The 72,089-nt window shown below is 37.2% G+C and overlaps 1 long non-coding RNA gene across 1 annotated transcript; it reads right to left on the reverse strand.

The window, feature by feature from the left end:
- Positions 1–11,603: 11,603 nt before the first annotated feature.
- On the reverse strand, positions 11,604–58,871 carry LOC150053062 (uncharacterized). Its single transcript, XR_016538149.1, has 5 exons — positions 58,800–58,871; positions 45,976–46,228; positions 43,556–43,685; positions 26,197–26,316; positions 11,604–12,247 (listed from the first exon to the last, which is right to left on the reverse strand). It is a non-coding gene; the product is annotated as an uncharacterized LOC150053062 (long non-coding RNA).
- Positions 58,872–72,089: the final 13,218 nt, after the last annotated feature.

A 72,089-nucleotide genomic window follows, 5' to 3' on the forward strand; every position in this document is an offset into this window, starting at 1 on the left:
GATTGTCAGGTGTGTGCATATGTAAATAATGTAGTATGTGTGTTGCAGTTTGCCAAATTTGAGTGTGCAGAAATAATTTTATTTTCTACTTGTGTCAATTTCTTTTCTCAAATCTTTTTTTCCTGTGTTTAACTGCTGACATCTATTTCTTTGTTTCTGTGTGTGAAAAACATGTATATAGGTAGGACAGAGGGATTTGAGGAGGATCCCTTCATGTCTCAATATATTTCCTTGTTAATCCTGAGGTCAAATTTAAGTTAAAAATAGGTCACATTCAAAAATGAGCAGTGTGGTAATATGGAAGGTGATAGACTCGTGTTTCTCCATGAGATCTGTTGTGGCTGGAGAGATCTGGATTGCCAGCTGACATAGTTGGCCATATTCCCAAATTTGAGAGCATAGGGGAGATGTCCATCCTGTTTTCTCCAGGTCAGAATTAAGTATGGTGTAATACTTGTTGCAGAGAAGGAGTCCGAGTGGAACATAAAGGAGGGAAAGGATTTGCCAATAGATGTTATGACAGCATCCTTATTGTGTTGGTGTTGTATGGTTAACACAGAAATGTAAAGATTCTTCTTGGGAACCTTCTTCCAGGTATTTTGGGACAATAAGTATGTCCCATTCTTCAAAGAAATGACATGTTTACTCTAGGATAATTCAGCATCATGCCATTTGGTTTTTGTGTGGAGATTTTCTACATTCACAAGTGAAGACAGTTACCACAGAGAATTTGTACCTGGTAAATTTTGAGTATGATGGAGCTGATTCCCATTGAAAACCATTTTTATAGCCAGGTGTAGTGTAATATTACATTGAGCCCAGTGAACATTATCCTATCATTTTCTAATGGTGAATTAATATCTTTTGATGAGATAAACAAGTAGATTAGACTTGAAACACTTATTCAATAGGGATTATTTGAGTTTACATTCTTTTCACTGTTCATGTAATTTTTATCTATTTTCTTATTTTTATTCATTTCTGCATATCTCTTGCTTTCATTTACATTTAGGAGAGGATAACTGATCTGAAAATTGTTCTATTCATTTACCTAAATGAGATACATACTCATCTGTTTTATTGCAGAAATATAATCAAAAATAGAAATCTTCATTTGGATATGCTAGAGCTTTCTTATGAACTATTGCCTCAGACTCAAGAAGCTTGAGCATCATTCATAGTATTCTAAAGATTGACTTGTCACCATTAGATATTTGTAGTATCTCACTATTCAATCAAGTTTGGGATCTACCTGTTTCAGCCTATTCTGTCCTGGCTTATAGGCATCGTCACAATGCCCCATATAGAAAAAAAAATGCCTGCCCTGATTACTTCCTGAGCATATCACTGCTTAATATTTCACCTTACTTGGTACACTATAGAACAGCAAAGTTCTGCCATACACATATTCTTAAGTACATTACATACACAATGTAATGGGATAAGGAATAGCACTTATGGGTTGAGTCTAGAAAGTTGTCATTTTGAATGTAGTCTGTAAACACGTGGTTACAGTTTATATCAATAGAAAGCTTTTGTGTTCCACCCTGAATGCTGTTAGGGCAAGGATGCATTTAATAGACATTCAACCATTGTACCTATGAAAACATGGGAGTGCAAAATAGAAAAATGAGGGGAACTGTTATTTTTCCAGTTTGGAATGGTTTATAATAATTATCCTGAAATTAATGTAATGAGCTTTTTGAAAGTGGTAGGTTACTAGATTAGTGGGAATGCATCATGAGTGTGTCAACATGCTACCCAGTGTGTTATTTGTTTGTGGATTTCAGAATAAGACTTTTGATTGTGGAGACATCTACCTTCAGTTAGGTAATTTCCTACACTATGATTGTTGATTGAAATGATGTTACTATTCTCATGTTCTTGGCGAGTCCATAGATTCTAAACACCAGCAGGTCAAATGGTTTTGCTTTACTGCCATCCAGATTCTTTATAATGATTATCTTTAGCTTTCTCAGCCATCCTGGAGTTGTTGCCGGTGATATGAAAAGGAGCACAGATCAGTATTTTGAAAGATAGTGGTGGTGACGTCACTTCTTCATATTAGTCTCTGGTTTGTCTATGTATTTACCTTAAAACTTCCCGATCCACCACCTTTTATTGCCTCCTGGTGGTGGGAAGAATTGGCCAGTTCTGCAGTGTGTAGTACTTTCTACCAGAATTGGGTAGTTTAAGAGCACCAGCTAGTGTTTCTCTCCTTACAGATCATTTCAGTTTCATGTTAAATTCATCTTGCAGAAGAAAGTTTTTGGAATAAAACATGTACAGAAAAATTCTGCTTTGGATCTCAAATCTAGGCAGTAGTGTCTTAACGTTAGGTTGTGTGGATTCCTTTGGACATACGTGAGCCAGTCTCTGTCTATGAGAGGCTGGCTGCATTGCCATTATCTATAAAATGTTTTCCTCCTCTCCTCCACCTCTTTGCCTTCTACTTGGTGAAACTTCTATAAGTTGGTTGAGTATATTGTTGGGTTGTTTGTTTTATTACAAAAAATAGGTCATTCTTTAGCTGGACTTTCCAAGTGTTTGTACTTCATTTTTTTTCTATTTGTTATCCTTCATAATTTTGTATTTTGCTGCCCCAATGTAGCATCATGCAAGATCTCTTAAACATTTTGTCTGTCTTTTCTCTCAAAACCATTTGGAAGTCTCTTCTGCTAATATTCATGTTTCCTTCAGGTTCCATGTGGACAGATGAACTTGCCACCTACCACTGTTGGTACTGTTGGCCTTGCAGACCCTAGTCATACATTCCCATCTCCTTTTCAAGGTGCATGTTTTACTTCATTTTTGTTCGTATCTTGTCATATTTTTATCCCCAAATGAACTTGGTTTTAAAATATAATGCGTTTCTTTTTGAAATCTCATTTTAAGCAAAAATTTAGGTGTAAATGTGATCTTCTTCCCCCTGATCCCCCTCTTCTCCCACCCTTTAACTGTCTTTAAATGTCTCATGTTTAGTCTGGGCTGGCATAGTCAATACCTTTCCTATTTCAAATTTTATATAAAATGGAGTGATGAGTATATCCTACCCTGTGCCCACCTTTCTAGTGTGTTGAGTTCTGAACTTTTCTCCAGGTTGACTTTCCTCCTTAATCCATTTTAAGATCAGTTTCCCATTCTCAGATAGTATTGCAGATGTGTTAGCTTCTGGGTATATTAACTTATTTTTTAAAATTTTCAATCAACAAATAGTGTTTTTAATTGCTGCTATTGTTTTTTGACACTTGACTAGGTTCCAGATGACCAGATGAGCAGAACTTCCAAAAGCCACAAATGGATCATCTGCTAGGATGCAGCACAGAAGAACTTTGGGCCCATATTCTGTCCCTCCATCTAGTAACATGTTCCTTTTCCCTCATTCCCATATGTACTTATCCAATGTATGTAACCCCGTATCACTGATTATTTAGGATCTTTTTTAATTTTTTGTTATATTTGAATTAAAAGTTTAATATTATTTTTATGTGTATTCTTACGTTTTTCCTGAGATATTGAGAATCACAATATTGGTAGTTTGCTGTTTTAAATTATGGTTTATATTCAGCAGTCACTTTGAGATGTTGATAAAAAGTTAGATTCAGGTTTAGAGTCAGAGAATACTGGCTCATGACTATAACAGTAGCTACTCCAGAGATTGAGATCTGCGAATTATGGGGTGAATAGTTTAAAGCAAGCCTGGAAAGAAGAAAAGTCCTTCAGCTTTTCCTCACCAATTTAATATCAGAAAGTCAAAACTGGACCTCTGAGCAAAGTTGTACAACACTAGCCTTGAGCACAAAGGCTAAGGTCTTGTAAACATACAAATGTTAGGTTTATGATGATTCTGAGTATGGTTGTAACTGCAACAGAATATTTGAGTAACAAGAACCTCATTTGTGTACATGTATTTATATCACTAAGAATCAGGGTTTATATCAGGTATGATTTGAATCTAAAACATCCTCTGCCTAGTTATATAATAAATTTGTTGTCTTTCGTTCTGACCTTGCTGTGTCTACGAGCTGTTGTAGCCAGTTATTTAATCTGAGGAAATCATGCAAACCCTTTTATAGAATTCGTGCCACTGGCTTGGGGACCTCCAATTCCTAGGTGGTAGCTATGTTGACACAAATTCTTGTGACTAACCTTTGCTATATATCTCAGAGTTCTGACTGAGTTGTCTTTAGTATATGGCAGGTAAGGACTCAAATGCCAAGCTAGATTCCCAATCCGCTGATATTTTAAATTATTTTCTATTCTAATGAAATAAACTCATCAATTACAAATAATTAAAGTAAATTACAAGTAAATAAAGCATCTACCTCTTCTCTGGATTGAATCTAACATGTCTTATGGATGGTTTCAGCTTATGCCAACTTTCAAGAGCCTTGGGTTGTCAACCTGTGATCACTCATTTATTTCTTATTGGTACAAGTAATTGTTATTCATATTTTTTATTCATCTTTGTTTTAATCTGTACCATTTAGCACTACAATTTATATTTCTGAGAAGATTCTACTACTAAATTCTAACTCATTCCATTTTCCTACTCATTGGCAGGCATACTACTTTATAATTTCTCTTATGGAAATTCTCTCAAAATTGGGATATAATAGAAACACCTGAAAATAATTTATCAGTGAATTTTCCTTCACTTTTTAAAAAATTAATTGTGGGCTTGGAGTTTGGTCTAGTGGTAGACTGTTTGACTTGCATGCACGAAGACCTTCATTCGATTCCTTAGTACCACATATAGAGAAAAAGCCAGAAGTGGTGTTGTGGCTCAAGTGGTAGAGCTCTAGCCTTGAGAAAGCCCAATGATATTGCTCAGGTCCTGAGTTCAAGCCAAGACTGGCAAAAAAGTATTTGTTATTCTTATTCTCTCTGTCTCTCGCTTGCTCGCTTGCTCTCTGTTTTCAATATCTGTGTCTGCCAGTGTGAGGGAAAACCTTTTTGTGTTTTGTGTGTGTTGTATATAAACATTACAATGCAAGAAAGTAGATTTCTAGCATTGGTAATCACATAATTTACAGATACTTTCTTTTTTTGTGGCAATGTGAATTGCCCTTCGTCTAATTTCAATCTCCTAGCCCCTTTTCCTTTAGTTTGCAGGTAGAACTTTTCAGTTTCAGTCAAGGATAGCCTCAGCCTATAATCTTCCCATCCCTCATATTCTGCTGTCAATATTTGCTCCTATGTTTTTTTGTTTTTTGTTTTTTATATATTTTTTATTGTAATTAATAGAAGGGTTACAGGATATTTGCCAGATAAATGGTGCATTAATTCCCTTACATTGATACCCTTTCACCTGTCTTGGTCCCCATTTCCCTTCCCACCTCCCCCACCCCTCATCTTGTTTTCCCCTGTTCCCTATCCAATTTCAGATAACCAAATACAAATACATCTGATGTATCAGGTAACAAAGTGAGATAGTGTAACAATATGAGATAACCAAGGGACAGTAGAAGTGATGAGAGATAACATAGTACCTTAAGAACAACAATCATTAATTATATGGCTTAAGTTTACATCATATTTTAAATGACAAGTTTAACAATTGTTCAAGGAGGGAATCTCTAATTACATCCTCTGGGACTTAGTATTTAGAATTTAATCAAAATTAGGCTAATGGTTTGTATTTGCTCCTATGTTTTTTAATCTTCCTTCTCGATGCTCATTTTTTTATTCTATGTCTTGTTTTGTTTCTTCCATGGTCTACCTTGGCTGTTTAATTTGGTTTTAAATGCTCTCTTTGGCTTACTAGCTACCCTTTACTCTTAGTGTTTCATTATCCTCATGTAAAAACTTATTTATGGCTTTCATCTTTTTATTTATATGTTTTCCAGTAGCATCTGTAAGGCATCTTGAGGGCTCTCCTCTAGATTTCTCTTTGTTTGCTCTGCTGATTGTTTAGTATGAGTAGGAAATGTGATTCTTTGACTTGCTATTTTTCTTGAGCCTGTATGGCTTTATCTGCCCATTTAGGAGGGAAAGTAAGGCTAATACTATGCAAAATAATAATTTTAAGCTAGGAGTTAACCCAGAAGTGTATAGTCACCAAAACTTCATAGGGTCTCAATTTTAGGTATTTTCACTAGCCCCCTCCTTTTGTAGATTTAGAAAAAGAACAAATACCACCATTGTAAACAGTTTTAAGGCAAAAACCAACCTGATTCCTATGTGATTAAATCCATCAAGATAGAAGGGATACCTCCACAAGTACAGGTAAAGTCTGGGTCAACAGCAAAAAATTGTAGATCAACTAACTAAAGAATTCCTGTAAGGGGAAACAGACTAGAAATATATGTGTATAACAAAGGGTAAAGGGAGAAACTAAGGAAAGAGAGATGTATGGAGGAAAAATGAGCTGAGTAAAGCTGAAGCCTGAAATTCAATAAAAGAAAAAAATGGGTAATAAAACAACAACAAGGTATATAAAGCAAAAGTGTATATATATATATATATATAGAGAGAGAGAGAGAGAGAGAGAGAGAGAGAGAGAAATCAATCAAAAATGCCTTTAGAAAGGTATGCCGATAAGAAGTAATATTAAAATTAAGAGGTGTTGAGATTGAGATATATGGGCCCAGGGAATGAAAAGAATAGTTAGACATGCACACAATAAGAAAGGATATGTTTGTAAGAGATGAAGAGAGCCATAATGAAGTAGCAAAGGCAAGAAGAGAGGAAGTAGAAAGTGATTTAAAAAAAAGGATAAAGCCAGGAAAAACAAGAACAAAAAAATAAAGAGCAGAAAAAATCTAGAACAGGAAGATCAAAAATGTTTAAAAAATTATTTAACAATTGAATTCTTCAGTTTATTTGGGAGGCTTGTGTCTCCTTTCCTTGTGAGGATAGCATGGCTTCCTGATGCAAGTGGATATCTCCCTGGCCTGGGGGCAGGTCAGCAGGCAGGGTATGCAGCCCTGTGCTAAACTGAGTTCTGATCTCAGTCCTGATGGCTGGACAATCTAAGGGGCTGGGACTTGTAGTTTACTCACCCAGGAGTGTAGCTATGAACTTTGATTTTCCAGTATGGGGAGAATCTGAAACTCTGCTTCCTTCCATCGATGGTCCCTCCACTTTTGTGTGTACTCTGGTCCTGTGAATCTGGTCCTAGAAATCTGGCTACCCTCTAATGGGTTACTCACGAAGTTGGAGTTGGTATTCTCTGGCTTCCTGATACCTCGCCGTATGCATGGGCATCTAGTTGGCTGGTGTGCACCACCAGCAAGTGTAGAGCTCTCAATGGGTGGTCTGTCTGCTTGGCTGGGCCTGCTGCACAATGGTGACTTTGGCTCACCTGAGTCAGGAAACTCTCTGGGTCCTTGAGGTGGCAAAGATGGAGTTCACACAGCAGAAAAAGTAATGGGAGAAAAAGTAAGAACTGGGTATGCTAGTTTAGTATTTTGGACTTTGCTGTGATATTTTGAAGATGGTCATTCAGGAACAAATGTCATCCCCCTCAGTTCTTTGGAAACCATCAGATTGTTTCTGTAGATAGTATATTAAGGAGAACAAGATTTAAAGACAGAATATATCACCTTAGTAATTCTGATGAAACCATGGCAATTGTTCTGGGGTCATGGCAATGAGTGTGGAGATAAATCTATAGATGGATCTTTAGATACAGTGAAAAAATAAGCCAAATCAGACTTAATAATCGATGGGAGTGAGAAAAAAACATTTGTAACTTCTGACTTAAACACCTGAATAAATAACTCATAATACTAAGGTAGGGAAAGACAAAATAGGAACACGCAAAATTTCTTCACATGTAGTTTGCTACTTATTAAAAACATTCAAGTATGTAGTATTCTTTATGTACCTGACACACTGGGTCCCAGACTGGAGTGGAGAAATGATAAGACATCAATATATTATGAATACTTTGGTAGGGTGGTTTTGAGATGACCTGGGTTTATCGTGCAGAACCTTTAAAGGAGAAAGTCCCAGATGGGTGTGACGAGTTCCAACATTTATAGATTTTTGTAGAGAAAGAAACAAGGAGACTGAGAAGAGATTGCTTGAAAGGGGGTGGTATGATGTAATATACTTGACAAATTACTTCATAACAGCATAGTCATGGAGGGCAATTATGGCTTTCTTGCTAAATGGGAATGTTGCTAAAGGGAAGTTGGCACATCATGAGCAGATCAGTGGGTTGCAGAGTGAGTGAGGAATATGAAAATGGAGTCAGCAAATATGGGTAACAGTCTTTATACATAAACTTACCCTATTTATAAGTAACTAATTGTAACATAATTGAATTTAAGCTTAATATACTAGAGTAAATGGAAAATTTACCAATTAATAATTACATTACCTATCTCTAGATGGAAATAAATTAGCAGGAGATGATAGTGAATATGAAATCTAGAAACAGAAGGCCAAAGTGTAAGAATGCAATGTGGTTGTTCCAGCAGCGGAAAGGTCTATTTTTATGGCTATAGAGCCATGCTGATGGGTGAGTTGAGAATTATTCAGATCACAATCATTATAACAAAAACATCAGGACTACGTATTTCACTTCTATTTCTTGCCTGTGTGATAACCTTAATCGCAAGCCACTGGCTTACAAGCTAAGGAAAATGTATACTGGGCAACAGAAAAACAGAAAGGACTTTTAATGACAAGTACTGGAATGAAGGCTGTAGGCAGAATGATTCCTTTGGAGACACGTAGACTATCTTCATACTGTGGAACTTCTCTCGCATGGGGTGTTGGCAAGTACCTGCTGCCATGGTGGAACAATTTATTCCAGATGATTCGAACACAGAGTGATTTCCCTTTGCAGTCTTGTAGGCTCCAGACATTCAACGTTACAGTGTTACCATGCTCCGTTTGTAGGTAAGTTCCTTCTTTGGGTTTGTAGACAATTGCTGAATGTATTCAAATTTTAATTTTATTTTTGTATTATAAAGTTTTGAACTGAGTGCCTAGCGCTTGGTAGACAAGTACTTTACTTTTGGGGCCAATCCTTACACTAATGATTGACTAATGAGATTTCAAACCCACCCCGATTCCCCCCTGTTTACAAACGGAAATTAAAAAATTGATTGGTTACTTCCTTTGCTGTGTACAGACACCTCGACTGGGCAGTTGCTGGTGGCTAGACAACCAGGAGCAGAATCTTTGGACTAAGTAGCATACTTCATCACAGCAGGAACCGTGAGGCAAAAAGCTCTGGGATCAATTAAAATGCCAGGCTTCTCCAGGCTGGTTTCCAGCGCATCTGTGCATGATTCCACATAAATTTAGGGAATTAGGGATCAGACAAAGGTAAACATTTCTGTGCTTTGCTTAGCATTGATTTAGAATGAGAGGATGAAATATACCACAGCCACTATGCCTGGAGGGAGTTTACACCTCCATCAGATTTTTTTCTCCCCTTCTCATTGCTTTATTATTTTAGGTATGTTGTAATCTCAGCCTGCTTAAATCATCTATGTGGTTCCTTGAGGGAGGAAAAGAGAAAAAGAAACAAAGGAAAAGCCAGTTTCTTGTTTCATAGACTAAACAGTAGAATTGGACTCATTTAAAAAAATTTATAGTCACACCTTCGAAAGAAGAAAATTTTACTGTTCTTCATTTTTCAGCTATAGGGCCTTCTGTGCATGGTTTAGCTATTAAAAAATAAATAAATAAAAGCTTACTCATGTCTCCAGGCACAGGAAAATCATTTTCTCTCACAGAATGTGCAGAAGGCTGACCTTTTGTGGAACCTACTCCTCCTTTGTTTTCTAATTTTATATATCTCTTGGCTGTCATTTTGCCTATTTTCTTGGTACAGAAGGTCTTGGACTGCCCCTGAGTTGGACAGGAGTTGAACTTTTCAGAGTCCTTTGCTCCTGGGTTGAGGGACAGGGTTGCTTGCAAGTGGCATAGCTTCAAGCACTTCACAGAATTTAGGAAAAGTTTAGACAGTGCCTGGAAGACAGCAACAGGGCCAAAGATAAATCTTTTTATATCCAACAGAAGCAGATTTACAAACAGATTTTCCTTTTGGTTTCATAACAGAAAAAGCCATAGAGCACAAATGTTGATTCTGTTAGTATGAAATCAAGAGTAGGGTTTTGAGCCATCTTCTGAGAAAACTTAACCAAACTCTATCTCCTAGCATATATCTACACCAGGACCAAGTGTCAGAAGACCCTAAATTCTTGTCAGCTTTATAGTTTTGCAGTTTAACATTTGTTGAGCTCCTAGGGTTGAGTTTTGTATTAAACATCACTTTTATTTTTGAGACACATAACAAATGAGATTGTCTCTCCTTTATCCAGATGAAAAGTCTCATGATCTGGGGTATGTAAAAGCAACATGGTGTGCGGGGATAAAGCTGTTTTTCTATCACAATGACATCATTTCTTTGGTGAACTATTGTCCTGGAGTAGTTGCACAAAGGGGCTTCAATGTTATGTGTTATTTTGTGAAGACAAGGAGTCGATATCAGTGTCACCTTTTTTCACCGTCCTCCCTCGTCTTTTCTAATCCCCCCCAACCCTCAATTTACCTAGCTCAATTTTCATCTTTGTACGTTGAATATTATGACTGCATTTTCCACCCTTCCTTCTCTCTTCTGTTCATCTGCTTTACCCCCTCAACCTTACCTTGGATGCTCTTCATATTGTTGAACTGTAAGTTAGTTGTTTAAAGAACATCCATCATTGAAATTCTCCCCTGAATTTTCCCAACTTTTCCTCACATGTTTGTGTTTGTGTGCATATGACACTCTATATTAACATGTCAATTTATGACATGTTATATATAACTTCTGGGTCAGAGAGAAATCATGTATTCGGTGTCCCTCAGAGCCTGATGTATTACACTTAACATAATTTTCCAGGTATATCCATTCCCCTGACAAAATGGGGCCATTATTTCTGTCCCACTACGATGAAAGCCTCTCAAGAAGTTGAATGCCTAGGCTGCATTTTCCACTTAAAGTTCGACCTTGCTCAAATGTAGTAAATAATTAATTCAACAGAGTGAATAGATCTAAGCACAATATAATACAAATCTATGATTGCTATTTACAGTACATTATAAAAATGTACGACAATCTCAGTTTAATTATTTCCACAAAATAGCATGTGAAATTGAAATCTGCAAGCAGAAATCAATAAGTGGGAAAGTTGTGCTGTTTCAAGACTAAAAGCTTTCAGAATAAGGCATTGAAGTTCTATCTTGCCAAATTACGTAGAGAAATATTTTAATAAGAGAGTGAATGGAGGTATAAAACTCGAGTTGTAGACAGGTATTTTAAATTTCTGTCATCCACAAGAGTCTGCAATTAATGCTACTTCTAAGCAGTTGGCATATTTATGACTTGAGCTTTCTTCTAATATCTATTTTTTCAACTTCTTTCCTGTCTTTTAGCCCTGCTCAGGGACTTTGTAAGATCTGAGTGCAATTCAGTGGATTCAGAAAAATAGTCTGAAAACACATCAATGAAAGACTGCTCTCTAAAAAGTCATAATTTGTTTTATTGTTTTTGAACTGATAATAGTATAATGTAGGAAATTAATTTTCATTTTTTGTGATAATCCTAGAAATTGAGCTCAGAGTTTAATGCACTATCTTTTAATGTTTTGCTCAGAGTCACCACTCTATTACTTGAGCCATACCTTCACTTCCAGGTTTTTGCTAGTTGTTTAGAGATAAGAGATTCACAGACTTTCTTGCACAGACTGGATTCAAATTTTGATCTTTAGATTATAACCTGTTGAGTAACATGAATTACAGCCATGAGCTCTTAGGAAATGATTTAAGACAATTCTACTTCTTTCCAAGTTTGGTTTCATTGTTTTCTGTAACAGAGAATTTCCTCAACAATGCAATGCATGTATAAATGGTAAATAATTTCTGGTAAGACAGAATAAAAATACATTTCCTTTGTTTTTTTTTCTCTTTCCGTCTTCTTAGAAGTGTTCATTTGAATCTATATTTCAAAACTCATCCATTTCCATTTCTTTGGCTCAGTAGTTAGTTAATACGATCCATTGAAGATGGCCCATTACTTGTCTTTTCCACAATTTTCACGTTTCTATGGTGACATATGTAAGTCTTGCAAATTTGTGCTATTTATTTTGTAATGCGAAAACTTTTCGCAACTTAGGTTGCTGATTTGGTGTGGGCTTCAGATGTGTAGATCTTCATCAGCTGAAATCCAAGGCTGTGTGTGCTTTTAGGAGCAAAAGTAGGCAGGTCGTAGCTGGTAAAGTTGAAGTGAGGATCAGGGCATCTGAGAAGAAAGGCAAGTCTGTGTCAGTCTCCAGAGATGGGGCAGGAGTCCAATGGGGGTTTGAAAATGTACAAGACAGTATGTTACTGGCAGAAGGATGGAATTGAGTTCATTGAAACAAAATGGGGAGGTTAAAAACTAACCCTTATATTTACAACCTGTTGATGTTTAACAGAAAAGGCAAAACTCTTTGATGAGTAAATTGTACTGGAAGAAATGTCATATGAGGTCAATATATGAATGAACTTATTATTTTAATTCACCCCTTACGCACAATATAAATGGAACCTGGCTCAGTGAGTCCTCACAATTCCCACAGTATCCTGTTAGGTGGGACCCAGCTTACTACTTTGTGGATTTCAGTTATTTTTCTGCAAGTTTCAATCCTTGTTATATATAAGTTGCATGTTGCAAACTGTGTTATTTTATGATTTATATTCTTCAGACCTTTCCCACTAATGGAGAGGAAATAAAGAATGGCATGTTTTTTTTAATCTTTGACATTCCAATTTCAATTAGATCTTTTTCAAGCAACCACAGAAGTGTTAATACTACCAAAACACTTTGTCAAACTTCAGTCTTCACAGTACCCTTTGACCTGACCCTATCACACAAGCCAAAAGTCATTCCCATCTTCGTATGAATGAATTCATTATTTTTTTTGGGGGGGGGTTCTTGTGCCACTACAATTTTCATGTCATTTATGTACAATTTTGCATATAATGTCCGTTCATAGTTTTGATCAAACTCAAATGCAAAGACATTATTATAGAACCTGTCACCCTATTACTGTATCAAGATTCAACACCAGTACCTACTTGATACAAACAAATAAGGCAGGTAATGGAAATGGCTTTTTGTTTCAACTAATGAGGCATTATTTTCTAGTCAGAACTTTCTAGCAGACAGAACTTTTAGTCAATTTATTTCTATATTCCAGGTTTGAAAGTTGAAATTATAATTGCCACAGGACAAATGGAAGTGGCAGGTCTTTTTTTCCTTATGATTGTTCTTTGAATTTTAAGTAAGAAAACAATTAGATTCCAAGTGCTAAAGTTTAAGGAACTAGGCAACTAAGAACTGCATTTGAAATATGACAAATCTGAATGTAGCTGCAAAATTGCTTTTGATGATCTACATAAACTTAAACAAACTATCTTGTATCTCACATCTCATTTGATTATTAGTAATAGACTTTACTAATATTTGTATCTAGTGAATTCTGAGAAAGGACTAAAATTATTATAGAGTTTTTAAGCTGAGACAATGCAATTTCATGCAAAGTAATTGTTCAGTTCTTGAAGTACAAAAGAACTTTCTTATGACAGCATTCATAAATTTCCTTGGTTCTCAGAGGAGTCTGTGCTGAAGAATCTCTATGATGGGATATGACTGTTTGGTAAATATCTTATAACCTTTGAGAATTTGACTACAATGTCAGTTTCTTTATTCTACTTTCTGGAATAGAAGATTGGCTTTAAATTGCAAGCAAAAAAATGAATACATACGAAATGTTTGTTTATTCCTCGTGTGTAGATATATTCAACAGACCTTGAGAGGCATTGTAATTTAGTGTTCAAGGGCATACTCTTTATACCCTACTGTGGCTCTTTGTTATGCACCTGTTTCTTTGATTTTATAATAGGAACAGCAACAATATCTATTTCACATCTTCATTCTGAGTAAAAATACAATGTGTCTATCTCATGGAAAGCACTGGCATCAAGTAACTTCTATCTCATGGAAAGCACTGGCATCAAGTAACTGAATGAGATCCGCCTTCAGGGATTCATTCTAATGAAACTTTTTCTCTTCTGTTATCTATCTTTTATCTACCTATACTCTGTCTACTTTTATTTCCTGTCTTCTATTCACAGTACCCTTAATAATAGTTACCCACATTCATTGAATGATTACTTTGTGTCATGAAGTTTGCTAAAATGGGCTTATTTAATCCTTACAAAATTACTTAAAGAAAAATAGGTTTAGCCCCATTTTGCCTATACTAAGTTTATTTATTTTCTCAAAGAAGAGCAAATATTTACTGGAGTAAATTGAGATTTACTGTATGCAAATTGATTAATTATACAAATTGTTAATTTTAACTTCTTAATTAACCCCATTTATTTCACAAAATGTTGCCTTTGAAAAATCCCAGTAGTATATTTCAAAGTTACATTGTTTTGATAAAGATGAGGACCAGAGGGCCCGGGAGTTTGGCCTAGCGGTTAAAGTGCTTGACTAGCATGCACAAAGACCCGGGTTCGATTCCTCGGTATCCCACATACACAACCAAGCCGGAAGTGGCAGAGACGAGACACAACCAAACCGGAAAAGTGGCAGAGACAAGACTGCGACGGCGACAGAGAGCAAAAGAAGCGAGCTGAGCTGAAGTGAACAGAGCCCAACCGAGTGGTGGCCGGAGCGAGCGGGGCAGGAGCGAGCAGGACCGGAGCGAGCGGGGCCGGAGCGAGCGGGGCCTGAGCTAGAAAGAGGGCCTAGCTGGGCCAGAGCGAGCAGGGCTGGAGCAAGCGGGGCCAGAAAGAGAAAGGGGCCAAAAAAAAAAAAAAAAAGAAAGAAAGAAAGGGAGCCTAGCCGGGCCGGAGCGAGCGGGGCCGGAGCGAGCGGGGCCAGAAAGAGAAAGGGGCCAAAAAAAAAAAAAAAGATGAGGACCAGATTATGTAGAAAAAGTGAATAAGATTATATATAGTATGATGTATATATATATGTATTTGCTCAATTATGAAATTGGCTCATGAGAGTATGAAAACTGAGATGTCCTTCAAACTACCTCCTGTAAAATGTAGTCTAAGAGATGTGGTTGAGTATTTCTAGGATATGTTTGAAGAAACAGGCGACATAATGGAATAAGTTCCAAACTAAATGCAGGCACAAACAATATCCTGACAAGAAGAGAGATCAAGTTATTTAAGTATCTTTTATTTTTGTTATATTTAATCTTCACTGTATCAAATGAGCCCAACATGTATTAGGATGCCAATCTTCACTTAGTCTACTGTTATAAATGTTAATCTTATCACTCATGAGAAACAATCAGAGTACCATTTAACTAAATACATGGGCACATCACAGCCCAAGGAAGTTGACACATAAAATTAGCCACCACATAAGATATTACAAAATAGCTATCACCAAAAGTAAAATTCATCCTTAAAATAACAGCATATATGAACGAATATTTTCTGTGTTTGTTCTTAAAAGCAATCAATTAAAATAACCATCCTCTATGACTAATAGTCACAACGTGGTTGGGTGTTGTTACAGTTTCATAAGTCAGGTACAATGCCGCCCCCTCCAAAATTTTCTCCCAGTTTTCCCCTTCCCAGGATCTGTGCTCCCTCCCCAAGCTGTTCATTTCCTACATAGTATGTAGCGAGTAACATTTCTTAATAATTTCCCCCTTTTTCCCATCATTTCTGTGCTTCTCCTTCACAAATCACATAATTTTTTTCTTTTTTATTGTAATTAGTAAAAGGGTTACATGATATTTGCCAGATAGAAGGTGCGTTAATTCACATACATTGATACCCTTTCACATGTCTTGGTACCCGTTTCCCTCCCCCCCTACACCCCCTACCCGTCTTGGTTTTCCCCCTTTCCCTATCAAATTTCAAATATCCAAATACAAATAAATTCAATATATCAGATAACAAAGTGAGATACTATACCAATATGAGATAACAAGGGACAGCAAAGGAGATGAGAGACAACATAGTACATTAAGGACAACAATCATTCATTATATGGCTTTTGTTTCACTATCCTGGAGGTCCTTTTAATTAGCTTCACATTATATGTCTTATGTATCAAGATTTTGCTCTATTGCAAATCTCTGCTAGTAGAGCCCAAGGTTTCTACTGATTATGACAAATGAGGGAAACCATTGAGCCTAAGTTCCTTTGAGTCTGGCTTACTTCACTTAATATGATTTTTTCTAAGTCTTTCCATTTCCTAACAAATGGGGCGATGTCATTCTTTCTGAGAGCAGCATAGAATTCCATTGTGTACAAATACCACAACTTGTTGATCCACTCATCAACTGAGGGACATCTAGGTTGGTTCCATATCTTTGCTATGGTGAATAGTGCTGCAATGAACATTGTTGTGCTAGTGGGTTTAGTATGTCCTTGTTTCTGGATGGTTGGGTAAATGCCAAGTAGTGGAATTGCTGGGTCATAGGGGAGTTCTATGGTTAGCCTTTTGAGGCACTGCCACACTGCTTTCCATAGTGGTTGGACGAGTTTGCACTCCCACCAACAGTGTAGTAGTGATCCCTCCTGGCCACATCCCCTCCAGCATCTGTTGTCATTCGTTTTCCTGATCCTGGCCATCCTAGCTGGAGTGAGGTGGAATCTTAGAGTTGTTTTGGAAATCACATAATTTTATAGAGAAGTCAAAGGGTACAAAAATCAAAATCGGTGATGATAGGGAATGAAATAAAGAGGGAAAATAAATATATTTCTGCAAACAATTCAATAAAAAAATCTCTTGTTTCCATTTCCTGGAGTTCATTTCGATAAGCATCATTTTATATAGTAAAAATGCATATATCTATTGAGCCCATGTGATCCTCTCTTAAGAACATTCTCCTTTGTTCTCACTATGTGAATGTTTAGACTGTTGTTTAATTAATGATGTCCACACATAATTATTGGGGTCTGGCTTTCACTTAATATAAGATTTTTTCCATATCTTTCCATTTCCTTACAAATGAGTCAATGTTCTTTTTCATGGAATCATAGAATTTCCTTCTGTATACATACTGCATTTTCTTGACCATTCATTCACTGAGGGACATCTGGGTTGATGCTGTGTCTTTGCTATGGGAAATAATGCTGCAGTGAGTGTGGTTGTGGTGATGGCTACTAGAATAGCAGGAGCAACATCACAAAAATGGCAATACTACCCAAAGCTATCTACAAAATCAATGCAATACCCTCGCAACCCCAGCAATACTCTTCAATATTATAAAGATGAAATTCAAAAATTCATCTGGAATAATAGAAGACCCCTAATAGCAAAAGCTACACTTAGCAGGAAGAAAAATGCTGGAGTAATATCAATACAAAACTTCAAACACTATTACAAAACCATAGTAAGTAAAAATTGGCATTGGGCACAAGAATAGGCACGAGGACCAATGGAATAGAAGATTCATAAGTGAACCTACAGACCGATAGCCACCTTATATTTGATAAGGGATTCCAAAACACAGGATGGATATAAAACACTCTCTTCAAATGGTGCTGGCAGAATTAGCTAACTTCATAAAACTGAAGTTAGATCCTTACATATCACCCTTCATCAGAATTAATTCCAAATAGATGAAAGACCTCAATGTAAGACTAGATATCCTAAAAGTATTACAGGAAAAAATAGAAGAAGGCATCTTGGCACCGGTTGATACTTCTTAAGTGAAGATTCACAAACAACAAATCCAGGAATTACGGAATCAATAGGATTGCATCAAACTAAAGAGCTTCTTCATGGCAAAGAACATATTGAGCAAGATAAATAGAAATCCCACAGAATGGGAGATCTTTACTAGCCATGCATCGAAGACCTCATAACTAAAATATACCTAGAGCTCAAATAATTAAACACCGCACCCCAGAACAGATGCTTAAAGAAACAAAAACCCCACTGGTAAGTGGGTTAAAGACTTAGAGTGCCTTTACTGAAGAAGAAATACAAATGGCTACTAGACACATGAAGAAATGTTCAATATTCCCGACCATAAAAAGAACTGCAAATCAAAGTAACTTTGAGATTCCACCTCACTGCAGTTAGAACGATCATTATCAAGTACCCTAATAATAATGATGTGGCCAAAAGGGAATGATACTACATTGTTGGTGGGAATACAATCTTGTTCAACCACTCTGGAAAGCAGAATGAAAGTTCCTCAAAAAGACTTACCGTAGAGCTCTCCTATGACCCAGCAATCCCACTTCTCGACATTTACCCAAAAGACCACAAACCAGTCCCACTAAGCCATGCCAATCTTTAGTTTTCAGTTTTCTTATTTGTAAAGCTTTCTTTTATTGCAAAGTGTCATTTCATCTTTCTTTATAACATGTGTTGGCATTTTTTGCTCAAGTTCCCTTTGAGTTCTTGCAAATCATTTAGCAGTTTTCTTTAAACTTTTAAACGTTTGAACAAAAAGAAAACAGTACCCACTACATGTATCTTCTGCATCATATCAAGCTCAAAACTAGTAACACTGAGGATTTTAAAACTTTTCAAAAATAAAGTTAAACAAATAAGCATTCAATAATACAGGATTTCTATAGCAACACTTATAAATTAAGCAATGTGAAATTTTCAACATTTGACCTGTTTTGTGTGCAAATGAGTAGTTTTCCTTGGTTCAAAACAATAGATACATGGCTTATTTTTCAGTATGCTTTCTCTAATCCCTTTGAATGAAATTTTCTTGTCAGGCACTTTTCACAAACATTGATTTTATCTTTGTGTTCCTCCCTGAATCCTTTGCTAAAATTTCACTTTTGAGTAAGACGTATTTTTGTCTGCAATATAAAAGTATGAAACCTCATCCCAAATCAAATTCCTATTTGTATAGAGTTTCACTGTCTAGCCCAAGCTGGCCTCATTCTCCTCATCCCCTGCCTCAGCCTCCTGAGTGCAGACATTACAGGCAGGCATCCTTACACCGGGAATTCATATTCATATTTTATACTGTTTATTTTACACTTACGAGCTCTTACATGGCTAATTTGTTTACTTATTAAAATATACCCTGTCTAAAATGAAAGCACTTAGCTACGTCTTTGTACAATAAGCATTGAATGAGCAAATAAATATCTACTTGGGCTTCTGCTTTCTGGAGATCTTATGTAAAACACTTTGGGATACATTCCAAATACTTTGTTGCTTAAAATGAGGATTTAAAACTTCTGTTTGGTGAGAAGAGGGTGTGAAACTGAAAAGTTTTGGGCTTCTAAACTGGTGCTTAGGTGGGATGCAGGTTAGGTGGTGGGAATTCAAAAAGTCAGTAGATCATAAAGCTAGGTGTTTCTCTCTCTCTCTCTCTCTCTCTCTCTCTCTCTCTCTCTCTCTTTCTTTCTCTCTCTTTCTCTCCCTCCCTCCCCCCTCCTGTGTATTGTTTTCAGCAGAAAGCACAGACTTCCCTCCTTCTCTATTGTCTTCTGAAGTCTCCCTCTGAAGCAAGGATCCCTGAAAAATCTGTATGCTGGGAATCAGAAGTGTGTATGCATAAAGTCTACACATTTTGAGTTTCAGATTTTTGACTTTTATTAAAATATAGCTAAGAACTGGGCACTGTGGCTTACACCAGTAATCCTAGCTACACAGGATGCTGAGATCTGAGGATCTCAGTTCAATGCCAGCCTGGGTACTAAAGTCCATGAGAACCTTATCTCCAATTAACGACTGGAAAACCAGAAGTGGTGCTGTGGCTCCAGGAGTTGGACAGTAGCCTTGAGCTGAGGAGCTCAGGGACAATGCCCATGCTCAGAGGTTGGGTGGTAACTTTGAGCTAAAGAGCTCAGGAAGAGCACCCAGGCCCAGAGTTCAAACCCCACAACTGAACCAGATATATATATATATATATATATATATATATATATATATATAGAGAGAGAGAGAGAGAGAGAGAGAGAGAGAGAGAGAGAGACAGAGACAGAGACAGAGACAGAGACAGAGACAGAGACAGAGAGAGACAGAGACAGAGAGAGACAGAGAGAGAGGCAGAGAGAGAGAAATGTTCAGAGGCTTTAGCCTTGAGAAAGTCTAAGGACAGTGCTCAGAACCTGAGCTCAAGCCCAGGACTGACAAAAAAAATTTTGACAAGATGGGCCAGTAGGTTGGCCTAGTGGTAGGGTGCCTTCTATCATACATGAAGACTTGAGTTCAATTTCTTAGTACCACATACATAGAAAATGCTGGAAATGGTGTCATGGCCCAAGTGATATAGTGCTAGCCTGAGCCAAGTGCTCAGGCCCTGAGTTCAAGCCCCGGGCCTGGCAAAAAATAGGCAGAAATTGACTTTATCCAAACGCAAGTTTTATGAAATTATCTGTTGGTTGGATACCTACTGTGAGTGTCTATTGAGAAAGAAAAGGTGATTAGGTTAGAAAATGGGTTGAACTCAATATATAAAACAATAAACAATGGCCTGGGCTAGAAAAAAGATTATTTGTCTAAGGCAAAAAGAAAAAAAAATACGTTCATAGCCCAGCACACATGGCTCACATGTATAATCTTAGCTACTCAAGAGTCTAAGATCTAAGGATTGTGATTCAAAGCTATTCTGGACAAGAAGTTTGTAAGACTCTTAGCTCTAATTAATCAGACATAAAAACAAACAAACAGAAGCTGAACTGTGGCTCTATTGATAGAGCACAATCCTGAAGTGAAAAAGCTAGAGATCCTACTCAGCCCACAAATTACGGAAACACCACAAAGAAATAAAAAAAAATACTCAATGATAGTTTATGTGTAATGATTTTTCCAAACCCTTCTTATCTTAGCATGTGGATATTAATCTCACCGCTTCTCAGGAACATAAATGGAACTATTTCCATTTAAATTTCATTTCCAGATTACCAAGGGCTGCCACCATAGTTTCCGAAGCTTTTTCTCCTTCAGTAGGGGATGAGAATATATTTACTATATTAGGAAGCAAGGATAAGATACCAAGTTCTTTACTGTCTACTGTCTTCTTGTCCTTCCACATAATACATTCACTAGATCTTTTGTTTGAAACATCACTATGCTTCTTATACTGAAATTCAACAGAATATTCAGCTTGAGTGACAGCCTTTGTTTTGCCAAGAGAAGGTCAAGACCAAGCTATCCCATTCAAGAACAGTACTTTCAATAGAAAGAAAGACATGTACCAAAGGCCCCTTGGCACAAGCACGACCGTGGGCCCCCAATCCAAGACCACGTGAAAAAAAATGAGACTAAAAAAGCCAAGTGAGAGCATTTTCTTGGCCTCCGAATTATGCAATTGTTTAAATATTCAAAAACAAAGATTATTTTAAAACCTACTTTTACCTATTCAGAGTTTTTTTTTCTGAAAACAAGAATTGTCCGCCAAAGCAATCCAGGGTATCAGCTTCCCGACAAATGAAGAATCTACATTTTCCCATCATTTTGTGTCACCATCTGTAATTCATACCTTTTGCCTGTTTAGTTATAAGATGGGTCGCCAATCCTCTTGTCCACCAGTTAGGGGGATTAGGAAAGAGAAACCTTCCTAGAAATCAAATCCAACTTTCAAATAAATATTTTGTCCATAATTGCACTACATTGCAAGTTGCAATATCCTATCCTGAGGAATAAGGTATTTTATTTGCAATACCAGAGTTCTGCCAGTATAAAGGGATGGTACTACTAGAAAACTATAAGCATCATTTGAGTTACAACCTGGGTCAAGGAGATTACAATAATGTTGATAAACTACACTGTCTCAATTTATTAGCTACTTTTGCATTTTGAATTCATGTTTTCCTGAAACCAATGTATGGGGTTATGTTTCTTCCAAGTTTGAAGGTTGAATCAAAAATCCTAAATTTTCTTGCCTTATAACTGATTATTTTCCCCAAATCCCCCATTATCTACTACCAAGTCATATGATACTGTGTCCAAAATCTTTAGGCACAGTGCCCTGAAATCTGTAGCAGTTAAATGGTTAAAATGGGAGTTTCTAGAAAATGCACCTGTAGGTGATTAGCTATAGCAACCTGACAAAGTAAGGCATTTCACTGCCGCCCCATAATGTTTCCCTAGCTCCAGCTCTAGTCCCTGTAAAAACAAAATATCTTCAGTGGAAGCCAACTCATTACCCCATAAAATTACTACAACACATGTGCTTAAAAATGGAGGCAGATATTCTTAACTTGGCAAACCATCACAAACCACAGGAATCTCTTCCAAGAAATGATTTCACTTTGTTGGTTTTATATTTAAAGTCACATTTTTGGCAGGCAATCCTAAAGACCAAAATTTGAGAGCAAACTTAGCTGCAAATAGAATTCAGACTTTTAGTGAATTGCCTTCATTTATTTGAATAACTTACCAGTTCTTGTGTAGCTAGTACCATGTAACCAAATAACTACCCTTACCATCTCTACAGATCATTCACACTCAAAACAGACAATACGTTAGCATAAAATCCTCCATACTCAGCACTTTAGCATATACATGTATGGCTATGAAACAGTCTAGACTTCAAATGGTATTTTGACACTTAATAGAACCTCATAACATTCTTTTACCTCAGTTTACTCATCTATCAAATAAACATTACTAACCCCTCTAACTTATAGAACTGTTATGGGAGTTGAATGAGTTAATAATATATTGAAATTCTTAGACTAGTTCCTGGCATGAAATAGTAGCCATTATTATTATTATTACTATTATTATTATTACTATTATCCAGTTAAAAAGCATGACATGACCTAAATTAATCAGCAAAATGACTCCCCAAAGAAAACCTTCCAGAACACTCATGAAAGTATTCTGAGTGGAAAGGGAAAGATAGCCCTAATATTTTATCAATATATAGGACTTGGGAAGCTGAGTGATCATGAAACATAACCCGGAATTCAGATTCATTATTTCCTCTGAATGCTTAGAAATTATAAAATTTTTAGGAAACAGGACTCTCGGGGTTTTTCTTGCAAGGCACCATCACATTATGAAGGAAATGTATACAATGATACAAAAGTTATGTAGCTAACTTGTGAGAAACTGATTGTACAATCGAGCTTCTGGAGTAGTGCAGTAATCTTTTTTTTCACCATGAAGACAAGATTTTATTTATTCTCTCTCTGAACAAAGAGAAAGGGAAAAGAAGAGGAAGAGGCAAGAAGGAATCTTAAATTAACTAAGAATCCCAGAGATAACTGCTTTCAAAGAGATTCACTGCAATTTGAGAATACTTATTTAATAGGTTGATATTTTACAACCCTTTGGGCTTGGACCTCTACAGTGGTTTATGCAGCTGACTTTTTACCTTTATTTCGTACAGTGAAATATGAAGCTATTTTTTATAGTGTAAGTGCAATTTGAAATCTTCCATATTGGCCCCAAATGATGGCATTAAGTTTTACCATTTACGTGTCAAGCTAACAGTTTTATCTTATCTCTGTCCATATCTCTGCTCCTAGAGTTGCAGCTACTAATTTCAGGATAAGGTCTAGCACCATAATATAAAACATTTAGGTAATATTTTCATTATCCAGAGAGCTTCCCATACTTTCCCAGACACGCTTTATCATCAGCCTTATTATCCTCATTCAAATTATTGAGGAAATCAAATTTTAGAAAGGATTCAGTAACTCCACTGTAAGATCACACAGTGAACAAAACAAAGCAAAATGCATGCATACACACAGTATTCATGAGTGTTTTTTTTCATTTATTCAATATTAATCTTCAAACACTGAGAGAGTGTTGAACTCCTGTAATTCATGCTTGACTATTAGACAATTTTCTTCACACTCGTGTCAGTTAAGGTCCAGTGTAATATTCATTGTTGTCAATGAGTTCGTGTGGTCTGAGACTAGCCCCAGGAGAAAACAGGAGATTCTACTTAAACATTACAGGTAGGGGCGGGGAGTTTGGCTTAGTGGTAAAGTGCTTGCCTCGTATGCACAATGACTACGGTTTGATTTCTTGGTACCGCATATACAGAAAATCTAGAACTGGTGCTGTGGATCAAGTGGTAGAGAACTAACCTTGAGGAAAGCCTAAGGGCAATGCTCAGGCCATGAGTTCAGTCCACAGGACTGGAAAAAAAAACAACTACAGATAGAAAAAGAAAGCAAATGTGGTTGGGGGGGCATGACATGACACAAATGATAAAGCATTTGCCTGGTAAGTATAAGACCCCATGTTCAAACCCACATAAGGTCTTCCAAAAGAAAAAAAAATGTGTCTGTTCCTGTCCTGTGGCTTGAACTCAGGGCCTGGGCACAGCACCCTGGAGATGTTGTGCTCAAGGCTAGCACTATACCACTTGAGCCACGGCTCCATTTCTGACTTTTTGGTGATTAATTGGAGATAACAGTCTCGTGGTTATTCCTGCCTGCACACTGGCTTCAGATCTTAATCCTCAGATCTCAGCCTCTAAATAGCTAGGATTACAGCCATGAGCCATCAGCCCTTAGTAAGAAAATATTTTTTAAATATGTCACTGAACTAAACACACATGGTTTTTTTCTTACATGTTTCCTTATGGAATGCAGTATAATATCTATTTACATAGTATTTACCTTGCAATAATGTTCTGCTAGATGCTTTGGTTCCAGCTATTAAAGAATAAAAGAACATGTTAATGTGAGGTCACCTGTGGCCGACACCTAGAATCCTAGCTATTGAGGAAGCTGAGATTTGAGAATCAAGGTCCAAATCTGGGTCCAGCAGGAAAGTCCCACTGTGATTCTTATCTCCAATTAGCCACTCAAAGACTAGAAGTGCCCCTGTGGCTCAAGTGGTAGAATACTAGGCCTTGAGCACAAAATGACTCAGAGAGAGTGCCCAGGCCCTGATTTGAAGCCCCTGGACTGACAAAAAATAGCCACTATGATTAAAGAGGTAGATACATAAGCACCTGCTTACCAATCACAAGATCTTTAGTTCAAGCCAAAGTACCACCAAATAATAATAGCAATTAACAATAATACAGCTAGGTTAAAACAGACAGTGAAATCAAAATTGTATCAACATACTGTAGAAACATGGGCTTTTAGGGGTTTCGGGTGCAATTCTGCTTAGTTTTTCGTTTCTCAAATGAAAAACTCTAAGGATTAGGTTGATTCAAAACTTTCCAGAATGACAGAATCAACTAGCCATATATCTGCTGGCTGCCAGATGGCTCCTAAATCAGTTTACTTTCAGATCTTCGTGTGTGTGTGTGTGTGTGTGTGTGTGTGTGTGTGTGTGTGTGTGTGTGTGCCATTCCTGAGCTTTCCTACAGTGGGCTGACATCTTCCAGACTCCACTCTTAGCTGACTTCTCTTTTAGGCTAGTAGGAAATTCTGTCAGAAGAGTATATGGAAGAAAGAAGCCATTAGTGTCTTAACCATATTCATGAATCACGATGCCTAATCCTGAACTTTTCTATCCATGAGTTTGGTGATGAAGATCAACATGTAATGTCCATATCATGGATAGAAGAACAAAGCCATTTAGGTCATGTAAATTACTTAAATGGGACTAGCTGGTACTATGAAGAACATCTGAAGAGAACAGGCTACCAGGTGTCTCCATGCAACTTTCCACACAAATGAGTGGAAAAGCTGGAGTATGATGCAGACATTTGATATTTCCATTGGAGTAAGATATTCACAGCTGTTTGTGGAAAAAACTTATTGCTATGTGATTACATATCAATTTTTCCTAAATATGCTGTTTCACCTATAGTTGTATATTCTACACTCATATACTCACCAGTAGATCACACTGCCTTTATAAGTTTGTTTTTATTTAAAAATGCCTTTACAAAACAAAATGCTTTTCTGCTGTTGATTGGTGATAATTGATAGCTCTAGTTACATTACTTGACCAATCTAGAGTTTTACATCTTTATAGTACATATATGTATGTACTCATGTCTCCATGTGTAGTTATATTATAAATTATTTATTCAAATACCATTAGATGTGACACTGAATTCTATGCAACACTATCATGTACCACTTCAAGTATTCATACTACAAAAGTAACAATAACATTACAAAGGATGTCCTGAGAAATACCCACCCATATTCTTTAACTAGAAACATAGAGTTCCCTAAAGCCCTGTACAACAAACTTGATCATGCATATCAGACACCAGAATTTTTTATTACCACATCTCCTCTTCTGTGGAATAAGTGAGAACTTTCGGTATGAGCAAATTAACAATTTAAAGAATAATAAACATCACCTACTGTGAGAAGATCTTGCCAATGTTGATATTCTGGATTTGGCACAGCTTCCAAAGGCTAAATTTTCCCAGTTAGTGGAGGATCAAGGTAATAATCTGAGTGGTTGCTCTCCAGAACTGCCTTCTGCAATTAATGCATTGTTATTTTAAAACACAAACTAAAGGAAAGTACTTTATCTTGCTATCTCATCACAGTATTCCACGCTTACCTGATACAGCACAATCCACACAGAGCATTAGAGTGCTGAAAGTGTGGGAGTCAAAAGGGCAGCATTTGATAAGGAGATTGAAACTGAGTTGCTACAAAAAGCAAACAAACCTAGCTGTCAGTACATGGCATACCTTCAGTTATTATCCACAAATAAACCTCAGTAATGAGGTTTAGGGATCCTCTTGGTTGCATGTTGATGATAAATTCTCTGTGGAACTGACTCAAACCCATTAAAGCAAGGTTGCTCCTGCCACCGTGGTTGTTAATTTGACAAGACACTGTCACATTAAATAGAACAAACATGTTTTCGCCCAGTCAGCCATCCAGAACCGATATGGCTGTTACTCTAACAACTGGATATTGATTGGAATCACTCACCCTTTCTGACCCTTCCACTGGGAGGTGGAAACCAAGCTTGGGCTGGCTGAGGATTCTCTTTTTTGGCACACATGGGTAACATATTAAGGAGAGCCACAAATTTACAACTATTTAGCTCCTTGTCATGCTTATTTAGGTATTGCCTACTTCTCACTTTCATCTGTGGGATACAAGTCTCTGAATAAATTATTATTCATTAATTTTATGTAGCTACAATCTGGAGAGGCTGTAGATTTTTTGACAATTCTTTTTTTCATATACTTTTATTGTAATTAATACAAGGGTTACGTTATATTCGCCAGATAGAAGGTGCATTAATTCAAATACATTGATACCTTTTCTCATGTCTTGGTCCCCATTTCCCTTCGCCCCACACCCACCCCTCATCTTGTTTTCCCCCCTTCCCTATCCAATTTCAAATAACCAAATACAAATATATCCAATATATCAGATAACAAAGTAAGATACTGTCATAATATAAGATAACCAAGGGACAGCAAAAGAGATGAGAGATAACATAGTACATTAAGGACAACAATCACTCATTATATGACTTTTGTTTCTATATTCTAGACGTCCCTTCATTTAGCATCATACTGTATGGCCTTATGTATCCTGGTTTTTGCTCTATTGCAAATATCTGCTATGAGAGCCCAAGGTTTCTACTGATTATGACAAATGAGGGAAACCATTGAGCCTGTTTCTTTTGAGTCTGGCTTACTTCACTTAATATGCTTTTTTCTAAGTCTTTCCATTTCCTAACAAATGGGGGGATGTCATTCTTTCTGGCAGCAGGATAGAATTCCATTGTGTACAAATACCACACCTTGTTGATCCACTCATCAAATGAGGGAAATCGGGGTGGTTCCATATCTTTGCTATGGTAAATAGTGCTGCAATGAACATCATTGTGCTAGTGGATTTAGTATGTCCTTGTTTCTGGACAATTGGGTAAATGCCAAGTAGTGGAATTGCTGGGATATAGGGGAGCTCTATGTTTAGTCTTTTGAGGCACTGCCATACTGCTTTCCATAGTGGTTGAACGAGTTTGCACTCCCACCAACAGTGTAGTAATGATCCCTCCTGGCCACATCCCCTCCAGCATCTGTTTTTATTAGTTTTCTTGATCCTGGACATTTTAAATGGAGTGAGGTGGAATCATAGAGTTGCTTTGATTTGTGTTTTTTTAAGACCAGCGATGTTGAGCATTTCTTCATGTGTCTATAGGCCATTTTTGTTTCTTCTTAAGAGAAGACTCTCTTTAAGTCTTTGGCCAATCTTTTAATGGGATGGTTGTTACTTTGGAGATTAGTTTTGGAGTGATTCAATTTTTTGAGTTGTTGATATATTTTAAATATGACGCCTTTGTCTGTTGTATGGTTAGTGAAGATCTTCTCCCACTCTGTGGGCTTCCTAATTAATTTACTAGCTATGTCCTTTGCCATACAAAAGCTCTGCAGTTTAATGCAGTCCCACTTATCCAGCCTTTCTCTTATTTGCTGTGATTCTTGGTCCTTATTAAGAAAGTTTTGACCTGTTCCAAGGAGGCCTACTGTATCTCCTATTCCTTTTTGTAAAGTTTTCAGTGTGTTGGCTTTTACTTTGGGGTCTTTGATCCATTTGGAGTTAATTCTACTACAGGGTGAAAAAGAGGGATCCAATTTTAGTTTTCTGCAGATGCTTAACCAGTTCTGCCAACACAACTTGTTGAAGAGGCTGTCTTTCTTCCATTCTATTTTTTTGGGTCCCTTGTTGAAGATTAGGTGGCCATAAGTCTGTGGTTTAATATCTGGGTCTTCAGTTCTATTTCATTGGTCTTCAGGCCTGTTCTTGTGTCAGTACCAAGCTCTTTTGATAATTATAGCTCTGTAATACAGTCTAAAGTTTGATATTGAAATTCCTCCTGTGCTATTCTTTCTGCTAAGAAGTATTTTTGCTATATGGGATCTTTTATTATTCGATATCAAATTTTGAATTGCCTCTTCTATTTCTTTAAAGAATGACATTGGGATATTGATGGGTATTGCATTGAATTTGTAGATATCCCTTGGCAATATTGCCATTTTCACGATGTTGATTCTTCCAATCCAGGAGCATGGCAGCTTTTTCCATTTCCTCAGTTCTGCTTTAATTTCCTTTTCCAGGGTTTTAAAGCTTTCGTCAAAAAGGTCCTTTACATTCTTAGTTGAGCTAATTCCTAGGTACTTTATTTTCTTTGAGGCTATTTCAAAAGGAATTCCTTTCCTGATTATTGCCTCATTGCTCTCACTGTTGGAGTAGAGGAAGGCAGTTGATTTTTGAGGATTAATTTTATACCCTGCTACCCTTCCAAAGTTTTGAATCAGCTCAAGGAGCTTTGGAGTGGAGTCTATAAGATTCTTTAAATATGGAATCATGTCATCTGCAAAGAGGGAAACTTTCATTTCCTCTTTTCCTATTTGGATCCCCTTTATGCTTGGCTAGGAATTCTAATATTATGTTAAAGAGGAGTGAAGAGGGCATCCTTGTCTCGTTCCTGATTTTAGAGGGAATGGCTTTAGCCTTCACCATTAATTATAATACTAGCTGTGGGTTTGTCATACACAGCCTTTATTATACTGAGGAATGTTCCATGGATTCCTAGTTTCTCCAGAGCTTTTAACATAAAGGGGTGTTGGATCTTGTCAAATGCCTTTTCTGCATCTATTGAGACAATCATGTGATTTTTGTCCTTGCTCCTGTTGATGTGTTGAATTATGTTAATTGATTTGCGTATGTTGAACCAGCTTTGCCTCCCTGTGATGAATCCTGTTTGATCAAAGTGCATAATTTTTTTGATGAGTTGTTGTAGACATAAACTCCTTGATTTCCATTTGAGTGGTTAGCTCAGTAGCTTTATTCTCTTTGGACATTTGCTGGAGTTTGGTCCCTTTTATGTTTGTGGAGTCTATGAATTCATCCATTTTTCTTTGAGAAACTTTTATTATGGCCTCCTTTATGGCTTCTGCTTTTTCACATATCACCTTGTTTATGGTTTCCTCTTGTTTAGCTATGGCTTCCTCCCTTATCTCTTTCTTTATATTTTCACACTTTTCATTAATGATGTTTATCAATTGCATTTTTATAGCACTTGGAAGACGCTCCTCTAGGTTTGCTAGTGACTGTTCCATTGTCTGTTTATATTGGGTGGGGGATGTTATTCCTTGATTTGACATTTTTCTTAAGTTTCTTGTTCTGTCCATTTGAAAATGGGAGCAAGATTAATACTAAACAAGATTATAATTTTTCATATATAACCAACCTAGGCCTCTCTAGCTGTCTGACACTAGATATTCACAATTTTTGATTGGTATTATCACTCTCTCTTTCTTTTTGTGCACTTACAGACCCGTCTAATACAACCACTGATAACTGATTTATGACCAAAACACTAAGCCTCTCAATCCAATCTCTATTGTATTTAAGTCCCTCTGGACCTAGAGTATAATTGAACACCTAGATATACAGTAGTGCTCAACAACCATCAAATGTTGATCCATGCATTATAAGAGTTGAAGGATGAACAGAGGAGTAGAGATAGAAAAATAGTATGAGAGACAACAGGGGAGATATGAAAAGAATAACGTAAGAGTGTAAGATTTTTATAGTAATGAAGGAAAGGTATAGTGTAAGAATAACTGACCTAAGTTGATAAGCAGGTAGCATATTTGAGTACAAAGTTTGGAAAGGATTAGATAAAACTTATGAAAGTAAGAAGGGTAATAAGAAGTATATATCGAGAAAAGAGGGAGATAGATATAGGAGATTTCAATGATGAAAAATTTTAAAAAGAAAGAAAGAAAAAAACAAGCAAAGTAAGACAAAAACAACAACAATAACAAAAAAATAAAAAACAAAAAACAGAAAAACAAAAAATAAAAACAAAAAAAGCAAAAACATCAAGAACAACAACAACAAAAAAAACAAAACAAAACAGAAAAAAAAGAAAAAGGTGGGGGAGATTCCTCACTATTGTGTGCTCTTACCTAAGAAATACTAGGGTTGAGAACAGGAGATGAAAAAGTAGGTGACTGTATCAATATAGATATCATTTGTATTCAGACTGTACCCAGAGCTGTCACTATGTTTCCAGGAACAACCACAGTGACAGTGGGATGCGGGAAAGGAAAGGAAAAAAGAAAAAAGAAAAGAATAACATTAAAAGAAAAGGTGTAGGTAAAATTGTAAAGAGAAAATAAGAACCCTTAAAAATGCGAATAAAAAAGGGGTAGAAGAAAAAAAGAGAAAAATACAAAGAAAAAGAACAACAAAAAAGGGTATTCTTCAGGGGTTTTTTTTTGAGGGGGGGTTCAGGGCAGGATAGGAAACTTGTGTCTCCACTAAATTCGCGATCTGAACACTTCAGAAAGTCTTTCTCTTGTGATTTGGCTTTGAGGTTTTTCAGATATGATTGCTTGTTTGGGAAAACGAAGCTGAAAGATCCACAGGCAGGTTTTGTTTACCAGGTTTGTGGCCTGGTGCAGGGAACGGACTTCAGCAGTGCTGGGGCCAGATTTCCGGCTAAGGAATCTCTGGGAAATCCTTTGCCCTATAGATTGATGGCGCTGTCAGCAACACCTCTCAGACTCCAATTGCTTTGGCCGGGTCTTTGCCAGCAGTCAAGATGGCACTGCTCTCAGCTTGTGGGGGAGGGGCTCCCTCTCATTGCCCTTCGGCAAGCAGAAGTGGAAACTTCTCCTCTGAGGTACTCACAAATTGCTGGATTCTCAGGTTCCATGAAGCTGGCAGGTTCGTGCACAGCCGGGTGTCGGCTCTGGGCTCCTGCAGGCTCTGTGTGGCTCTGTCTGCAGCCGGTGGGTCTGCGTCGCCATGAAGCATTGTCTGCTCCCAGTGGCTGGTGGGGCTCCACGCTGTCTTCTCGTGCTGATATTCTGCCTTTTTCCTCTCTGATTGAGATCTCTGTGGCGCTAAAGCTTGCTTAGGATCAATCTTTCTTAAAGAACTGTCTACTACACTGCCAGAACTTGTATCTTGGCGGGAGCCCACAACGACTCACGCTGAACCGCCGCTATCTTTCGCCGATCCCTTTTTCCCAGTTCTTAATGCACACAAAATGATTTCACAAGTCTAAGAAGTGGCTCAACATTTTAAAAATTGTTTGAATTTTAAAAGTATGTAACCTATTTTTAATTGTGTAATCAAGAGGTAGTCATTTAGTTTTCAAATATCCAAATCACTTACCAAATATAGACTTAATGGTCTAAAAACCATGGATTGAATTGATATTTAACCTGTAATTAATCTTTGGGTACTTTTAACGTGCTTACTAATAGGTGTACATACTCTTTATGATTGTTTGCTTTATATCCAATATTTGGCAATGCCAACTTCAATTTTTGTTAGTTTCCATTGCTTTTTTTTTTTTTTTTGCCAGTCCTGGGCTTGGGCTCAGGGCCTGAGCACTGTCCTTGGACTTTCTCAAGGTTTAGCACTCTACCACTTGAGCCTCAGCACCACTTCCAGCTTTTTTTCTATGTATGTGGTACTGAGGAATCGAACCCGGGTCTTTGTGAATGCTAGGCAAGCACTCTACCACTAGGCCAAACTCCCGGCCCATTTCCATTGCTTTGAAATAACAATATGTTGTAATTTGCCTTTTGTCACTTTCAATTACTGATTGAGGTTGTGTTCCTCAAATCACAGGTAACATTTATTTCCCTTTTCCAATAACCAGCTCCTCAAAGTTGTTTAGACAAGTATAAAATTCTTCCTACAAGCTAGCAGTTGCCTAGATGCTTTTATTTGGTACCTGTTCCTTGGAGGAGACTTCCAGGATTTACCAAGCAATTACTCCAAGATTTTTAAATCTGGGTTCTGTAGAAATCTGACATGCAGAATAGAGAGGATGTGATTCAGGAATCCACATATAAATCTTCCTTTTTTCTACTGAGACCAAAACCTTCTACCACTGCCCTGCTCCTCAGAAGATACACTGTACATCTCCCATACAAACCATTCAGAGGGATCTCAACAACAATCACAAAGATAAACCTCTTGTTTCCATATCCCATAGTTCATTTTCTTTAGTCTCATCCTGTAGGACCATATGTACATAGCTTTTGAGCTATTGTGACTCTATTCCTCTCCTTCTCTACATTGGTCTTCTCTTATTTCCCCCTTTTGACCTTCATCATACTTTTTTATCTCTGGTCCTTTGCTCCTTCTTGGATTTCCATAGTTCATGGATCTACAGTTGATTATTATTCAGTCAGAATATATATGTATTTTTTCAATTGTATTGTAGGTTCAGAGGGATTTGATTGATTTTTTGCCATAAAACTGTGTTCAGTGGTGACATTAGTTTTGTTTATGGAGTCTGTGCAGCTATGGTCCTTATCTTAAACTCATATCTTGTGTGGTATAAGTCTTGCTCCCATTTCCAAATGGGAAGAACAAGAAACTCAAGAAAAAAGGCAAATCAAGGAATCACATCTCCCACACAAAATAAACAGACAACAGAGTAGTCGATGGAAAACACAGTGGAGAGTCCTCTAAATAAGTTTTCAACATATCACCATCTCCCTTCATTCCTGCTTCTAAACTAAGTCAATCAAATACATACAACTCTTGGAAAAACTGGTTTTTAAAAGTCAACATCAAAGCAGACATCATTTTGGTAATCGTTGTAGATGTAATTTCCCGGCCCCTGTTCAAGTCCTGTGCTGAATTGATTCCTCATGATGCCATTCATCCTCTGGCTTGCTATAACATAATTAGTTCTGTAACTTGCCATGTGATCCTAGGGACTAGAGTTGAACTTGCTCTTGATTCATCTCATTTCTAATGCCTATGATCTGGTAGCCAACTACCCTAGATACAGAATCTGGTGTTCAGAACATCAACTTGAGTTAGGTGTCTGGCAGAAGAAAGCTGGGAAATGAAAAGATTTCAGGGCAAAGCACCTGCTGTTAGGCATGTTCTAATGATGTCCTTTCCACTTCTACTGAATTGCTATGCAGATCAGTGTGAGAGCAACAAATCAATATTTTGTCACCCATCAAGTGTCAGTGAGGCCACTTCAATAAGCTGTAGGGTTGTATACATAAATCCCTGAACATTTCATCAGCCACAGCCCTGGAAATCAGAAGGGATGATATTGGTATTGGGTCTTAAAAGAATACTGAAGGTGCTGAGTTTAACCTCCTTTGTCTTTGTGGCATTGGCCCAACATGCAATCAGTCTTAGAACAGGAGTGTAATGCTTTGCTCAGAAGAAGCCTGGGCAATTCAGCTGAGTGGGTGGGTTGATGGAAAGTGACTCTGGCATGGCTGGGTTCAAATGGAATTAAGGATTCATGAGAGCTGTGCAAAGGCAGGCGAGCATAGAGCCCCGGGTTGAATACTGAATGAGTCACAAGGGAGACCTGGCTAGGCTTCGAATCCCAAATAAGCAAGGAATTGCTATTTGATGATGTCTAACTATAAATATCATCACCTCAGAAAACTAGGTCCTCCTTTTGCAGAGTTAGGAGCGAGCAAAGAAAATTCCAGGAGAAAATGCGTATGTTTCCAACACATAACACTGTACATCAACTAAGTTGCAACTCTGAAGCTATGGGGGAAAAGAAATGTCCAGAAACCTATTTTTGTAAGCTGTTATATTTAAATTTTGAACCCTACTTAAACTCATGTGTACAATTTAAATAAAGCCAGTTTCTTCGGGAGGCTTAGCAGGCAATAGAATTCATACCATGTCCCTGGGTCCACTGTGGGTCTGGCTTTGGGACTGAGAATATGTCAATATCACATGCAATTTAAAAAATGACATTCTGTGTAACATTTATCTGTCATGTTTATCCATTTAAACTCTGACCCTCTCAAATAGCATTCTTTCAGCTATGGAGGGAAAGCAAGCAAACAAAACAGCAATTATAACCTTGCTAGAGTTTTCTTACTAACATTACAAGGACTATATCCAAAAATCCATGACTTTTAACATCTCTGTCTCTGCTGGATAGGCTGTAGAATCTCTCACTTCCAAGATGAATGAATTACAGATCTTACTCACGATCTTAGTAAGTCCTTACCGCTGTATCCTGTGGCTTGTCCAATTTTACAGGAGTAAATGGGCTTATTTCTGGCCGAACTGTTTTCTCAAACTAATATACCTGCTACTTAGGATTAAATACTGTATTGCATACATAAGGCTGCAGCAATACTTTATTTTCACCACTGCAGCTTTCAAAAGTAACGTGTCAGAAAAGGGAACTATGCAAGACCTAATTTCATGGAAATAAATTATTTATGTAGATCTGGATCAACATGACTGCAGTCAAGTTTAATGTTCAACATGCTGATTAAACCATAGCAGATCTGAGCTCAAGAGTACGTGACCAGAATCCCATTAACAAATACTGCAGTATCTGGCAAGGATGAGCCTGCTTCTTTTGATCTCTTCCAATTTCTGACTGTTCTCTCTGTAGTTATTTGTCAACTGAAGGAAAGGAGACGGTGCTGCTAGCTACTTTGTGTTCCTATCTAAGTAAATATCTACTGAAAATTACCAGTACCTTGTCGGACAAATTCAAATTAGGTATTATCAATTTGATGAATCACGGTAATATCACAAAACATTTATCATTTATTAAGGATGAGTCTTCAGCCATCTAGTGTTTTCCAGACCTAATAAATAGCAATGTAAATGGAAGCTAAGTTAACCAATTCAGTCTAACAATTCTCTTTTCCTTGAAACTAATTAACACCACAACTCTCATAAAATTTCCCTGTTGGTTCCTTATCTGCAATTTACATTATCTAAATACTGTCCATATTTAAACTTAAGGATATATATGTGCACATACATATATGTATATATCCTTAAGTATATCTAATATATAATTGTGCATATAGTTTTTTCTTTTCTCAAAAAATGTTAATTTGGAATGTGTGATACAACATGTATTGTTATTCTTACAATCTTTCATAATGTGTCTGGATAAATTTACATTTATCCCTTATAAAAACTTTACTAAGAATATCCTCATTTTAAAAAAGCATTAAAATGCTCTGGAATTTGTAGAAGCAAACAGTAGAAAACAGTGTTATAAAACAGTAGATGAAGCCGGGCACAGTGGCTCACACCTTTAATCTTAGCTACGCAGGATGCTGAGATTTGAGGATTAAGGTTCAAAGCTAGCCAGGACACTAAAGAACTTGAGACTCTTATCTCCAATTAATCACTAGAAAATGGAAAGTGGTGCTGTCGCTCAAGGGATAGCACATTAGCCTTGAGTTGAAGAGCTCAGGACCACAGTCAAGCCCCACAACCTCCAAAAAATAAAAAGTAGATGGAATTTCAGAAGAGCCTTAAAATCCCCAGAATTTAACAAAAGAAAGAGATAATAAAAAAGCATCTCTATTTTGGCAAGGTGTTTATAGGTTAAATCCTTGGGAGACCATTCACTCTCTGGCCTCAGTCCATCTTTCCAGCCCTTTATGTTTATTTCCTCCAGTTACCTACCTCCTAGACCTATTTTACTTGTTCCTAATGACTTAATGTTTACAATACTGTATAGCTCTGACATTTGTGCATATAGTTCTCTCTTCCTCTCTTCTGTTCTGTTTTCTACCTGTAAAGAATTACTCCTCCCTTGTGAATGCATTCTCAAGCAAACCCTCTATGCCCCTTTGCCCAATTCACAGCAATGGCAGCCACTCGGGACATCAGACTCATGCAGCCCACCATACACAAACTGGCATACGGTGAGTGAACAAAGAAATCAATCAGTCATTATTGAACCAAACTAAAAGATTTCTTTGGCATCTATGACCACTTTTTTTGAACCATAACTCCCATTTTAAATTGTTGTTACCCTAATTTCCCAGAAGACTCTGCTGTTCATTAGTGGTTCAAGAACCTTTGTTAGACACCAAGATCCTGTTGTCCTGCATTGGTATCTATTTTTGTAATCATGGCTGTCTGCAATGTATTTCTGCTCTTTCTGACATGCATATATAATCACAAAAGAGCTCAAGATAGAGTAAGTATTAGACTTAGTTTGATGCCTCATATTTTACTGATTTACATGTAAGGCTTGAGAAAATCATTATTTCTTTCAGAACTTCCTAATATTTTAGTACAAGCTTAAAAAGATGCCATGAATTGCTTGGTTTCTTTCAAGTTGAGCTAAAATAACTAGATAATAATGTTTTTTCATGTATTTTTATTGTAATTAATAGAATAGTTACATTATATTCACCAGATAGAAGGTGCATTATTTCACATACATTGATACCCTTTCTCATGTCTTGGTCCTCATTTCCCTCCCCTACCCCTGCCCCTCATCTTGTTTTCCTCCCTTCCCTATCCTACTTCAAATAACCAAATACACTTATAGACAATATATCAGATAAACAGGTGAAATACTATAGCAATATGAGATAACCAAGGGACAGAAATGTTTTTAAAGTAGTATTTACCATAGGAATAGATGCAGCTTTTTATATATTCATTCTATGAATATCAACTTATCTAATTTTTGCCAGTCATGGGGCTTGAACTCTGGGCCTGGGTGCTGTCCCTGAGCTCTTCAGCTCAAGGCTACCACCCTACACCTGGAGCCATACCCCCACTTCCCATTTTCTAGTGATTAATTGGAGATAAAGAGTCTCAAGTTCTTTAGTGTCCTGGCTGGCTTTGAACCTGATCCTCATATCTCAGCTTCTGAGTAGCTAGGATTACAGGTTTGAGCCACCACACCTAGCTCTAATTTTATTTTTTATTTTTATTACAGAATGTATTAACACTGATTTTATATCACATTTCAAATATCATGTTTATTAAATAAATATTCAAGAAGGGAATCTCTATATACAATCATTGGCACATAGGTTTTAGAACATAATTAAAATTAAGCTGAATGTTTGTATGTCATAGATACAAATCAGTATATGTAATAAAACATTAATGTTTTAGTTTTAAATTTTTATCGTAGGCATGGGAGTTTGGCCTATTGGTAGAATGCCTGCCTAGCATGTACAAAGACCCAGGTTCAATTTCTCAGTGCCACAATACATAGAAAAAGCTGCAAATGGTGCTATGGCTCAAGTGGTAGGGTTCTAACCTTGAGAAAGCCCAAGGACAGTGCTCAGGCCCTGAGTTCAAGCTCCATGACTGGCAAAAAAAAATTCTGTGCTTCCCCTTACCCTCCCCAAATCAGATAATCTTTTGCCCTTTAGTGAATGGTTCAGTTATGGTTTTATATACCATGGAATTTTATGCTTCCATCAGAAAGAATTTCATTATCCTATATGTAAGGAAATGGAAACTCTTGGACAAAATTTTATTATAGGAAGTAAGCTATCAAAGTTTGTATGGTTTTCCTCAGTTGTAATAATTACAATATGCCTAAAAAATCTACAAGAAAACGCAATTGATAGTAAAAGAGAAATCAATTAACACATGGATATGATAAACTAAACAGGACTCTAAATATTCCCACAGTGAGACCAAAGGAAGTTTTTCTTAGGAAAGGATTATAATGTCTCAATAACTATTTATTAAATGCTACTTTATGCCAATCATTTTCCTGTCTAATGTCTAGCAATAACTACAAAGGCCATCAGTGAAACTCATATTCTTAGTGGAGAAAATAGATAATGTATAACATTTGTGAATATCAAAAAATGCATGACTATTTAGTCCTACCTATGTGTGACCTATATACAAAATCAGGTAATGTTAAGGGCTGTGGACAGAGTAATTTTAATGCTGATTAATGTGGAACAAATTTCCATATTAATTAGGGATAAATTAGGAAGATTGAAGATGTATCATACACAGTACATTCAGTGATAAAGTGATATCCTTACTTATAAAGTGATAGTATGTTAAGAAGAAAGAGAGGGCCTGGAGTTTGGCCTAGTGTTCGAGTGCTTGCCTAGCATGCACAAAGGCCCAGGTTCAATTCCTCGGTACCACTTGCATAGAAAAAAAGCTGGAAATGGTTCTGTGGCTCAAGTGGTAGAGCTCTAGCCTTGAGAAAAGTCCAAGGACAGTTCTCAGGACCTGAGTCCCATGACTGGCAAAAAAAAAAGGAGAGAATGAATGAGGCAATACAGGGAGAGAGCCAGCAAGTACAAAGGGCCTGTAGTAAAACTGTGACTGGCTTTTTCAAATAAGAGAAAGAGCTTAACATGATGCCAAAGGATTTTGGAGTTAGATATCAGGTTAGAAATGGAGAGGCCAGGTTAGAAGAAGTTCATCATGAGAATCCTGTAGGCCATTATGTTTAGCCTTGACCAATGAGAAACTGTTGGAGCAATTTCAAGAAGAGAGATGAGTTCTGACTCGCCATTTTGGAGTGATCTTGGTCAGTTTGATTTGAACATAGAACCAAGATGGTCAGTGAAGCAGGTACATCATTAAATGGCAATTGCAGTAATTTAATATTAATCTGAAGGTGACTGGACTCTGGCAGAAAGAAGAAAGTTGATGAGAAGTTGTTAAAATGACTTATGTTTTGGACATCTGATTAATAACCATCTTCTCATAGACTGTGTACATATAGGATGCGATAAAGATGACTACTTTGCTGAACCTCTCCTCCACAGGAAGAAGGTTAGACCAGGGAGGCAGCAAGAACAGGTTTAAGAGCACTGTGATTTAGGAATTTGATCTAGGACAAGATCAGTTTGTCACATCTCTTCATCATTAGAGTTGATATGTCAAGTAAGGGAATTAGTAAAATCCTGAATTCAGGAACAAAGTCAAAGTTAGAGGTACACATTTCAGATTTATTAAAGATAGATAAATAGTGCAATTCCTTAGAAAGGCAAAGTTAAAGACCAACAAAATAACCACCAAAACGTTGGCACTTGAAAAGGGTGAAACGGGTGGGCAAATGAAAAGGAGTAGAAGGGGAGAATTCAAAGCAAATGTACCCTCTATTCTGGCGAATATAACTGTAACCCCCTATACATTACAACACAAAAAGAATTCAATGCATATCCTACAAAATTAAGAAAAGTGAGGGAATGGGTAGATAGGGGAAGGAGGAGTGAGGATGTAGAAAGTGGTGAGATTGTTCTTGGTACATTGTATTTGTAAACTGCTTTGTACAACTACTTGAAGATAATAAAGTGGGCTGTGGCTCAAGGGGTAGGGTGGTAACCTTGAGGTAAAGAGCTCAGGGATAATGTCCAGGCTCAGAATTCAAGCCCCATGATCCATACACAAAAAAGATAATAATTTAAAATAATTTAAACTGTAACTGTAAAACTACTTAAAGGTAACTTTTAGAAAAGAAAATTGAAGGTGGGTCCTGATGGCCTATGACTGTAATCCTATTTACTCAGGAAGCTGAGATCTGAGGATTGTGATTTGAATCCAGCTTGAGCAGGAAAGCTCATGGACTCACATTTCTGAAAAATTACAAAAAAAAATGTCAAAAGTGGAACTGTGGCTCAAGTGGTAGAGTGCTAGCCTTGAGCAAAAGAGGTTAAGGACAGTGCCCTTGCTGTGGATTCAACCATCATGACTCACAAAACAAAAAAGAACATGAGGCCAGGAGTTTGGCCTAGTGGTAAGAGTGCTTGCCTAGCATGCACAAAGACCCAAGTTCAATTCCTTGGTACCACATACATGGAAAAAGCTGGAAGTGGTGCTGTGGCTCAAGTGGCAGAATGCTAGCCTTGAGAAATGCCCAAGGACAGTGCTCAGGCCCTGAGTTCAAGCCCCATCACTAGCAAAAAAAAAAGAAAATGAAAATGGATAAAATCACCAGGGAATGGGTAGAAACAAAGAAGATCTGATTCCTGGGACAGTGAGAGTAAGAGATGAAGAAGATGAAAAGAAAACAATCAGAGAGACTGAGGAGTGATCTGTGTATGATACAGCAAGAGATAATAAGTCCCAAGAGTTAAGTGACAATATTTTAGGAAAGAGTATAAGACACTGTGCAATGTGCCTAAGAACTTCAATGTGGTAGCTCTAGGGTTAGCTGTAGATTCAGGTGAATTCCTGGGAATCTGTTTCTCCCCGTGGTCTTTGTAGATTTCCTGACAACCAAAGTCTTTCATATTCTCAATGTCAATGAAGCCTGATCAGACACATCAGAGCTGAGCCAGCTATGAATAGCCAGTGAAGAGTTTCTGAATCCTCTTACATTCCAGGACACACACACACACACCATGAAAACTTGGCTTTTGTCATTCTCCTGGTAAAGAATGACATTCTCCTTTCTGCTCTTAAAAGTAAACGTGCCTAGAGAGGGAGCTCAATGGTAGAACAATAATTGTCTTGAATGTTGAAAGCATGATATGGGTCCTTCCCTACTGGAAAAAAATATATGCATATGGGTGGACCTTATAGAAAATAAAATTGATCATTGTATTATTATTACTTTGGGGACTTATAGCCTATTATGTAACCATACATATAGATGCCTAATTATATTCACTATTTGTATCATCCTCTGAGGTTAGCATTTATATCACACTAATTGTCCAATGAGTGTGTGTAGCTTATCTTAGGCCACTCAGAGAGTTACAAGCAGATACTCTTTTTAAAAAATCACAAGTCTGCTTCCAGGGATCTCAGCCAAGAAATAGGAATAGAAATGTTCAGAGGTTAATCTTGCTAAATGCCCTGTTCTTTGGATTCTACCTGTACTTTCAGCTCTGTTACCAACTGTTCCTTTTTGTGAGTCCAGTAGGGTTTCGCTGTCTGTAACCAACCTCAGAATTTTCCTGGTGCTTGAAATACAGGCAATAGCTTGTCTGTCATGTCCTTCTTGGACCACTGGAGGAAAAAAGATCTCTCCTTTAGACTCACCAACAAGTGGCCAAGAGCCGTTTGGGAGATAGACTCCATTCTTCCAGGTATGCAAGACAGCTCCAAATCAGGTTCCTAGCTAGCATTTGGGAATCCCATCACCAGCCACTGGGTTTGTGCTTTTTTTTCCAGTCATGGGGCTTAAACTCAGGGCCTGAGCACTGCCCTTGGACTTTTCTCAAAGCTAGTGCTCTACCACTTGAGCCACAGCACCACGTCCAGATTTTTTTCTATGTATGTGGTACCGAGGAATCGAACTCGGGACTTTGTTCATGCTAGGCAAGCACTCTACCACTAGGCAAAACTCCCAGCCCTGGGTTTGTACTTTTTAAAATCACATTCTAACCTCCAGTGAACAGCCAATAATTGGACCTCTATAATCAAGTAACATTTTAGTAAGAACAATAGTATCCTTTTACAGTGATAAGTGGCTGAAATGGCTGTTAAATTGCAGACGATAAAGCAGAAATGTCCAAGACTTTTACTAGTGAGGGAAATGCATCCTTCAAACTCTTCAGTAGCTAGAACATAAAATCTCCATACTATTAAAAAAACAATTGATAGAAAGTCCCTTCAAACAAACATTTACAACACATCCATATAACTTTAGCTGATCATTTTTTACACTGCACACTGAAAAAAATGTTCTTGGAAAGTATTACTTCATGGATAATACAAAAACATTAAATTATGTTTAATGGCTATCAGAATCCTTTAGGGCTATGTTAATCATTCATCTTGTCTTTCTATTCCTGATGACAACCTTGATCAGAACAGATAAGCCTTTGCAGTGTTCAGAAGACAAAGAACAGCTGCTGCATCCTCAGGTTTGGTCTGGAGTTGAATTTCCTAACACTGTCACAACCTGTGCTGAGTCACCCACAGCCTAATCTAGCTTTATCTGCCCCTGCATACCTGATGGAGTCCCACTGAGGTTAGATGTGTTATCCAGCTGTGGTGTGTGTGTTGGGGGGTTGCTTGTGTGTGTATATCCATGAAAAATGATCAGTCACCATGGGAAACAAGGCTTAGTGTCTTCACTTCACTAACAGGTCAACTTAAAAGAGTTGCTTGATTCCATTTTAACTGGGAATCTGACTTCCTTTTCTCAGGGAAATAAGATACACTCCACATTCTCATTCTGGCACCACCCCAGGAAAAATTTTCACCCTGTGCATTGGGACTCCCATGTGATCAAATAGAATAGATGAACTCAGAATACGTGATGCATATTTACGAACAGTAAATATACACAGGCTATTTCTTTACTCTCAATATCTATATATTGTGGTCCATGTAGCAAATTTACCATTTGGTTTTATAAACTCATAACATAGAACTAGTTCTGACTTGAGAAATGATCTCAAAGCGGGTTAAAGCATTATTGTAACCTGGTTTGTCTAGCTTTGCCTTTTAGATTTATGAGATTCCAGTGATAAAAGAATGTACTCATGTCTCAAAACAACCTCCCCCGTTGGCTGAGAGTTTGGCCTAGTGGTAGAGTGCTTCCCTAGCATGCACAAAGCCCTGGGTTCGATTCCTCGGTACCACATACACAGAAAAAGTCAAAAGTGGTGCTGTGGCTGAAGTGGTAGGCCTCTAGCCTTGAGGAAAATTGAGGAATGCCCAAGGACAATGCTCAGGCTCTGAGTTCAAGCCCCAGGACTGACCAAAAAAAAAAAAAAACCAACAAACAAACTCACCTCCCCCACTACTAAGAGTGAAGGAGCAATAACAACACCAAATAGTTTCAGTAATAATTATATTAACTATCATCTATTGCTCCATAAGAAATAGGAACCAAACTTAAAGCAACCAACTTAATTATCACACTGTTTTTGGAGGTTAGGAGTCCACAGAAGACAGGTAGCCAGCCCCTGGGTCTCTAGGAGATTCGGTCAACGGGATGAACCGGTTAATTACCTGAAGTCTGGAGGATCTGCTTCCAGCTTCACTTACTCACCTGATTTTTAGTGGGAGGATTCATTCCTCACTGGCTATTCACTTGCAAGCCTTGGTTCTTCCACAGATAGGTGTCTTACTCTGTTGTGTTGTAGTATCATGCAACTGTATTCTCCTTGAGCAGATGATTTCTAAAGAATAAACAAGACAAGAGCATAGTAAAGAGAGAACACATAACTATAGTCTGTGCAATTAATTCTCTGGAAGCAAACCCAACATTGGAGTTGTGTGTCAAAGGAAGGGATTTGAGAGTCACCTCTCGAAGAAAGGTGTGCTGTAGCCATATCTAAATGCCCTTCCTCCAGGCTCACTGTACATGTGTGATATGAAGTGTTTCTCCTTAGTTTGCGTTATGACTAATTGATGTTAGAAAGTGTCACATCTCCCATTTGACAGAGAAGGAAACTGAGTTCAGAACATTGAAGATATTTACAGAGGCACGTGGCTAAACTGGTATTCCAAACCAGCCAGTCTGAACCTAGAAACAAAATATTTTGTGTCATCAAAAAGATTTTTAGTCAGATTTTTCCAATTTTATTTGAATTTCGTAAGCTCTAGTTAGAATATCTGCCAATAGTTTAGCAAATAGAATTCTGCAATAAACAAGCTATTACATTTTTGATAAAGAATTTCCTGCTTATGAATTACGTTCAACTGTTACATGTAATTGTAACAGTTTCTGTTACAATTTTCTGTGCAAGTTATACTTTATTATCCACTAACAAATCCAATAAAACTAGGTTATAAAATATGAGAAATAGTGAAGAAATATTCATAGACTAAGAAACAGATAACTCATTATGTGTTGTCGAAAATTCCAAAATACTTTATTGTGAATTTATCTCAATATCATTTCATTTTATTTTCATGCCTTCCGCTTTCTTTCTAATTATCTCACAAATGGGTGGAGCGCCACTGACAAAGAATTTATATCACACTGAAAAATAACTTATACTGTCATTTAAGAATTTCCTTTCTGGTAATTATGCCTACATTTCAGTTACTTGTGGATAAAAATTTGCTGCTGGTGAGAAAATAAGACAGAAGAAGTAAAAGTTCCAGATCAAGTCTTTATTAATGAGCAAAAAGGGAAAAATGATGCAGAGAAGGTAATAAGACAGATAGATAGGAGGGTAGAGGAAGAGAGAGAGAAAAAGAGAAAGAGAGAACAAAGGAAGGGAAAAAGGAATGGAGAGAGTTAGAAGAAAGAAACATGAGAAGGGGTATTGAGGTTCGAGAAGTAATGAACCCATTACCTGATGAATGTAACTGTAACCCCGTTATACATTATCCGAACAATAAGATACAATGAAAAATACATGAAAGAAGCTGAAGGAATATCTATTGTTCATGTAATGAGATTTAATCACCAATCTAAGAAAAGTTGGGCCTTTGGTAGGTAGTTAATTTGTAAGTCTAGGGCCCTCAAGGATAGGAATAAAGTCCTTGAGAAATATATTCTTTTCTGCCCCTCTGTCTAGGTAGGGAAGACACAGCAATAATCCTTTCTGGCTATACAGCCATGGATGTTGTTTTTGAAAGGAGAAGGAAGGGAGGCATACCTAACACTGAACATCTTGATCTTGGGCATTCTCAACATTGAGATAAATGAGAAATAAATTCAAGCATATAGAAAGTATTGATGTCAAGTACTTTGTGGCAGCATTAATGACAAGACTAACACAGGAGAAGGAGGAAAAGAGGGAAATGAATGACGTATGCAGCCTGTTCTGCCATGTCTGAGAGAACAGTGGTCTCAATTCTGTGCAGTAGCTTGCACAGGTTGCTGGTTAGCTGTCTAGAACTGGTGTGTGGCATCTACTATGTAATTCTATTAAGAGTGCTGCCAGCTCAGCCTGTGCAAAGCTCAGGGAGCTCTTTAGAGCTGAAAGGAAGAATTAGAAGAAGACACCCAGAGCCCTTCCCATCCAAACATGCTTTGCTACTGTAGACAGTAGGGCATTTTTGCTAATGTTTTGATTCACAACTTTCTTATTCAAAAAAATACTAAGTTTGATCTCAGTGGCTTATATGGTAGCAAAAGATAATATATTGTTTCATCAAAAGTATGATGGGGGCTAAAGGAGACAAAATTTATTTATCTGGGAGAGTATCATGGTGAGCTGCAATGGTCAATTTTTTGAATTTGGAGGATTCATTATTCCAACAAACACTCCACAATCGAGGAAGAGTATATGGGTTAAATGATATACAAATCTGAGGCCATGGGTAATGTAGTCTTAAGAACACTTAATCAAAGACACCTCTATATTCACACTGATATCTGAACAATAATTTTTTAATTAAGTGAAGTAGTGACAAACAGATACTTCAGCATCACATTTAAAATAGGTATGTTTGAGCAGTATGAATCAATGACTATATCAATGAAGCCACATCAAATTGGAAAAAGTTGTTCACCTTGTACTTCACAAGGGCATGGTCTTCAAGGAATTCTATCCATAGGTAAGAATGGCCAAGTGATTTATATCCAATGAGTGTGATTAAGCCCGATTCATTTTTCGCAGGTGTAGTGATCCTTATTGTCTAGATTAAAGATGCAAGAGGATACACTGAATATATCCTTTATATCCTTTGCACAATGAAGAAAACACCTTGCTTGCAAAGAAATTGCCAGCCTCAGGTTAGATCTTTTTTGGGCAGAACATTCATCCTGGGGAGAAAAACAGCCAAAATACAAATCAGAATTTTAAACTGTCTAGATTTCCTATTGTACATATCCTGTTACAAATTTTCATTTTGATATATATTTTCATCTTTTTAAATTTATTTTTAATTGAAGAGTTTATTAGTTAAACCCAAGGGCTCACTTCATAAACAAATAATTCCCAAAGTATTTCACTAAGGAACTAATTGTAATATCAGTTCCTATAAAAAGGGAACACTCTAGATTTACAACATGAAGGTTTAATTTTTTCCTTCCAAGTCAAATCACTTTTTTTTTTTGCCAGTCCTGGGCTTGAGCTCAGGGCCTGAGCACTGTCCTTGGACTTTCTCAAGGCAGAGCTCTACCACTTGAGCCTCAGCACCACTTCTGGCTTTTTTCTATGTATGTGGTACTAAGGTTCGAACCCGGGTCTTCATGCATGCTAGGCAAGCACTTTAACCACTAGGCCAAACTCCCGGCCCTCAAATCACTTTTTAGCTAAATACTTTTGACTGGGAACATAAACTCTAGTTCTCAGTTACCTCATCTTTTAAATTCAGAAGTTACTAGGTTTCCTAATGGTACTGAGCAGATAATTAAGGGGTACAAAAGGAAAAGAAAACACTTTGAAGGTGTCTTGCTGCAGATTGATATGGAAATTTGAAGGTCTTCAAAATGTAGCTTAATTCAACTGAGGAATAAGAGACTTTTACCTTGGAACCAGAGCAAGGGAAGAGAAAATGCCATTATTTCAACAGTATTTGACAGCACAGCACGAAGAGAAAAGGGATATTGTGGCTTTTTCCACTCATAAATCCATTAATTTTTGATGATGCACTCAAGCTTGGAGAGATTTTTACACATAAGAGGGGTTTTTCATTATGTAGTCTAGGAGCTAAATTATTTGGAAATCAATAAATCGTCAAACAATCAGTATTTCATATGGATGCAATGCCACTGCCGTATTTATTCTTTTATTAAAAAAAAATAAGACTGAACCTACCACAACTGTCTTCTTATAAATGCTTTTCTTTCAAAACTGAAACAAAAGATGGGCTGCTGCTAAGAGCTTCGAGGTCTAAAATAGCTATGTGCTGCTTATTAGGATTCTTTTCTTCAGAATAGGAGTTCTGCATGCCTGTAGGAAAAGCCTGTGTTCTCTCAGCGATAGGAATTGATTAATGTCTCAGGATGTGATGTATATTTAAGTCAGAATCGTGACCTATTAGCAAAAATTCACACATCATGACAATGAGCAGTGCTGTATTAAGCTACATTTTGCATCTCAAAACATTTAGAAATCTGCCGATATTCCAACAATGTCATATAAACACTAAACAAATCACGTGTGTATGAAGGGAAGGAAAAGCAGAAAGCTATGAATTTATTATACCCTCAGGCTTTACTCTGATGAATTAAATATCACACTGGCCACTGAATTCCATATTGGTCAATTGGTCAGAATGAGCAGTAGATAGATTGACCTTCTTTTACTGGTGCCAAGTCATCAGCTCACTCCAACACTATAAATCGTGTCCCTACTTTTGGAAGAAAATTGTGCCATGCTAGAGATGAGCTGCTTGTTTTTATAAGACTGCTTGCAGTTATAGGATTCCACTAGAAAGCAATGAGCTTTTATTGTACAAATGGAAGAGAACAAAGAGATGGTTAGCAGGGAAGTGAAATAGTGAAGGCATTATCTTATTGATGTTTTCAGCACCTAGCGTATTTCTCATTTTTGATGAGCACAGTAGATTTCACATTAATTGCAAGTGCAAAATATAACAGATGTCAAATTGCTTAGGACTACATATAAAATGATATTTCTAGCGGATGAGACCTTTCCTAGCTCATCTGTAGAAATGTGATAGGAACTAGGAAGTGGATAGAAGCCCTCACTACCAAACTGTGGCTAACAGATTGGCCCAGAATCTCTGCCTGTATCTGGGTTTCAAGAGGATTTAGTCTCAGGCAAGGATTTTTTTTTCTCTCTCCTAATCTGAAGGTACAAATCTAGCTTCCAATGGTAAGTAGTCTCTGTGCAGTGTCTGGCAGCAAGAGAGGCTTTCTATGAACCAGTGCTCAGAAAATGTCTCACTGCCACTATATGCCCCATCTGATAAAAGTTTGGCTTCTAAAAGAAGGTGCTTTTATTTCATATTACGTATGTTTTACTGCAACTTAAAACAAAAGAAAGAAAGGTGGGTCCTCCTTTCCCTTCCCAGAAAAGGAAACACACTAACACCACTAACTGAATCAGAAAATCTAATTGTGCTGATGCTTTCAGAGCTGGGAAAGCTCTTCGGAGACATCCACAGAAGAGTTTTCAGAGATGCAGTTCTCCAAGTTATTTAGCACTTTTCTAATCGAATGTTTTCACATTAGTTCTGCTCATTACTATCCTATTTTATTTACCTCTGGGTGCTCCCAGTCTCCTTTGTAGTTTGCCAGGGTCATATACCTTCTTCTGGCTAATGGGAATCAGTTTTGCATATTTGCATCATATTTGCATCGGAACATTTAATGACTGGATTCATTCCCTTCTAAAACACCCGCTATTTCTTTTCTACACAATGAACCTCAGTCATCATATTAGGGTCTATTTTATCCGATGGTATCCCCAAGCAGCTTTGAAACAGTTGCTCTCCCCAGCTAGAGGCAATTATACACATACAATGGAGTGTGGGTACATATGTGTTTGTGTGTGTGAAGGAGAGAGAGAAGGGGAGGGAGAGAAGGGAGGAGGGAGGGAGGGATGAAGGAAGGAAAGAAAAAGAAGAGAGAGAGATTTTCTCTTTGTAAGCCAATGCAATGTGGATGCATGTAATTTTAATTGGAGAATGTCTATCCTGATCTGTCCTGACTTATATGATGGACAGTAAGGGTTAAGTTTGAAGAATGCTGCTGTTCACAGATTTGCTTGTCAAAAGGCATTTCCCAGGTTTTAATATTCAGACAAGGAGTACTTTGGGGAAGCATTTCTCACATCTCTGATCACAGGAGCTTTTATTCAACTGAAGAATACTTAGCCGGATGTGAAAGATTACTGCTTTCTACAGAATGATTTCAGAAATCGTGTTGTTGCAATCTTTCCAGTTTATAAACTAGATTAAACTCTGTGGGAGGAAGGACTTCTTCAAAGTCCTACTCAATAATGTAAGCAGGTAGTAGCAGATCTGGGGAGTGGTTGTCCCTTGGCCATGCCACAGACCTAGCAAAATATATGCTACTCTAATCAAGGTTCTTGTACAAGTCATTCAAGAGACAGTCTGGTGGAGGAGCCCGTATCATACCCTGTGAAAAACAATAAAAATAAAATAAAATTGCTTTTAGACCACAGAAATATAAAAATTTTTCAAGCAAGATAAACATGGAGGGACTTGGCTTTTTTTTTTAGAAGGTAAAAGAAAACTCTCTCAGCTGGATCGAGCTTTATTGCTCTCTGAAAAGGATGAAAAGTCTTGCTAAAAACCTGCCAGTAAAAACCTCAAAGACATTCTGAGTTTCTTTTCCTTGGGAAATACTTTTGGGGGGGAAATGATTTAAGTCCCAATTGAGAGGAAAAAGATCTTGTTCAGAAAGCTTTTTTTTGTGCTGTTGAGAACACCTTTGGGATAATTTGTTTTGACTAGTATAGGATGATCCAGCAGAATTTTCTTTGCTGAAAAAATTTAGTAGAATAATGGTTCTGAAGTGGTTGGAGAAAAAAATTCCACTGTGAATCTTTGGATTTAATCATAATATCTAAGAAAAGGCAAAAAATCTCATTTTTATTTTTAAAGTAAACAGCTGCATGTATATATATAGCCAGAAAATTATTGCTTAAGAATAGTTCCCAGAGCCTTTGTATTCCTCTCTTTCAGATCTTATCTACCCAATAAAAGATTGTGAACTACCCGGTTTTCATGTATTGAAAAATCACAGTGCACAATACGAATGTGCTAGTAAAAGAACATTATTTTTTTAAGTTAATTACGTATGTGTGACACTTTATAATATAAATTGAAGGAAGATCCTTAATAATGTTCTGCCTTTTAAAAAATATGGTTCCCCAAATGCAGGCTTTCTCTGGCTTTTTGAAATTACGCAAACTGCATTGAGATTGTCACCCAAGTGCAATGAGCTTTTTAGTTAAAAAGTAATGAAGTGTGATTACAGCCTAAATAATTTAAACAATTTGGTTTTAGGCTTGAAAACTGGCATATGAATAATTTTGTGCCATACACCAGAGAGTACTTGCGTGGTGAGTGTGAATTCTAAGTAGTGCCTCGAGGGTTCCACATATAATGGCTATGAAAGGCAAACCTCTTTGTTTTGTTTTGTTTTGTCTTGTTTTTGTTTCTTTCTTTGCCAGTCCTGGAGCTTGAAGTCGAAGCTTGGGATTTTTCAAGGCCAGGGCCCTACCACTTGAGCCCCAGCACCTCTTCCAGCTTTTTCTATGTAGGTGGTGTCAGGGAATCAAATTTGGGTCTTTGTGCATGCTAGGCAAGCACTCTACCACTGGGCCAAACTCCTGGCCCCAAGCCTCTTGGTTTTAAGCTAAGATCCTCTACCAAAAAAGGAGAAAAAGTCTGATGCTGCATTGCTTCCTTTTTAGAAAACAGGGAGTAGCATATGCTCTGCTCATCTGCTACAGAAGGCAGCCAGCTCAACCCACCAAACCACACTCTGCCTCAGCAAACCACAGATCACTGTAGTATGAGGGAAGAGATCAGCAGCCCTTGCGATGATAGTGAACTTGCTGGACTATATCTGCTATATAACATAGCTTCCCTCCAGTGGAATTGAGAAGGCAGCAGTGGACCTGAACCTGGAAACTTGCAGACCCTCCCTCCTTTGGGAGTCATTAAGTTGCCCATAATATCATACCTACACTCTGCAAATGATTCCATGACCAATGGCACCAATTATGTAATGACAAAGCATCATCGTCTCCATCCCACATAAAAATGGAATGAAGAAAATATTGGTCGAATTGGGTCTGATTCCTTGGCTTCTTGGTGCCTCAGCCAGGTTTCAACACAGGCAGATACTGAAGTTCATCCTGATTTCTTCTTTCCTTGTGACCTCATTCTTTCATTTTCTCCTTGCTTTGCACTTGATAAATGTACTTTCTTGGGAACATGGCTCCAATTTAATGGCTTATTCTTTACAGAAAAGTGGTTTATAAGGAGCTAATGAGGGCCACAAACTGTGCTATCTTTATCTATTGTTGATTAATAGGCAGAAAACACAGGCTGACCTGCTATCCAAGCAGAGCACTAGAGATTGACTAGGTTCGTTGACTTTAATTCCAACCTTTGGGAACGTGAATTCCAGTATGCAGACCACTGTGCTGATTATTGGCCCAGATACAGACACCAAAAAGATCCAAATGTTAAGTTAATATAGAGCTCACAGTTTGGTGAAGGAAACAAACATTTTAACAAATGTCTGTGGCACAAAACGAACAAGACAAGTAAGAGAAACATACAGGAAATAGAGTGAATACAAAATAGTGATCAGGAAGACGGAGAGCTGATGAGGATATAGAGTCCCAGTAGCAGCTTCACACTTGCCCTCCAATCCCTGTCTCCTTTGTAGGAATACAGTTGTTAGACCTCTTTGGGTTTTACCTTTCCTCCTACTGTTTCTTAGGTCCCAGAGTCCTTTCTGAAGTCTGATTTATTTGCCCAGCATTCAACCCAGCAGTGTTTCAACAGAGCATTATAAATTCCTAAGAAAGAAGATGCCAAGGGATTAAGGAGTTTGACAGGTGGCTTCATGCATAGTTCCCAATGACATACGTTTACATGTAACCATGTCCTTGTATAGCCCCCTCTTTCTGTCCTCACACTGTCTCACATATCCCTTTCTAGTGACAGGAATACTGCAGACCCAATATGATACTCCCAATCTTTGACTTTCACAAGTCTATGGCTTCTCTCTTGAAACAATTCTCTCTTACTTTGTCCCATATGGTCCCATATGGCAAATAGGCCAAGGGATATGGTAGTGGCAACAACTTAATAAGAATATGGACTCTGGACTACAAGGAACCCCAAGAGATTCCAGAAGTAAGAATAGATTTTGTACCTATCTGGTCAACTCAAACTTAGAAAATTAAATCAAAGCAATTTCCTCAAGCCTGTGAATGTTCTATATGCAGATATCTACACTCCTACACTAATTTTCTAGCCCAGAAAATTCCACAGTAATTTATATGTAACTGAATATTTTCAAGTACTTCAAACAAAAATGCCTCAGAGCACTATCTCCGATGAGATAGGTCTGTATTTCATCTTTCAAACACTGTTAAGGCAGGTCTCTTGGACAGGTAGTACAATTGATTTCCAATTTGGGGGATGGTCCAGGCTTGAATCAGCTCAGTAAGTGCTAAAGAAGATAAGTAAAAGAGACCAAGGAGTTTCCTAACTCTTCAGATTTAATCAAGGAAGTGTTACATCCTCCATTGTTAAGAATATTTACGAATGAGCAACACACACTTTTCCTTTCTCTTTTAAGATTATGTTCTTTCAACATACCCTGAAAAAGAAAAGTAACTGTTGAGAAATAGCATGTACCACTGTCAGAAATGGGAGATTGTCTCAGCAAAAGAGCTGTTGGTATTACTAAGGGTTCTCCTGTTGAACTTCTGTAGATCACGAAGTTTCTCTGTGTGTGGATAACCAAAGAGAGCTTTACCAAAGAGGACCTAGCTTCTGTAACAAAGGTATAGCCGTTAGGAGAGATGTCTAACTTATAACAGTGACGAAGAGGGTAACTTGAGAGCTCTTCTCGTTTCCAGCATACCTCAACAATGATTCTGTTGTTGAAAATTAAACCATTATTTCAACAATGTATTTTCATTACTAGAATAAGGCAGGAATGATCTGGGTAAGAGAGAGGATATTTGGTACACTTATGTACACATTAGAGTCTGTGCCATTTTCTTTTGTACAAATAATTTCTGAGGAATATTGCCTGGAAGCTGCTTTGTGGCTGTAGCAATAGAAAACACAAGTAAAGATATAAGTCATAAGAATAGCGTGTGTCATGAAGCACAACTCAAAGTATGTGATGGCAAATGGTGGATTAAATTGGCAGTAGACAGAAAGATCAGAGTTTAAGTTAAAAATGAAGACATTAAATGTCTAACATGTATGTGTTTAGTGGGGGGAGCTATAGGGTAATTCAATTCACCTGAAGAATTTAGAGGAATGGGAGTTAGTATTCTTCAAGCAGTGTTTTGTCACTTTATCTTCAAATCTGCAATGTTTGCCTAATAAATGATCTCCACCAGAGAAGATAGTGATTTTGTTAGTTCTCGAGGGATATGTTAATAAAAGCCAGACTTGCTAAAGATAAGGTGCTCTCAAGACACGTATATGCAAAAACATTTAAACCATACATCATAGATCTGGAGAAGAAATACCTGGTTTTCAACAGACATCTTGGGAGAAATTACAAATGTTCAAGAGATACATGAAGAGATGTACTGTGGGGTAATTCAAATTAATCAATAATGATCTATAGCTACCCACTCACAGGAGTATCCAAAATTGAAAGGACCATCATAAATAATGATTAAAACATGGAGCAATTAGAATTCAAATACAGGTTAATGGAAATAACGAATGTTTCATTTACTTCAAAAAAAAGAGGTGTGATGGTTTCTCATGATATTAAATCTGTATTTATTTCCTGACATAGAAATTCCTCTCAAAGATAATTACTCAAGATAAGTGGAAATATCATTCATAAATAACTTTCTATAAATCATCTTTAGAGGTTTGATTAATAATTTGACAAATCTAGACAGAACCAAAAATTTAGAAAGCATATGATTTGTTTTAAGGAATCATCTCACATGATTGTGGGAACTCATAAGGGTGACATCTGAGGTGTAGGTCAGCAGACTGGAAGCTCAGGAAGGACTGACCTTCTTGAGAAACCTCAAATATCTTGAGATACTGCCTCTTTAGAAACCTCACTTTTGTATCTCAGATTTCTGACTCAAAGAGGTCCTACAACACTAAAAAAAAAACCTGGCTTGTTTAAAGTAGCTTTAGCATTGCTATAAACTACTACCTACACAGAAATCTCTACAATAGTGTTTGATTAAATGACTATGCAACCTAATCAAGTTGATGCACAAAACTAGCCATAAAAATCTGTAACTCTCTGAATTTATTTTAATGAAATTCTGGCAAAGATAAAACTTGTCTACATGAGTATAAAATTTAAAACAAAAACAGGAGCGAGTGAAGGAAGGAATGACATGTCCAAAAAGACATGTACTCATTACTTGAATTAAAATAATTGTAAGCTCTCTGTATATTACTTTTATAATAACAATTTTCAAAAAGAAATAATCAGATACAAGGTGGGGATTAGGCTTTAAGTGCTTTATAAAAGTTAGAAGAAAACTGTCTGGTGATAATAACTTTTTGTATTTAGTATAAATTTGAGTAGTTAAAAGTCATAAATGTATACTTGAGGTTTTTGCACAAATACAGCCAAATTTTGTGTGAAAGACAAATTTGTAAGCAAGTATTGAACTTATTTAATGGTAAATTTGATGGAATATCTACATGGGTTTAAACTGAGATGATGTTAAATGTTTTGCAAGATGGACCTGGTGGATGATAGTTTGTTATAAAATATTAGGGGGCATGATATAGAGGAATCAAAGTTACATAGCAGTGAGGTGAAGCTGAGCTTCCCTTGAAGTTTATAATGAAGAATAATGTTCTAAAATAGAAGATAGCATGTCATGTAATGAGTCAACTTTTTTTGACCCTCGTCTCTCCTTCCCTCAGTCTCTCCCATTTTGTTCCCTCCTGTAATTTTCCACACAGTATATAATGTGTCCCACTGTTATATTTTTTCATCTTTTGTTCCATCCTTTCTGTAACACCCTAACCCTCCCAACTACAAACAAAAAAGACAAAAGGAAAAGAAATCAAAAGCAGCAACAATAGAAAATAATAAATATCTCTTGTTTCCTTAAAAAAAAAAAAAAAGAAGATAGCATGTGATGAAGCCTAGAATGTTTAGGGAAAGGAAAATACATAGAGACCAGATAATAGAGTCTGATATGTGGAGGTAGTTTCTAGTGTTTTAGAATTTATAAGATATTTATAATATATTATAATTATATATTTATATGATATACTTATAGTATGAATATATAACATATTCATAATATTTCATGGATTTCAAAGACTCCATCTGTAAGGAAAGAGATTACTAATATCTTCATTTGATGATGACTATCTTTTATATATCTATATCAAATTATCCTACTATACCCCAAATATGTACAATTACTGTGCATTATTTGTTTTGAATATTGGGGAAAAAACCTCTTTCAAATTCAGTTATGCCCATTTTTTCTCCATCAAGCTTCTGTAGTGAAATTGTGGAATTAAAGCACCCTTACTAAGGACCCTAACTTCCAAATTGCTAAGTCTCATTGGCACTAGACAAACATCAGTATATTTCATGCATAACAAAATGTGGCTTCAAACCTTACAGCTCACTGCACGTTCCTGAGAGAGGAAGTTGGTTTTATATACTGACAGTATCAGAATTTGTATCACGTATGAATGAAGATGACATAACCAAACTAAAAGCTATTGAACCATGTGAGACAAGATGGTGAAACTGCTTTGTACGTTTAAGATGTGCCAAAATTTGCATTCTTGTCATGAATAATAGGAAATTAAAAACAAGCTATGTTAGGGGACAGGTGCTGACAGGGGTGCATATGAAAGGGGTAGGTGAAGAGAGTGAAAGAGGATGTACACAAAGACTTTGCATATGAGAAGTACTGGCTTCTAGTTCAGCTATCCAGGTTCCCTGCCATTTCACACCATCCCTAATTCCCTTCTCATGATCTACCTTTTTGAATTACCCTCTTTAAACTTCTACCTATTCTCTTTCCTTCTCCTCACCATATATAAATTGAACACCTGGCTCTGACACTCGCTGTGATTTATCCTTGCTATAGCCGAGATTGTCTTAGCATGCTCTTCTGCGATGGACACTTGGGCTGAATCCATAGCTTAGGTCCTACCAGTAGTGTTGTATGGGTATGAAGGGGTCTTTCCTTTGTATGGTCAAGAGGAATATCTGCAGACTATATGGCAGGTCTGGAAAGATGATTTTAGAAGTACAGATGATCCAGATGCCAAGGACTGATTTCTGTAATCCTAGCTACTCAAGAGGCTGAGATCTGAAGATCACAGTTCAAAGCCATCCCAGGCACTAAGGTCTGTAAGATTCTTTTCTCCAATTAACCACCAGAAAACTGGAAATCGTGCTGCGGCTCAAAGTAGTAGAGTGGTAGAGCTGAAAGCACCCAGGTCCCTGCGACCAATAGAAAAAAAGAAAGAGGTACAGATGATATTAAAGATACTTAATTTTGAGTTTTCATTGTCTTACCCAAGCTCATGGTGTTGCTAATTGTCATTTATACAGCTGAGGAACTGAACTCTGGAGCTTCCATCTATACTCATTAGGTTAATCCTAGGAAAGTCATCCAAACTGACTTTCATTTCTTCTTCATTACCTCAACACCTTCTTTTCCAAACTCTTAGATGATAGAAAAAAAAGCATGAATAAAATAGACTGGGATGCTAAGAGAGGGCTTTGGCATTCTGACCACAGAAGAATTATTTTTCCACTGCTGACATCTCCACTGTCCATCTTTAAGAGATGTGCTACACAAAATAGGTCCAAGCCGTATTGAAAATCTGTAGCATTTAAAGAAAAAACAAAACAAAACAAAACAAAAACAAGTAACAGGGGCCAAGAGTGTGGCCTACTGGTAGAGTGCTTGCCTAGCATGGATGAAGCCCTGGGGTTGATTCCTTGGTACCACATACACAGAAAAAGCTAGAAGTGGTGCTATGGCTCAAGTGGCAGAGTTTATTTAACCGATTGCCTCTGGGTAGAGTCCTTGTGCATCTATGCTGAGGCTAGTGCTCCACCACTTGAGCCACAGTTTTTTGTTTTTGTTTTTGTTTTTGTTTATGGTAGTTAATTGGAGATCAGTCTCATAGACTTTCCTGCCTGGGCTGGATTCAGTCAGTGCTCCTCAGAGCTCAGCCTCCTGTGTAGGTAGGATTATAGGCATGAGCCACTGGGGCCCAGTTTAACTCATTGTATTTTTATGGTAGAAACACATTATAATAATGCACTCAGGCTGGGTTGTGGTTGGGCATGACTTCCATCCCAGCTATGTGGGAGCTAGAATTAAGAGAATCTTTGTTAGAGGCAGTCCACCATCAAAAAGTACAAGACCCCATCACAAAACACAAAGCAAAAAGGTTTGGGGGAATGGCTTAAGTATAGAAGACTTGCCTTGCAAGCTCCAGGCCCTTTTTCCAAACCTCACTACTGTCAAAAAGATAACATCATGAGTTTGCTATTCTTCATCTCTTCCTGGTGTTGAACTGGTAGTATTCATATCAGAGAAACTCGCAAACATTACAAATAAAGTTATTTTGTCCTCACTAATGAGCCGATAATTAAAATATTCCCAGAGTATATCAGGAGCTGAGAGTTCTCGAAAACTGTTGTAATGTTCAAACAGACCAACTTCCAGTGTATGAAAGAAGGGGAAACTCCCTCATAAACATCAATCAAGACCACACAGTAAATTAGATGGAGTGCAGAAGCAAGGATGAGACTACATCTGCTTGGTTTATATTAAATTTGCAATCCAGTAAAGCTAAGTCCTTCCTCTAATTTTTTTTCCCAAGACTAAGTTAACCTGTAATGCTTTACTGCTATTTTCAAATAGATTCATTAGTATTTTTCTTCTTAGTGTTTAAGTTTTATTTGTAGGAAGGTCAACACTGATAGATGGAAGTCACATAAACAAAACCGCTGATGAGACTTCAGTAACTGTTTAATAAGAGTATGAAGAGGCTTGAAAACAGTTTGGTTATTACTGTGTTTATTCCCTTACAGCTCTTTCTATATTTAGAGCAGTCAGATTAGAAAAGCAGGTCTTATATCCTTATGCTTTTGTGACCTTGGGGAATTAATTCTCAGTCTCTTCAAAATCTTTCTTCACCTGCAAAAGTTGATGCTACACAACGATTTTTTTAACTCTTAGATTCCATAACTCTGATAATTATTTTTAATGACATTTGCTCAGGCAGAGGAAATACTCTGGATTTTTTCCATACTTTCAAACCACATCATATGCCCTTCTTAACATCTTTTCTGTCTAAACTTCTATAACATTAACTTTGAACTGCATCACTGTAAAAACAGATTGCACTACTTTGCATTGTCAAACTAAAAAGATACAAAATTCAGACCAGTTCTAGTAAACACTAGGCCATGAAAGGGTGGGGGAGGATGAGGAGGTTTGCATGGCACATCTGCAAAATCCAGTTCATGTCCTCCTCATCCATCAGGAGGAAAATAAAATGCATAAAGCAGGACTCGTTCCCGAATTTAATAAATCAAACCATTACCAGAGCTGCCTTCTCCTCTCCCCACAGACACAATATTCAACAGACACGAGCTGCCTGCCTGTTCTTTTAAGGGCAGACGTCATTGATTAGTTAGTGGGTACCTGATGTCTCTTCAACAATGCTGCTTCCCAGGTGTAGTCCCGGGAGAATCCTCCTGGGCTTGGCCTCCTTTGTCACTGGTGGGGAGGGGGAGAATGCAAATGAACCTGGGAAACCAAAGGCTTTGCCTGCCTGCAGCCTTCCCTTTCCAATCACATCTGCATTTCCACTTGCCTGGCTAGAGCCAGAAATTCAATATCCAGTTCCCTTCCAACACCAAACCACCACCCACATCAACCCTGCCAGGTGCAGGAGGCTGGAGAAAGCAAGGCGGGGGCACAGGGTAGTGGGGAGCAGACACCATTGGGAGGTATGGCATGGACCTCCTGGAGGGAGACTTGGTCCCATCAGCACCCGGGGAGGGAGGCTTTAGCAGCCTTGGAGGAAGAGACATCCAAGCATGGCTGCAAGTCAGACCACAGCCCCGCATCGTGGAGCTCCCACGTCCAGGCATCAGGCCACCGGCCTGGATGCCAGGGGTGCAGCCCAAGGGCAAGGCCAGGGTGAACTCCTTAGTTTTCACCTAGCTCTGCAGGAGGTCTCTCCCCGCCTGGCCCTCCCCTGCAAGGCCCGTGTGGCCAGGCGTCTCCATGGCAACCTCCCTCTCTCTCCAGCATCCTCTTATTATTGAACAGCTGAGACACCCAGGCGTCCCTGAACTTGTTACTGCACCATTTAATGTTGTCCTCTGAGGGTTTGGTTTCCTAACTATTGTTCTTTGAGCCACTGAAGTTAAAGAGATGGCAGGGGGCGGGGGAGGGTGCTGGGAGAGGGGACCTGTCAGTGAATTTCAAATGTTTTTTCCACTCTTCCTGGGCCAAAATGTCATTGAATCTGATCATTCTTCCACCCCCCAAGAGACTCAGGATAAAATGGAAGGCAAGAAATATTCAACCCCAGCATTCATTTACTGATAACAACATTCATACCATTCTGACATTTGAAAGATTTGTTTTCACTAGATTTAGACCGTTAATAAGTCATGGGACTGTTTGACACGTGGCTGATGTGTGCGTGAATTGGGACTTGTTCTTTCTGGAGGCAAGTTCTTAAAGAAATAATTACAGCTTTGAACAAAACATCAGAACAAATACTCTCATAGCAGCAATGTTTATAACAGTTTAATGTTTTTTCATTGAGCTAAAGACAAAAGCATATGCTTAGTCAGGAATCGATAGAAAGAGCTATTGTATATCTTTCATAAAAAATGAAATGAGAAACTACATAATTCCTGGAAATGTTTTTGAAGTGTTTATTGGTTACATGAAAAAATAGATATTAATAAATAGTGATAGATGCTGTTTCTATCTTATCTGAATTCATTCAACAAGGAAAAGTGTTAACCGGTTATCTTTGTGTGGTAGAATTATGAATTATGGGAGGCATTTTCATTACTTTTACTTTTTTTGCCAGTCCTGGAGCTTGAATGCAGGGCCTGGGCACTGTCTCTGAGCTTTTGAGCTTCTTTGTGCTTAAGGTTAGCACTCTACCACTTTGAGCCACAGCACCACTTCCAGCTTTTTCTGTGTATGTGGTACTGAGGAACCGAACCCAGGGTTTCATGCTTGCTAGGCAAGCACTCTACCACTAAGCCATATTACCAGTCTCTACTTTTCCTTTGATAGTGACAAAACTATTTTTCCATATATTCTATTGTAATTAATAGAAGGGTTACATTATCTTCACCAGGTAGAAGGTGCATTACTTCACATTGATACTCTTTCTCATGTCTTGGTCCCTATTTCCCTCCCCCCACCCGCACCCCTCATCTTGTTTTCCCTCCTTCCCTATCCTATTTCAAATAACCAAATATGCATATATACAATCTATCAGATAACAAGGTGAAATACTGTAACAATATGAAATAATCAAGGGACAGCAAAAGATGAGAGATAACATAGTACATTAAGGACAACTATCACTCATTATATGGCTTTTGTTTCTATATCCTAGAGGTCCTTTCATTTGGCATCATACTATATACTGTATGGCCTTATGTATCTAGGTTTTGTTCTATGTGACAAGTTGAACCAGGTGCTAGGAATGCTGCTCCAGAATTGAGAGGGCAAGCGAACTGAACCACAGCTCACTGCCTGGAATTCAAGCTTCAGTACCAATACACACACACAAGCAAAAAAATGTGACTTTTGGGGTTTGATCGCATCAACAGTTGTGATGTTTCACAAATAAATATATGTAGTAATATAACTCCTTCCTGTGCTTCAGTCTCGTGGTACTCTAATAGGTAACACAAATGGAATCTTCCTATATGCTCATTTTTTCTACATTTCTCTAAGCAGAGCTGTCAGGTCAGTATTAGTCTACCCTTTCCAATTTACACATGAATAAGCAATCTTATTATCAATAGCTTTTACCAACTACAACTAAGAGCACTTGACTATGAACACGGGAAACCTGGCTTAAACTCTCAGGTGTTACCTGATGGCCCAGATACGTGGCATCCTAAATAAATATTTGGCTTTATGATACTTTTCCTTTACTTAAGACTTTTCCTTGTAGAAAATTCTACTTTGACAGACTGGCTCTTCTTCTTTTTTTTTTTCATTTTTCTTTTCTTTTTTTTTTCTTTTTGCCAGTTCTGGGCTTGAGCTCAGGGCCTGAGCACTGTCTTTGGACTTTCTCAAGGCTAGAGCTCTACCAGTTGAGCCTCAGCACCACTTCCGGCTTTTTTTCTATGTATGTGGTAATGAGGAATCAAACCCAGGTCTTTGTGCATACTAGGCAAGCACTCTACCACTAGACCAAACTCCGGGCCCCAGACTGGCTCTTCTTTTGAAACACATATATTATATATTTCTTCCACAAAGTCTATCCTGGTCATCACAGGCAGGCTTAAGGGATCTCTGTGATACTATACGTATTTCATTTGTAACATTTATCATATTTTATAAGGTATATTTATCACTTGCTTCTATTGTTAATCTATGAATGTTCAAATTTAAAGTTAACTTTCTATTAGTTTTAAACCTCCATTGCCTACCAGTGTCTGACAGACAGGTATTTAATAATCCAATGCATGTGGATGACTGATTATATAAAAAGCTGTGCACTGGTGGCTTATACCTGTGATCCTATAGGTCAAAGTTAGCCAGGGTTAGAAAGCCCATGAAACACTCATCTTCACCTAGTCACCAAAAAGCTGGCAATGGTGCTGTGGTTCGAGTGGTAAAGTATGAGCCTTGAGCCAAAGGGCTCAGGTACAACATCCAAGCCATAGTATTAGGAAAGAAAAAAAAAAAAAGGAAGAAAGAAAAAGTACCATGTGGTTCAGCCTGCCCCCAAATCCAGTTACCATGCTTATCGTAACAGTCAATGTCCCACTGTTACAGTAGATGCTCTGTAGACAAGCACTGAACTTGTTCCACAGGACCATTCTCATACTATTTTTGCCGCTGAAGTACAATATTTTTTTTTCTGATTAGGCACATGTTCTTAGGAGGGCCGGGGGAATATTAAGACTAAGAATATTGTGAAAGCCTGGCAAGAGGACCATGCCTATAACCTTAACTACTCAGAAGATCTGATTGCTGCAGCTTAAAGGATGGTCAAGCAGAAAATTTTGTGAGATTCCAATTCCAATTAATTACCAAAAAGCTGGGAGCAGGAGTGTAATCAAGTGGTAGAAACAAAGGGCCAAGTAATTGCCCAAGCACTTGTAACAGCATGTACACATGTGCACATACACACACACACACACACACACACACACACACACACACACACACACCACATAGAAAATGGGACAAAGTAATTTTAATAATTTGTCATCTCTTCTATGAGGAAAGAGGATATTAAAAGAGTGCGTCAGAGGAAGGCTAAGTGTAAAAAAAAAAATTAGGTGTGCTATACTGTAATTTGAACGCAATATACAGAAAAGCCACATTTAGAAAGGTAAATCCAAATCAGGAGTTGTTATAACAAAGGCTGCAACTGCAAGTGCATCCATGTCCCTAAAAAAACTTTCTTAGCCAGGTGAGTTGGCTCACACCTGTAGTCCTAGCTACTGAGGAGGCTGAGATCTGACTACCAAGGTTCAAAGCCAGCCCCGGCACAAAAGGACCGGAGACTCTTATCTCCAATTAACCACTAGAAAAAAAACAGGAAGTGGGGCTTGGCTCAAGGGTAGGGCAGAAGCTTTGAGCTGAAGAACTCAGGGACCTCGCCCAGACCAAGTTCAAGCCCCATGATCTACCAAAAAGCAAAAAACTTCCTTCTTGGAATACACTTTATACTGAGAGTCAAGAAAAAGCAGGAAAACAACAAACCAGATCACGTCTAATTGAGAGTTGAAGTGGTTTGCAATGTGGACCTGATGAGAGTCAGGAGATAGGAGACATGCTATAAAATGGAGGCTGATGTGGTCTCAGAGTAAGTAGAATCATGGTCACAGGGCAGAGCTCAAAGAATCATGCGAATTCGTGGTCTGGCAGTAATCTATTGTCCCAAGTTCCTGTGCCTGCCTCTATGGAGGCCCTTTATTTGAGGGCGGAAGACTTTTAGAAAATTCCCTATCACCCATCACATTGCAAAGATGGCACCAGTTGGAGCCAGTATCTTTATTTCAGGCTCTATTGGTGAGCAACAAAGGGAGTACTTTGATGAGTGTCTGCAGTCAGCAGACAGAACATAGCACTAGAAATATCTTCCTAAAACTGTTTAGGGTGCATCAGGACAGCGTGGACTTGTAATTCTGGACTCAGTTCCACTATTCAGTTAAATGGCAGTGATAGCAAGATGCTATTCTCATTTCAATCACATCGGTTTTATTGATGGATGCCAAGTTGATATGCAATGAAATAGATATGTAATGCATGTTTAACATACAAGTATGACATTTTTTTCATTTTTAGTATTTGCATCATCCTGTTATGCCTGTTTTTATTTACCTTTCTCTAGTGTGTTTGGGGAAAGCTTGGGAATAAGTAAGAAAATGAAAATAAACATATTGATAGGTCATTTTTAAGTATCTGTTTAAAACTTTGCTTTGGGCTTTTATTTGTGACATTTCTATAAGAATCTAGGATATCCTCAGAGAAGTCAGAACAATTTCTTTGAGACATAAAAATTGGCCAAGGACCTAGAAGCCTCCTGTCTACTCCCATTTGAAATGAAATGAAACTAAACTCACCCCAACATATTTCCTGTGTAGTAATTCTAGACATCAAGATTTGGCATTTAAATATTTATTTCATCATTGTAGAAAAAATTCATCCTGCAATTTAATTTAATACATATTTTCCCCCTTGGCAGTAGTGGAGTTGAACTCAGGGTCTCTCATATGCAAGGCAGGAGCTCAACCAAATAACCCATGCCTTCAGGCCTTAGGGTTGTTTTTGAGGCTTCGTAAAGTTCTCATACTCCTCTAATGACTCCTTATAGAGTTTTCTAACCACACATAATAATTCAGTAAGCAATTCAGAATTGTACAGTCTGAGTTGAAAGAACTGTCAGAGTTCCTAACATCAACTCCTACTCGGTTAAAGAATCTATTTTGTAATAAACATTAAAGATTGATTTAAAAACAGTCTCTGGTGACCACAAGGTTTTGTGGACTTTCTGGATTCCTGCCTCCCCTGCTCTCAAACGCTGACCCAGACCTACCTACCATGCTGCAATCTTCTTGGCACTTGGCCTCATAAGCAATCACTTGAACAGGGCTCGGAATGAAACCTAAAATAGAAAAGAATTTCAACTTGGTCAAAGTCTGTGAAGATCATTATGACTTTATGGGAAATTAAGTCCTTATGCCAGAGTTAATCATAGTTGGAAATTAAGTAATCAGTGTTCCAAGTACATGTGCCTGCAATCTCCCATCCCTTCCTGATTTCCAGAATATATCACTCTTATTCTGAAATTTCATCTTTATGCAGAGATCTTATGGCTTTTGATTAGTATCTAACAGTGTTGGTAACTAAGCATGTGTAATCCTAGACTCAGTTCCTCTTCTCTTGCTTTGAGAATAACTTTCCTCTATGTTGTGTGTGGTCTATCTCGGATGAGAAAATTAGTTTCTACTTCCTATACATGAAGCACATTAGAGAAACCAACTGCACAGTTATCTATCTATCTATCTATCTATCTATCTATCTATCTATCTATCTATCTTTCCTTCCATCTCTGTCTTCTTGAAGTATTTTTTCATATATTTTTATTGTAATTAGTAGAGGGTTACATTATATTCACCAGATAGAAGGTGCATTACTTCACATACATTGATACCCTTTCTTATGTCTTGGTCGCCATTTCCCTCCCTCCACCCCCACCCCTCATTTTGTTTTCCCCCTTCCCTATCCTATTTCAAATAACCAAATATGCATATACACAATATATAAGATAACAAGGTAAAATACTATAACCATATGAGATAACCAAAGGACAGCAAAAGAGATGAGAGACAAAGTAATTTTAAAAATGGTTTCAATTCAACATAGCCCATTGTTGAAAGATGAAACACACACACACACACACACACACACACACACACACACATTCAGACTGTTGCTACTGCAATGTAGCCTGACTGGAGTCATCTAGTGCTCTGGAAACTCCTTGATCCTCTCAATATATTCTTTTTTTGAAAAAGTTACCAGAATTCTAAAATCGGTTGCCATTATGGTTGAACAACTATATTAATATACTACAAATCGTGAAGTTGTGCACTTAAAACAGGCACATTATTTATTATGTTTTCCAAAAATTTGCCTGTTTTTTCACCTACACACACACACACACACACACACGAGTTTGTTTCTATTGTTAGAAATATTACAAAGTCTGATATAGCACTCCAATCAAAAACAAATATCAAAACTACAGAGGATTGCATATTTTCAAGTCTCTGTAACACTCTTCCAGAAAGAAAGTAACAGAAACTATTTTTGAAGGAGATTAAACAAAGCAAACTAATCCTGTACTATTCTAAGTGGGCACCACAGAAGATGAATTTAAGCTCTGACTGGCATGAGAACATTGGATAATGAAAATACTAGAGAGACGAATGGATATGTGTTTTGGAATTATCAAAGGGAAGGTAACATTTTGTCACCAGTCTTAAATCCAAACTAATCTTAAATCATAAATCTAGTACCTTGTTATTTTTAACAAAATGTGTAGTATGTGAGAATGAAATATGCACATGTAAAAATGTATAGTTAGCAATTAAAACACAGTGAAATTGGAAGTAAAAGCTTCTTGTATGTTGGGGAAAAAAGCATGTACTTAAAGTGTTTAATGCTTTTCCCAAGGCTATAAGAAGTAAAGGAGATGAAATGAATTTCATGGCACAGGCCATATGATTGAAAAGGTCTCAGTTTCACTTAAAGCCTCCCATTATTCATGCTTTTTCAGAGTTCTAAAATGAATTTTTAAATCATGACTGAAAGCAGGAAAAACTTGCTAAGAATATCTATAAGAGTCACTACTAATAAAATATTAATTTTTCAATTAAACCCACAGGATAAGAAACATTTTGTACTTTTTGTTCACACAGGCACACATACTATAAAAAAAATCACCACACTTTCTAGAAATGTAAGATTCATTTAATCGATCCCATGCTTTTCATATTTAGGCTTTTGTTTTGTTTTTTTTACCAGCCCCCATGCACCAAGGAGTTAGCTACAGGCTACTTGTCCTGAAGTTTGCAGATGCTTTTCTTTCTATTCAATCTACTTTTTTCATCAAATGCCACCATTTATTCATGATAAACTACTCAGTTTCCTCTCAGATTACCTCAGTCTTCAGAGTGGGCAGAATCCACAATGCACAACTTCCTACAGACTTGTAAGGTATCCTGCAGTCATCTCACATGATCAAATCTTTCTTTTTTTAAACTTCAGTTTCTATCAGGTACTTGTAATACATTAAGCAAGGAGTAAAGACTCCTTGATGAATTAACTAATTAATGGTTCAGTAGCTTGTGTAAATATTACTTGCTTTTCCTAATAGAAATCAATCTATTTCCTATTTTGCTGATTAAGCAAATATTCTACATAAGAAATTCTTTTGTGTGATAATAAAAATAAAATTAAAAAGTAAAACCTGAAAGCGCAACAACCAAACAAACAGTACACAAATGGAGACATGTACAAATAGGCTGATGTGCAATGACATATACTGTTAGCAGCAAAGGCATCACTCAAATCCTTCCAAGATGCTTATTTTTTTAGACATCATAGAGAAAAGCATTGGAGAAACATACCCCTGGGACCACTGGATTTTTGAGGAAATACTTAGATCTGCTCTTTCCTGTGCATTTATTTCAGTTGATAAAATCAATTTAAAAAAACTGAAAAAAAAATCTTTTTTTTTTGTCAGTCCTGGGGCTTGAACTCATGTCCTGGGCACTGTCCTTGGGCTTTTCGGCACTCTACTACTTGAACCACAGCACCATTTCTGGCTTTTTCTGTGTATGTGGTACTGAGAAATTGAACCCAGGGCTTCTTACATGCTAGGCAAGCACTCTACATCAGGCCATGCTCCCAGACACTACATAAGAAATTCTATATCAGGTGGGGGGGGGGAGGGAAATGGGTACCAAGACATGTGAAAGGGTAACAATGTATGTGAATTAATGCACCTTCTATCTGGCAAATATCATGTAACCCTTTTACTAATTACAATAAAAAATGCAAAAAAAAGAAAGAAATTCTATATCAGAAAACCATAGTACCATGAAACAAATTAAATGCTACTAATCATAACTTAATTTCTCATTGATGAGGCAATTTTAGATATTATGTTAGTTGGGTCATTCATAGGCCTTCAATGGGTTTCATATATCTTCTTTAACATCATTCAATAAAGAAGCCTTAGCTGGAGGTCAATCAAAACATGAAGCAACTTATTGTATAGTGGTAGCGTTTCTATTATTCCCAATATTGATCTAACAATATTTCTATATTAGAAAAATACCTTTTCCTTTAGAAGAGCCTGTAGAGTTTTATTCGGTAATTTTCTGTTATCTCTACCTTCTGATCGTGCTATCCTCTTGTTCTGAGTTTAACAAACATATCATCAAAGTCAAACTTGTTCTTGGCAAATTGTTCATGCATAGCGACATACCCAGACAAGGGCCTCAAGTGTGCCTAGACTTATTCTGTTTGATTTACTAGACTCAATTTTGGCTTTGCTATCCTGACATTTCACTGGTTACATTTTGTAAATTGTTAGACTCTGTCTCTGGTATTTAGGACATCAGTCATCAAAAAGTGTTTGGGATTTTGTTCATTCTTCATGCTTGGTAATTCCCCACTACCTGGGGCAGACATACTGCACCCAGATCTTAGGAGGCTGTCCTTTTGTCTGGTGAATCCTAAGGATTCGGCAGAAGATGTAAGGATTAGACAAAGTTTTGAGAAGAATCTTTCTCCTCTTATTTTTTTTTAACCACACATACACAGTTAGTTCCTTATAACAGAAATTCAGTTGAGTCCCAGAAAACTTTGAATGATAAGCAACTCTCCATAAACATTGCTTGGAGAAAAGGTACAGTTATAGCATTACTGAATACTAAACCTTACTTTTAATACTTTATGTGTGTGTGTGTGTGTGTGTGTGTGTGAGAGAGAGAGAGAGAGAGAGAGAGAGAGAGAGAGAGAGAGAGAGAGAGAAAGAGAGAGAGAGAGAAAGAGAGAGAGAATAGGCATATCAGTTACCTGTTGTATATCAAAATATTATCTGTGTAATGTATTATAAGAAAAGCCATCTCTCAAAAAGTTATTATGTACATTATCTTTTGTGTGTGAAAGATTTTTAGTGTAATTCAAAAGATCTCTCTAGGCCTACAGTTTTATTTGGGAAACACCTACAATTTTTGACAAGATTTTGGTATGTTGTGATGCATGTAAGCAATGCTATGAAATACTTATGTATTGGATTATGGCATATGAACAACCAAACATATATTAGCAGAAAATATAATTATCTATATTGTATGAAACCACAGCTCACATACACATTATTGGATGTAGGGAAACTCAAGCCAGCATGGATTTCCAATTTTTAATTTTCTCATATGTTTCTTCTACAGTGATTCCTCTTCATAAGACAAGTTATGGAGATCAAATATCAAGAAATATAAATGGAAGAAATCTTAGTATTTAAGTTATCCTTTGTTTACAAAAACCATTTCTCATATTTGGAAGACTTGCTTAAAAAAATCTCAATCTTTACAATTTCTAGTCTCAAATTTACTCACTATATTCACATTCTATAGTCTCTAATGCAGCTAGAAACTTTGATTTTTTTCATCAAAATAAGCAGTAAGTAAAAATTAGATGGTTTTATTTGGCTGGTAATTAAGATGCCAATATTTAAAATCAAAGTTTTCTGTAAATGCTTAAGATTCCAATTCTTTCTTTATAATAGTCTTTCAAATATTGGACTTACAGTATTCACATACTGCTCATTCAGGGAACTGATGCCTAATTTGAAACATATTTTCCATTAGAGAAGTGATTATTGTATGGGAAGGAAATACCTTCTTTAGTCCCTCTGTGAATATCAAAAGAGAAATCTGGAGCCATTATATAGCTTACGCTGAAGATTTTGATTAAAAGATAAAATGAAAATCCCATGAGAACTCAGTCCAATGTAGAGGGATTTGATCTGAACATATTGAGAAAAGATCAGGTACCGAAATACCAGTTTTAAGTATCATTTCTTACAGAACTATGTAATAAACAATCACATGAATGTAAAAACCAGCAACTTCCTGAATAACAGCCACATCTGTTTTCCAGTCAAACTTAAATCCTCTATCTCTGAATTTGGTGAATGATTCAATTTCTTTGAATTGGAAAGAAATTTACTCCAGTTCTCTGATAATACATATGAAATTTAGTACAGTTTTCTGATATTACATATGAGGGCATTGAGGAACAGAGACTTCTTAATAACCCCTGCTAATTCTTCAGCTTTATCCTTAGAGGAACTCTTAGGGGAAGCACGTTTGCATCCTGCAGCTCTAAAAAAGTAAGAATGAGACTTAGGGTGAGCTAGTGTCTGATCTGTGTAAATTGCAAGTCAAGGGGCAAGCTCTCTTCTATGATAGTGCTGAAAAAAAACAAATGTAATTGTCATTTTGAGAAATAGGCACACGTTCAGGAAGAAGCGTTCTGAAGCAAGCTCCTGAATAGACTGAAGCTGAGATGCAAACAAATACCACTTTCATTTATTACCTCCAGAGCAGCTTAATTTATTAACAACAAAAGAGAGCTGGATAATTTGATTCTTGGTAGCATGGACTGCTGTAGGATGGTGGATGGAAGCAAAACCAGGATTACTTTAATCTACTTTGTCTTACCCTTCTTCAGGCAAGCCTACAAGCTTCTCTTACATAAAAGAAAAGGTTTATTGAATTTGGGGACATAATTTTTCTGCCTGTCACTTCCCACTCTCTGAACCTTCTTTGAATTAAGAGATGAATAAGGCTGAGAGAAAGATGAAAATTGGACACACACACACACACACACACACACACATACACACACACACACACTCACACTTGAGAAAGATAAACAGTATGGGACTAAATGTGGCCTTGTATCATGGAGAGTCCAGATTAGAAAGAATATATGTTTTATAGTTTTAAGCTACATGTATACATTTTTGGTAGTACTTAGGAAATACTAATTTTAAAAGGGATACATATTTGATATTTTAAAGTTGTTTCTGCTGTGATCAGTTATTACTCAGAAACTATAGTATTAACCAAGAATTCTTTAGTCTGTAAACCTGTAAGCTACAGGTTAATACTTGGGTTTGTCATAGACCAAGACAAAAACACCTAACTGTCTAGTTTTTAGCTGATATGCTATTTGGCCATGCCCATTACAACTATTATGTTCATCTTTTCATAGGATCCAGTTATGACAATGACAATTTCACTCATTTATTCTTTCATTCATTCATTCTTGCATTTCCTAACACATTTGCGATTTTGGAGTATCAGTTTTAGAGCCTTTCCTAGGCACTGTTATAGGAAGTAGGATTGTAATAGTGCCCAAGCACAATAAAATAATTGGGACATTCAGAGCCCTTCTTACTTGTAGTGGTTAATTTTGGAGGTTAATTTAATTTTGGTATAGGGTCAGTTTGCTTCAACACCACTCTAGATATTGCTGTGAAGACATTTTGCAGACATGATTTTATGTTTACAATTTAGTAACATTAAATAAAGGAGATTTTCCTTCATAAGAGCAAAATTTAAAATTTATTTTGAGAAGGAATTGTGTCACAAAAGTATCTGAATTTCCAGTCTGCCAGCATGGACTACAGATAAACTTTATCTATAGCTATTGGCTATTTTATGTTTGACTTAAAAAAATATCTATTTAGAGCTCCTGCCCATTTTTAAACTTGGCTATTTGTTTTGTTTTGTTTTTTGATATTCAGTTAAATGAACTTCTTATATTAAACACTTGCTAAGTATCTGTTTAAAATAATTTTCTATAAAGTATCAGGCTGTTGTTTCATTTTGTGAATTATTTCCTTTGACTTTCAGAAGTTTTTTTAATGAATTCTACCTGTTTATATTTAATTTTGTTGCCAGAGTCTCTGTTCACATATCAAAAAAAATTGTCAAGGAGCTTTTCTCATGTGTTATTTGCTAATAGTTTTGAAGTTCCATGTCTAAAATTAGGTTTGTATGGCCAGGCAAGGGTAGTTCATGTCTGGAATCCTAGCTATTGAACAATCTGGGATCTGGAAGATCGTAATTCAGAGCTAGGCAACATCTCTAAAATTGCTAACACAAAGCCAGTATAGAGATGTAATTTAAGTGATAGAATGCCAGCAGAGTGAGCGAGTATAGGCTCTGTGTTCAAATCCAGGTACTAGCAAAAAGAACAGAAAAAGAAAAAGGAAAAGGTATTTCATCTGTTTTGAGTAAATTTTGTGCATGGCATATGATGATGTCCAATAACAGGCAATTGTGGTTCTCTCACCCCATTCATTAAAGAGACTATTCTATCTCTTTGTATATTCTTGACATCTTCATCAAATAAGATTGACTTCTTAATGTTTCAGTTTATTTTTACTCTGTTGCTATGGTTTATGTGTCTGTTTTGTGGCAGCACAATACTGTTCTTTTTTTCATATATTTTTATTGTAATTAATAGAAGGTTTACATTATATTTGCCAGATAGAAGGTGCATTAATTCACATACATTGATACCCTTTCTTATGTCTTGGTCCCCATTTCCCTCCCCCCCATGCCCACCCCTCATCTTGTTTCCCCCCTTCCCTATCCAATTTCAAATAACCAAATA

This window comes from Megascapheus bottae, chromosome 16 (genome assembly GCF_031878675.1).
Source record: "Megascapheus bottae isolate mThoBot1 chromosome 16, mThoBot2.hap1, whole genome shotgun sequence".
Classification (NCBI taxonomy): Eukaryota; Metazoa; Chordata; class Mammalia; order Rodentia; family Geomyidae; genus Megascapheus; species Megascapheus bottae.